This window comes from Eubalaena glacialis, chromosome X, assembly GCF_028564815.1.
Source record: "Eubalaena glacialis isolate mEubGla1 chromosome X, mEubGla1.1.hap2.+ XY, whole genome shotgun sequence".
Lineage (NCBI taxonomy): Eukaryota > Metazoa > Chordata > Mammalia > Artiodactyla > Balaenidae > Eubalaena > Eubalaena glacialis.
This window is the reverse complement of record NC_083736.1, coordinates 1,858,136-1,927,443: the sequence shown is the minus strand read 5'-3', so window position 1 is coordinate 1,927,443 and position 69,308 is coordinate 1,858,136. Positions and strand designations below refer to the sequence as shown.

General features: G+C 46.6%; 1 protein-coding gene across 1 annotated transcript; it reads right to left on the bottom strand.

Annotated features, from left to right (window-relative positions):
* Positions 1-17,817: 17,817 nt before the first annotated feature.
* On the bottom strand, positions 17,818-55,079 carry LOC133081995 (glycogenin-2-like). Its single transcript, XM_061178345.1, has 10 exons — positions 54,996-55,079; positions 51,253-51,394; positions 45,901-46,075; positions 44,285-44,447; positions 40,496-40,622; positions 38,690-38,912; positions 36,413-36,607; positions 26,057-26,161; positions 24,797-24,901; positions 17,818-21,537 (listed from the first exon to the last, which is right to left on the bottom strand). The coding sequence occupies exons 1-10, from the start codon at positions 55,000-55,002 to the stop codon at positions 21,376-21,378; spliced, it is 1,404 nt and encodes a 467-aa protein (XP_061034328.1). The 5' UTR covers positions 55,003-55,079; the 3' UTR covers positions 17,818-21,375.
* Between the last annotated feature and the right edge of the window lie 14,229 nt (positions 55,080-69,308).

The following is a 69,308-nucleotide window of genomic DNA, read 5'->3' as shown; positions in this document are numbered from 1 at the left end:
GGGTGGGTGGGTGGGTGGATGGGTGGATGGATAGATGGGTGAATGGATGGATGGATGGGTGGGTGGATGGATGGATGGATGGATGGATAGATGGATGGATGGGTGGATAGATGGGTGGATGGTGGATTAATGGATTAATTGATAGGTGGCTACATAGATGGATACATAGATAGATAGACAGATGGACTATTGAACATAAGACTAGTGATATAACTTTTTAATACTAGGAAAAGTAGGTCAGAACTGACTGTAATCATACTTGGTATAATCCCATAAGCCCATGTCCACCATGTATGTAGTTCAGCCCCTTCCCCCCAAAATGTATTTTCTTGCAGATCAGTTATTAAAAACAAGCAGCGTTGTTTTTACAGTGTGGGCACACTGAGTACAGAATGGGTGGTTTGCAACAGCAGCATTCATATTTCAGTCGCAGTTAAAATATGAGTCAGATGACAAAAGCTCCCAGAACAATCTGAACTGACACAACTCTTCTCTGAAAACAAAGGCCGGGCGGGGCCCCCAGCGCCTGCCCTGAGAAGCAGGTGTCTGAAATGCCGGCTGCGCTTTCCGGAGGAGGGGGCATGCAGAAAGTCGAGGGACAAGGGGAGGCGACAGAGTGTGGGACATTCCCTCTGTCTTCAAACAGGAGAAAAACCGTCGTAGGAAGAGGCTGCCGTGGGCAGAAACCGGGCGGAAGGACGGGAGCTCTTGGCAAGTCTGTGATTAATACAAATGCAACTCTGGTGTCTGAGATCCTTAAGCCAGAGGCCCCAGCCTGCCACAGTCAGGGGGTTTTTCAAGTCGCAGGGATTTGGGGTTCCTGCTTTGGCGCTTTGTGGCCCAGGACAGGTGGCTGACCCTTTCACACCTTCCTTGTCTCCTTGCAGATTGGGCTGTTAAGCAGAGACCAAGCGGCTGCTTGTCAGGGATGCTACAGCATGGATTTCCTGTGGGGTAAGGGGCTGAGCCCAGTGACTTTCTTCCCTCATTACGAGGAGGCGCTCCGTTGGTGTCTGACGGCCCTGAGACCGTCCTTCTCCCACTTGCCCTGCACCCCACATCTGGACAAGCTGATCAGAAAGCCTCTTTTTTTAAAAAAATTAAAAAAAAAAAATCCTGCGCGGCATGTGGGATCTCAGCTCCCCGACCAGGGATCGAACCCGGGCCCCCTGCAGTGGAAGCGTGCAGGCTTAACCGCTGGACCGCAGGGGCAGTCTCCCCAGAAAGGCTCCTTATGTGACTAATAAGTCTTCTCAAATCTTTTTGGGGGGTGGAGGTATGATACCACCAGCCTCCCTCTCCAAACCAAAGTTTTCGGGGGTGAGTCCAGCCGCCTCTGCAGGGGACAATAATGCAACTAATTCTAAAGCCCCGGGAGGTTCCTCACAGTAACAGGGACGTACTCCATCCCTATGCCTTTCAGCACGGGGACCCGCCGAAGCTCACACAACCCATCCCGACAGCGACCTCTGTGTGCCTTGCTCAGGACACCCAGTATCGACCGGCTGGCAGAGGAAGGCGTCTGCACCCCGAGCTGCGCCTCCTTCCTCACGGGGAGACATGCTTCCAGATCAGGTTGGTGTCCGGACGGCCGAGGAAAGGGCACGTCCTACCCCGCCCATTGACTGTCCTTAAGAATTGGGCAGTGATGCTGGAGCTACAGGGAGAATGGTGACAACAGAATGTGCAGTGTTGTTGTTCTGGGATCACGTACGTACGATGCTTTATGTAGTCACGCCAAAACGAAAAGAGAAAGAGGGATGATTATCGGGAATTCAGAAAGCTGAAACTCTCCAGGGCGAGCCGATTATGCTTGATAGTATTTGTTTAAAATCTTTGAGTCAATCTTGGTGGGAAGTTGTGATTTCCGATGGGTTCTGGGCGAGTGGGGTGCTGAATAGTGGCCCCTGAAGGTCCTTATGCCCCAGAATCCATGAATGTTGTTTTATCTGGAGAAGGGGATCTTGAGGATGAGATGAAGGCAAGGATCTTGAGACGGGGTGACAATGATCCTGCATTATCCAGGTGGGCCCACGGTCGTCACAAAGATCCTTAAGGAAGGAGGAAGGTCAGAGTCAGAGAAGGAGGTAAGAGGCGGGTGCAGCTTACTTAGAAGACGAAGGAGAAGCCAAGGAAGGCAGGCGTCCTCTAAAGGGAATTCGGCCCTGCCAGCACCTTGAGGTGAGGCTTCTGATCTGCAGAAATGCAAGAAGGTAAGTCCATATTGTTTTATGGCACCAAATTTATATCCCTAATCCTATCTCTAACCCTGTAAAAGGAATACAGTCCTGCAGGAGTCCTCTAAAGGGAATTCAGCCCTGCCAGCACCATTATGTGAGACTTCTGATCTTTAGAAGTACGAGAAACTAAATCTGTTGTTTTATGGCACCGCATTTATGATGACTGGTTACAGCAGCAATCGGAAAACGAGTACAGAGAACCACTTCAAAACTTGTGGTGTGAGAAGATGTTCCACGTGGTCCAAAGCACATACAATGGGAGTGACGGGGAACAGTGAGGAACCATCCAAAATACAATCAAAAACCGCAGAGTTATACCAACACAGACTCAGCGGAGTGGCTGGATTAAAAAAGATGGTCAGTGTCAAGTGTTGACAAGGAAGCAGAATGTTAGGAGGCCCTTGAACACTGTGGGGGCAGGTGTGCACTGTGCCCGCAGGTGTGCACTGTGGGGGCAGGTGTGCACTGTGCCCGCAGGTATGCACTGTGCCCGCAGGTGTGCACTGTGCCCGCAGGTGTGCACTGTGGGGGCAGGTGTGCACTGTGCCCGCAGGTGTGCACTGTGGGGGCAGGTGTGCACTGTGCGGGCATGTGTGCACTGTGCCCGCAGGTGTGCACTGTGGGTGCAGGTGTGCACTGTGCCCGCAGGTGTGCACTGTGCCGGCAGGTGTGCACTGTGCCCGCAGGTGTGCACTGTGGGGGCAGGTGTGCACTGTGCCCGCAGGTGTGCACTGTGGGGGCAGGTGTGCACTGTGCCCGCAGGTGTGCACTGTGCCCGCAGGTATGCACTGTGCCCGCAGGTGTGCACTGTGCCTGCAGGTGTGCACTGTGCCCGCAGGTGTGCACTGTGGGGGCAGGTGTGCACTGTGCCGCAGGTGTGCACTGTGCCTGCAGGTGTGCACTGTGCCCGCAGGTGTGCACTGTGGGGGCAGGTGTGCACTGTGCCCGCAGATGTGCACTGTGGGGGCAGGTGTGCACTGTGGGGGCAGGTGTGCACTGTGCCCGCAGGTGTGCACTGTGCCCGCAGGTGTGCACTGTGCCTGCAGGTGTGCACTGTGCCCGCAGGTGTGCACTGTGGGGGCAGGTGTGCACTGTGGGGGCAGGTGTGCACTGTGCCCGCAGGTGTGCACTGTGGGGGCAGGTGTGCACTGTGGGGGCAGGTGTGCACTGTGCCCGCAGGTGTGCACTGTGCCTGCAGGTGTGCACTGTGCCCGCAGGTGTGCACTGTGGGGGCAGGTGTGCACTGTGGGGGCAGGTGTGCACTGTGGGGGCAGGTGTGCACTGTGCCCGCAGGTGTGCACTGTGGGGGCAGGTGTGCACTGTGCCCGCAGGTGTGCACTGTGCCCGCAGGTGTGCACTGTGCCTGCAGGTGTGCACTGTGCCCGCAGGTGTGCACTGTGCCTGCAGGTGTGCACTGTGGGGGCAGGTGTGCACTGTGCCCGCAGGTGTGCACTGTGCCTGCAGGTGTGCACTGTGGGGGCAGGTATGCACTGTGCCCGCAGGTGTGCACTGTGCCCGCAGGTGTGCACTGTGCCTGCAGGTGTGCACTGTGGGGGCAGGTATGCACTGTGCCCGCAGGTGTGCAATGTGCCCACAGGTGTGCACTGTGGGGGCAGGTGTGCACTGTGCCCGCAGGTGTGCACTGTGCCGGCAGGTGTGCACTGTGCCCGCAGGTGTGCACTGTGGGGGCAGGTGTGCACTGTGCCTGCAGGTGTGCACTGTGGGGGCAGGTATGCACTGTGCCCGCAGGTGTGCACTGTGCCCGCAGGTGTGCACTGTGGGGGCAGGTATGCACTGTGCCCGCAGGTGTGCACTGTGCCCGCAGGTGTGCACTGTGGGGGCAGGTGTGCACTGTGGGGGCAGGTGTGCACTGTGCCCGCAGGTGTGCACTGTGGGGGCAGGTGTGCACTGTGCCTGCAGGTGTGCACTGTGGGCGCAGGTGTGCACTGTGCCCGCAGGTGTGCACTGTGGGGGCAGGTGTGCACTGTGGGGGCAGGTGTGCACTGTGGGGGCGGGTGTGCACTGTGCCCGCAGGTGTGCACTGTGGGGGCAGGTGTGCACTGTGCCCGCAGGTGTGCACTGTGCCTGCAGGTGTGCACTGTGCCCGCAGGTGTGCACTGTGGGGGCAGGTGTGCACTGTGCCCGCAGGTGTGCACTGTGCCCGCAGGTGTGCACTGTGGGGGCAGGTGTGCACTGTGCCCGCAGGTGTGCACTGTGGGGGCAGGTGTGCACTGTGGGGGCAGGTGTGCACTGTGCCCGCAGGTGTGCACTGTGCCTGCAGGTGTGCACTGTGGGGGCAGGTGTGCACTGTGCCCGCAGGTATGCACTGTGCCCGCAGGTGTGCACTGTGCCTGCAGGTGTGCACTGTGGGAGCAGGTATGCACTGTGCCCGCAGGTGTGCACTGTGCCCGCAGGTGTGCACTGTGGGGGCAGGTGTGCACTGTGCCTGCAGGTGTGCACTGTGGGGGCAGGTGTGCACTGTGCCCGCAGGTGTGCACTGTGCCCGCAGGTGTGCACTGTGGGGGCAGGTGTGCACTGTGCCTGCAGGTGTGCACTGTGGGGGCAGGTATGCACTGTGCCCGCAGGTGTGCACTGTGGGGGCAGGTGTGCACTGTGCCCGCAGGTGTGCACTGTGGGGGCAGGTGTGCACTGTGGGGGCAGGTATGCACTGTGCCCGCAGGTGTGCACTGTGCCCGCAGGTGTGCACTGTGGGGGCAGGTATGCACTGTGCCCGCAGGTGTGCACTGTGCCCGCAGGTGTGCACTGTGGGGGCAGGTGTGCACTGTGCCCGCAGGTATGCACTGTGCCTGCAGGTGTGCACTGTGGGGGCAGGTATGCACTGTGCCCGCAGGTGTGCACTGTGCCCGCAGGTGTGCACTGTGGGGGCAGGTATGCACTGTGGGGGCAGGTGTGCACTGTGCCCGCAGGTGTGCACTGTGGGGGCAGGTGTGCACTGTGGGGGCAGGTGTGCACTGTGCCCGCAGGTGTGCACTGTGCCTTCAGGTGTGCACTGTGGGGGCAGGTGTGCACTGTGCCCGCAGGTGTGCACTGTGCCCGCAGGTGTGCACTGTGCCTGCAGGTGTGCACTGTGCCCGCAGGTGTGCACTGTGCCTTCAGGTGTGCACTGTGGGGGCAGGTATGCACTGTGGGGGCAGGTGTGCACTGTGCCCGCAGGTGTGCACTGTGCCTTCAGGTGTGCACTGTGGGGGCAGGTGTGCACTGTGCCCGCAGGTGTGCACTGTGCCCGCAGGTGTGCACTGTGGGGGCAGGTGTGCACTGTGCCCGCAGGTGTGCACTGTGGGGGCAGGTGTGCCCTGTGGGGGCAGGTGTGCACTGTGCCCGCAGGTGTGCACTGTGCCCGCAGGTGTGCACTGTGGGGGCAGGTGTGCACTGTGCCCGCAGGTGTGCACTGTGGGGGCAGGTGTGCACTGTGGGGGCAGGTGTGCACTGTGCCCGCAGGTGTGCACAGGCACAACCACTGTGGACATTTGTTGCTCAGGTTCTGCTTCAGCTGAATGTGTGCATGTCCCCTGATCCAGCAGTCCCTACGTGTATGCCCAACATGTATACACGTATGTTCTACAAACGACATGCGTATGAATGTTCATGACAGCACTGCCTGTGAGACCCCAATACAGAAACCATTCGTCCACAGGAGAGTGGACGAATAAACTGGTATAGTCACACTTTGGAGTAATATTGTGTCAACTTGGGTAAGAGAATACCACCGACTGGGTAACGTAGACATCAGACATGTATGTCTCCCGATCCTGGAGGCTGGAATCTGAGATCCAGGTGTCGGCAGGGCTGGTTCCTCCTGAGGCCTCTCTCCTTGCTGTGTAGACGGCCATCTCCTCCCTGTGTCCTCACAGGGTCGCATGCCACAACTAAGGAGCACACATGCCACAACTAAGACCTGGCACAACCAAAAATAAATAAACAAATAAATAAATTTTAAAACAGATTATATTTTTTAAAAAAATATTGTTTACATTCCCTGTGCTGTACGCTATATCCTTGTAGCGTATTCAAAGGGGATTTCTTGAGCACCTACTATTAATCACATTCTAGATGCCAAGATAGATAACCCTAACCCTTCCCTTACAAGGTTTATGTTTCTGTAGGAGAAAGAGATGTACTAATAAATAATGAAGATAAAATTAAAATAAATATTCTCGGTAAAAGGCAGCCCACCGACTATCATCCCAGTTGTGTCCCTACATTCCAGTAGGTCGTGTCAGATTTAGGGTAGAATCACTTCACAATGGTACCTTTTACAAGTCTGACACGGTCCATCGCCTTATTCACAGTCACATCTTTGGGAATTGTTCTACTTGCTGAAATGTATCTGTCAGCCCCAAATCAATCCTCGTGGCACTTTGTCAATCATTCCAAGAGCGGCCAAAAAAATTGAGTCTCCGACCCGTGTGCTCCCTGCAAAGGTTGGACAGATCACACAGAATTCTCGTCCCAGCTCTCAGACTGTAAACTGGTGTCCCTTTTCTGCTCTATTTAGTGCCACGTTTTTGCATCTGTGCGCCTTTTTTTTTTTTTTAATTAATTAATTATTTATTTATTTATTTATTTATTTATTTATTTATTTATTTATTTATGGCTGTGTTGGGTCTTCGTTTCTGTGCGAGGGCTTTCTCCAGTTGTGGCAAGCGGGGGCCACTCTTCATCGCGGTGCGCGGGCCTCTCATTATCGCGGCCTCTCTCGTTGCGGAGCACAGGCTCCAGACGCGCAGGCTCAGTAATTGTGGCTCACGGGCCTAGTTGCTCCGCGGCATGTGGGATCCTCCCAGACCAGGACTCGAACCCGCGTCCCCTGCATTGGCAGGCAGATTCTCAACCACTGCGCCACCAGGGAAGCCCCTCTGTGCGCTTTTTGTTGATGACTTTGAAATATCCCCCATGCATGGTGCTGAATAAGGTGTCTTGACACAAGGTTACATATTGATGGACTGATGAAAATACAGTGACTAGAGGCTCCCAGGATCCTAACCCTGTATTTCCCCTAAAGAGCAATGGTTCAATGTTCACTAATTCAGCGTTCCTGATGACATTGTATAACAGACTGCTGGGAATAATGAGAATAACACTCTATATGATCCTCTTACATCTTGGGATGTGCCAATACATATATATGTGCAGTTCTGAAAGACAGCCCCACCCAAATGCTCCCCCCTGACCCCTGACCTCTGTGATGGTATGCCACTGCTGTGATTGCATTGTGTAGCACAGCACGGCTGACCTCTAGGTAGGTAGGGAGATTGTCTGAGTGGGCCTGGCCTAATCCCATGAACCCATAAAAGCAGAGAGCTTTCTCTGGCTGATGGAAGAGAAGTCACACATATTTGAAACATGAGAAAAACTCAACAAACTGTTTATGCTTTGAAGATGGAGGGGCCGCGTGTGTGAGAAGAAATGCAGGCAGCCCAGAGATGCTGAGGGTGACCCCCTCAATAAGGAAACGGGGACCTCAGTCCTACAACCACAATGAACTGCATTTTTCCAACAACTAAAGGAACTTGGACATGAATCCTTCCTCCCATCCGCCATATACATCCCCAAGATGTCACGGGGACTTCAGTCCTACAACCACAATGAACTGGATTTTTCCAACGAGTGAAGGAACTTGGACATGAATCCTTCCTCCCATCCGCCATATACATCCCCAAGATGTCACGGGGACTTCAGTCCTACAACCACAATGAACTGGATTTTTCCAACAACTGAAGGAACTTGGACGTGAATCCTTCCTCCCATCCGCCATACACAGTCCTAAGATGTAAGAGGCTCATATATAGTTGAATCTCATTGTTTCCAGTGGTTGTATCCTACAAAGTTATAGTCTACAAATAACACCTTGGTTTTAGATTGTGTGACCCACAAGGGACTACCCAGCCAAGCCATGCCAGATGTCCCACCTACACAACTGACACTTCATAACTAGGCATTGTTGTAAGCTGCTGAGTTTGTAGTACCTTGTTACGCAGCCCTAGAAGATGAACGCAAGACCGTTAAAATATTAACTCCAGGAAAAAGCATTTCTTGAGCGATTTTCTTAGCACGTCTCTCCCTGTTTAAAATTCCCCCACTGTAATTTATGATCGTTTCGTCCCCATATCCGGAGTTCCTAGGGAGTTTGAGCACGTTGCCTTATGCTTGATGATTACTTGTGTTTCTCCAAGAGCCAGTCTGGGTCCCAACCCGTTGGCGGAGGTCCCTGAGAAATGAAGAATGGCTAAGAGAGGCTGTAAGGAAACAGGTGGGAGGTCAGATGAAGAACCAGGACAGAAGGGAGGTTCCCAGGCCCCACTTGCATCCATCCATCCAGAAAGAGGAAGGCAGGGGATGAGGGCAGCCCACCGTCCATTTGTATGAAATCCCAGAGCCAGCTCTGCCTCTGAACTCACACCTCCCACCTCCTGCTGATGGAGATGGCTACAAAGACGCGCCGAATGTCACGGGTAGGAGATGTGGGTCCCACCTGCTGGTGGGGAAGTGACAGTTTCTGGAACTATGGTTGCAACCGATTTGGGGACCTCCAGGCAGCCACACTGTGCGTTTATATTGGGTTGGCCAGAAGGTTAGTTCTGTTTTTTTCCATAAGATGGCTCTAGCAGTGCTTAGTTGTCTTTAACTTCATCTGAAACAATTTTGTTAGATTGTATTGTGACAGCTGTCATATCAGCGTGCATTTTAAAGAAACATCAAAATTGGTGAATTTTTGTGTAGCCATTTTAATACTGAAGATGAAAGAAAAGAGCAACATGTTCAGATACACAGATTGACAGACAGATTGACTTTAAGGTACTGGCTCATGCGGCTGTAGGGGGTGTCAAGTCTGTAATCTTCAGGGCAGCCTGGCAGGCGCTGGTGTTGCCTTTTTGACTCCAAAGGCTGGAGACGCAGGCAGAATGTCTATGCTGTGGTCTGAAGGCAGAATCCCTTCCACTTTGGGAAACCGCCGGCTTTTTCTGTTTTAAGTCCTTCAACTGATTGGGTGAGGCCCACCCACACCATGGAGGGCCATCTGCTTACCTCCAAGTCTCCCAATTCCAATGTTCATCTCAAGAAGTACTTTCCAGGTGATACCTAGACTAGCGTTTGACCCCATATCTGACACCTTCGCCTGTCCACGTTGACACTTGAAGTTCATCCTCCCAGAGCCAATTCCTTTCTGACACAACGAGAAGATGCACTTGATATCTCAAGAAAGAGGAAGACCGGCACTGGCCCCGTTGATGGGAGAAGGGATCTGTGGGCTCCCATCCGTGCCGTCCTGTGACTGGCTTTAGTATCTGAGGTGTATTCCCATGAACCCCTTGAGGTCATAACAAGATCTTGCCAATCATGCTATTGATAAATCCTCTTTGCTTCTGTTTCTAAAAGTAATACGGGGGCACCAAACAATTAAAAATAGGGGGAAAGGGTAAGAAGGCTCTAAAGGCATCTGTAATTCTAATCCCCACACAGAGCCCCTTGAGGACACACACCCCCCCACACACACACACCCTGATTTGACAACAGTGACGTCAAGACTTGCACCATCCACCATACATTTCTCTCTCTCCTCTTCTTACTGGACATGGGCTGTCGATGAGGGTTCCTCAGTGCTGGCACCTGGCCAGGTGTCCAGTGGGCAGGTTCCTCCCGCCCCGACCGACTCCCTGTTTGCATCCAGGCGGAAGGCTCTGGAAGGTCCATTACACGACCCCGCACTTCCACCCCGAGGGCGCGGGAGCCTGCTACGGCCAACGTGTGTGCCCCTGCTCTGGGGACAGCGCGACCCACCACGACCCCCCTCTGCTCTTCGACCTCTCCAGGGACCCTTCCGAGGCCCGGGCCCTGCCCCCCCGGTGCTGAGGCCCTGCACCACACGGTGGTGGCCAGGACGGATGAAGCGGTGCAGGAGCACAGGCGGAGCCTGAGCCCCGAGCCCTCGCAGCGCTCCCTGAGTCACATCGCGTGGAAGCCATGGCTGCAGCCATGCTGCGGACCCTTCCCCTTCCGCTCCTGCAGCCGGGACGGAGACCTCGGGGACACTTGAGCTCGCCCCTGTCAGCACGGCTATCACCAACAGGACAGGGGGTAGCGGGTGTGAGTGAGGTTGCGGAGAAAACGGAACCCTCGTGCACCATTGGGAACGGAAACCACTGCAGCCGCTGTGGGAAACAGGATGGAGGGTCCTCAGACCGTGAAAAAGGCAACCCCCCTAGGATCCAGCAATCCCACTCCTGGGTATTTATCTGAAGGAGATGAAATCAGGACAGTGAAGACATATCTGCACCCCCATGTCTACTGCAGCCTTATTCACAATAGCCCAGATATGGAAACAACCTAAGTGCCTTATCAATGGATGAGTGGATAAATTAATTAATTAACTGATTTATTTATATATAAATATATCTGTGTAAAACACACACACAATGGAATATTATTCGGCTGTAAAAAAGAAGGAAATCTTGCCATTTGCAGCAACATGGATGGACCTTGAGGGTATTATGCTCAGTGAAATAAGTCAGCCAAAGAAAGACAAATATTGCATGATCTCACTTATGTGTGGAATCTTAAAAAAAATAATAAAGTTACAGATACAGAGAGTAGATTGCTGGCTGCCACAAACTGAGGGGTGGGCGAAATGGGGAGACATCGGACATACTTCCAGTTATAAGATGGACCAGTTCTGGGCATCGAATGTACAGCATGGTGACTAATTAACAATAATGTGGGAATTCCCTGGCATTCCAGTGGTTAAGACTCCACACTTCCTGTGCAGGGGGTGTGGGTTCGATCCCTGGTCGGGGAACTAAGATCCCATGTGCTGCAAGGCGTGGCCAAAAAAAAAAAAAAAAGATTAAAAAAAATAATGTATTTTTTGGGCTTCCCTGGTGGCGCAGTGGTTGAGAATCTGCCTGCCAATGCAGGGGACACGGGTTCAAGCCCTGGTCTGGGAAGATCCCATATGCCGCGGAGCAACTAGGCCCGTGAGCCACAACTACTGAGCCTGTGCGTCTGGAGCCTGTGCTCCGCAACAAGAGAGGCCGCGACAGTGAGAAGCCCGCGCACTGCAATGAAGAGTGGCCCCCGCTTGCCGCAACTAGAGAAAGCCCTCGCACAGAAACGAAGACCCAACACAGCCATAAATAAATAAAATAAAAATTTTTTAAAAAAATGTATTTTTTAGTTGAAATTTGCTAAAAGAGTAGATTCATCACACACACACAAAGAATGCATACGTGTATCAAATCATCACATTGTACACCTTAAATATATACAATGTTATGTATCAATTATACTTCAATAAACCTGGAAAATAAACTTTAAAAAAGGAAAAGGTCAGCTCCCTTCAAGGGCCAGAACTATGAGAGAGGACCCAGGAGTCAGTGACCAGACTGAAAAAAAACCATCTATAGCCTTGGTCCTCACTTAAATTTCCCTTTCTTGAGGAACAAGGCGTGGTCAGAGAATGGGTTTCAGTTTTCTCATCTATGAAACAAGAAGATCCCAGTGGACACCCAATTATGTCCCTCCTGTTTCTCTTCTAAAGCTTGGGGGTTACCATAGTGCCAATGTCCAATTTTTTTACCCATCGATCTTAAAGCGTCCTTGAAATCTCATTGCTTCCATGAACAACCCCACACCGTGGCAGGCAAAAGTGTTCATGCCTACTCTTTTCAGGCAACAGAGGAAAGGTTAAACAGCTTTGGGTCTGCTGTTGAATTGCTGATCTCAAATCTTCAACCCCACACATGAGGAGCACTGCCCATGTGTCCTCATTTCTTTGGTTGAAGATTGCTTTGAGCTGCTAGTAACACGCACTAGGAATAAGAATGTTGCAAACAAGAGGGAGGAATGTTATCTCCCTGTTAATCTGAGGGAAGCAACGCAGGACTGGCAGCCTCTTTCCAAGTCCCTGCTTTACCATCCTTCGCTTCATGTTTTCAACACAGCTGCCGCTGCTCCAGGCATTACACAGACATCCCAGGCAGCAGGAAGGAGGAAAGGAATGGGAGCAGAAGGGCGTCCCTCCCCGATAAGTCAGTCTCTGAAGGGGATTATCCAGAAGCCTTTTAATGGCCCAATTAAAAGACTTATTTAGCAACAAAAGATCAAATGAACAGACATATCTGGAGAGAACATTTTAACCCTGGACACAAAGCCAGGCGTAGGAGCCTTCCAACACTTACAGGGCGGGCAGCTTACATTCCTTGAGTGCCTAAGACGTGACCAGCGTCTTCTGTAAATCAATTCCAGTGCATGACGTGCTCACACCCACCCCTCTGGCTTGTCCCTCTCACTAGGCAATGAAGGAGGCATGGTCACACCTTGATTTTAGCCCTGTGACACCCATGTCAGACGTCTGACATCTGGAACCGTTAAGATCATGATTCTGTGCTGTTTCAGGGCCACTAAGCCGTGGTGATTTGTTATGTCCGTAAGAGGAAACTAGCACACGCCCCAAATGCATCTGCCCTGGGTGCCCAGCTCCTGCGGGGAGAGTGATGTTAGGACAGTGTACCTTGTATGTCCCTGTTCAGCTTGACTCTGCACCTGATCTCGGGATGAATATTCTCCAGTTGCCCTGTAGCTCTGCAGCCTTGAGCCCCGGAATGCCTGGTCCCTGAGGAACCCACCCTTCCTGCCTGGATGGGGCGGTCCCTGCTGACCACACCCTGGGGGCATTCCGATGCCCAACACAGGCAGCTTTGTACGACCTCTAGTCATTTCTCGTCTCTTCCTAGACTTTTATGGGACAAAGACCCTCTCCTTTCCCAGCCATCCAGGGAAAGACTCATTCCCCGCACTTCTGGGGACGGAAGGAAACCCACCAGATCAGGTGACAGTAGGAAGGGTGACAGGCTTGAGGTTAAAGTTCATCTCCAGCCAGAATTCCTCAGCCCTGACCTGAGACCTCCCAGCGCTCCACACCTCTGTTAGGGGAAAGTCACCTGCTTGATAGCCTTTTAAAGCGCTCACACTCCCCTGGCGATTGGGAGCAACTAGAGACAAGAATGAAACATGTTTTCTCCTTGTTTTCAAAACTCCCCGCATTCCCCAGCCAGAGAACATGTAGGAAAGAAAAAGAAAAGTACAGAATAAATAGACTTTGACGCCCTTCTTCTCTCTGTTTTCTTGTTTAAAAAGCCCAAACTTTCATCCCACCTCTAAAACCAGTGATGCAAACGGGTGTGCTTCCAATTTAGAGGTTCCAGCTGGCTTTGTTGAACATTCTATTTTTTTAACATTTTAAATGTGTGCAGAAAACCTTCTTTGGGGCTTTATTTTTCTTCCATCCTTTAGAACTTTCTGATACGCTCCTTGTGAGTTATATTCCATTTTGAGTCAAACCTCTTTCCTCTCATGGAACACGGTCAGCATTATGCAGCTTTTTTGGGTGGGGCGGCGCTTCGAGGCGTGTGGGATCTTAGTTGCCCGACCAGGGATCGAACCCGCGACCCCTGCAGTGGAAGCGCAGAGTCTTAACCACTGGACCGCCAGGGAAGTCCCTATGCAGCTATCTTTGTGTGTTTCCATGGTAACGTGTTACCAAAGTGATTCTGAGAAAAACACGAGCATTTTCTCAGCAGGTGGGAAGTGGGGAAAGACCCCAGGAGAAGGGTGCTAACCGCAGACCCCAAGTGCAAGGAATCAGCCCTGAGCCCCAGGGATGTAGTAAGCTGGGGGGCCGCAGGGCTCGCGGGACAGAGGTGACGGACCCCCGAATCGAACAAACTCGGTCTTTGTCTCCAGGGTGCCTGTGAGCCTGGTCTTTGCGAGCAGAGCGATTTATGATGATCTGGTTAAACGTTCGCAAGTCTCCCGAGCGCCCCCAGGGCCTGTTTCTTTACTTAGACTTTGCACCTTTACAACTGGCCTAACCGGTTAGGCAGGCCGTTGTAAACAGGTGACCGCGGAGGCATGACTGGTCGGCCCCCCCCCCCCCCCCCCCCGTCCCCGCTCCCCCAAGGTCGGCCTGAGCCCCTCGGAAACCTCACTTGCTTTCAGAGCCCTTGCTGCCCCGTCCACGGGCAGGGCAGTGGGGCGCTTTGCACGGGCTGATTCTGACCCCCCGTTACTGGCCTGCTCGCACGTTTCTCTTCCTGCCCCCTCTCCTCTGCCTCTGGGGGCAAAGAATGTCACCTGCCTTCTCAGGAAACAAAGGATGTTGCAGTCCTCAGCCTCTGCAGCGGCCCCCGAAGGTGGGGATTCACAGTGGAGAGCAACAGGATCCTGGCCTTAGAGACTTGAGGTGCACATCAGAGGAATGATTTCAGGGAGCCCAGACTCTTGCATCTCCCCATACACAGAAAAGCGCTACATTCACTCACTTGAGATGTCTGGTTTTCTTTAATTAGCAGTCATCTTTTCATGTTCAGCTACCTGGGATTTTTTGGTATTTTTTTTTTAATCTCCTCTCTATCCAGGCTCCTCCCGGACCTCTTGGGAACGGTCCCTCAGAGCGATCTGAGAGCCCGTGTCCAGGGCTTCAGTCCTCACAAAGTCCGCTGAATAAAGCATAATTCTCACCTTTTAGGTTGTACTTTTTTTCCCCATCAATACCTCTAAATGAAAGCTTTGCAGGCGTGTATGCTCTGCGGGGTCTGGGGAACCCACTCAAATATCCAAACTAGGGAAATTTCACAGAGAGGATAACAAACCTTTGGCTGGTCCCGAACATCAGCCTATTAAAACACGCAGTGGAGGATTCAGCAGGCAGTGTTGACACAACTGGATTTTCAAAATATGCGAAAGGACAAATTTAGCTCCTTATCACACCAGGCACAGAAATGAGCTCAAAATCCACCAGAGACCCACACAGAAGAGACAAATCGACAAACGTTTCCAAAGAAAACTTAGGAGAAGATCTTTGTCCTCTTAGGTTAGGAAGGAATTTTCTAGATAAGAGAGCAAAAGCCTGATCTGGGGGGGGGGGGGGGCGTGGAATTACAGTTTATCAAATTTCAAAGCACTCATTAAGAAAATGAAAAGATACACTGCAGACTGGTAGAAAATATTCGCAAACGAATGCAGCTCAATAATAAGGCAAATAAAAAAAAGAAAAAAAAAGAGTGGATATATGTGTATGCATAACTGATTCACTTTGCTGTACACCTGAAACTAACACAACATTGTAAATCAACTATACTCCAATAAAAATTTTTTTAAAATAAGACAAATGATCTAATAAATGGGCAAAAGATGTCAACAGATACTTTACTAAAGATGACAGGAATGGCCAATAAGCACATGAAAAGATGCTCAACATCATTACTTATTAGAGAAATACAAATCAGAACCACAGTGAGATACCACTTCATGCCCATTTGGATGGTTAGAATAAAAAAAAAAAAATGACAAGTATTGGTGAGAATATGGAGAAATCAGAACCCTCATCCATTGGGTTTTTTTTTTTTTCCAGGGTGGTTAAAAATATGAGTTTGGAAGCAAGCAGTCTTGGGTGCAAATTCCTAGTTCTGTTTCTTCATCGTGATGTCTTTGGGTTCATCACTGAAACTCAAGTTCAGTTGATGCCACTATAGCATGAGACGTATACAGCTGTCAATTTTCTTTTTATAAACTTTCTTACATTGAGATAATTATAGATTCACGTGCAGTTGTAGGAAATAACACCAGAGCTTCTGTGTACCCTTGCAGTTGTAGGAAATAACACCAGAGCTTCTATGTGCCCTTTACCTGTTTCCCCTCAACCATACAGCTCTAGTAATACAGTATGGGAACCAGAATATGGGCATGGATGCAATCCATCAATCTTGCTCAGATTTCCTCAATTTTGCTTGTGAGGACACAGGGAGAAGACGGTCATCTACACGCCCAACAGAGACAACTCAGGAGGAACCAACCCTACCCACACCTGGATCTCGGACTTCCAGCCTCCAGGACTGGGGGAAATAAATGTCTATTGTTTGAGGGACCTGGTCTGGGGTGCTTTGTTATGGCAGCTCAAGAAGACCCACCCAAGCGTTCTAAGAGTTCTCTATCAAGCTGTATCATTTTGCCTATGAATATCCAGTGGTCTCAGCATCATTTGTTGAAAAGACCATCCTTTCTCTAAGGCATTGCCTTTGCACTTGGTCAAACCCTTGCCTTCATTTACGGGAAATAGTAGGTGCCCATGCCCAGGGTATTGGAAGATGAAATAATCAGGGACATCAAATGCTTGGTACACATCTGGTCCCCAATACTGGGCGCTTTCTATACTGGTCTTGGCCCACTACTGAAACCTGGAAGGTCTATAAAAGCTTTTCTGGAGGAGGACACAGTCTTGATGAAGAGCTAAGATCTAGACAGGCTGACAGAGAGTGTGTGTATTAGTTTCCTGGGGTGGTTGTAATAAATGACCACAAACCAGAGGCTTAAAACACCAGAAGTCCATCCTCCCCCATCCTGGAGACCAGACGTCTGAGGTCAAGGTGTCCCGGGGCTGCACTCCCTCCAGAGGCTCCAGGGGAGGGTCCTTCCTGCCTCTTCCAGCTTCTGGGGGCTCCAGGCGTCCCTCGGCTTGTGGCCACATCCCTCCCGTCTCTGCCTCTGTCTTCACGGGGCTTCTCCTCTGTGTCTGTGTCTCTCCTCTTCTGTGTCTTATAAGAACCCTGTCATTGGATGTAGGGCCACCCTCATCCAGGAGGACCTCGTCTCAGACCCTTCACTTCATCACATCTGCAGAGACCTTCTTTCCAAATAAGGTCCCATTCCTGTCTACTTGGAAAGTGCTGCGGCTCCAGGGGAGGGTCCTTCCCGCCTCTTCCAGCTTCTGGGGGCTCCAGGCGTCCCTGGGCTTGTGGCCGCATCCCTCCCGTCTCTGCCTCTGTCTTCACGGGGCTTCTCCTCTGTGTCTCTCTTCTTCTGTCTCTTTGAAGGACACCTATCAGAGCAGACTGCTTTGAAAAGGAAGCAGTACAAGGATTTCTTCCCAACTTGTTTTCCTACTGTCTTTTCCCAAACTGCCATGGTTATATTTTTACAAATCTCTTGTAGAGGTTCCTGGTTCCTTGAACAGTAAATAATCGAAAAATAGTTCTTGGATGACTTAGTAAAGGACTCATTCCAAGAACTTACAGGAAAAGGCAGGGGGTAAAAAAAGTCCTTGAGAAACTGCTCTAAAAGGGCATGTCTTTCAACATTTCCTACAAAGCACTTGGCCAGAGAAATATTTTTGTGCCTTTTGTTGATACCAAGGAGTGGCCTTCCAGAAAAATTATTTCGCATGACAAGCAGCAACAAGCTGGCAGAGTTAACTAACCCCACCCGGAAATCCGTGCATGTATCATGCAAACTGGGGGTGTCAAGCCCAAACATGGTGGGGGACCCACCAGAGACCAATGCATGTGATTTTTCTTTCTTCCCCAGCTTTATTATCATTGACATGCAAACATGGTGTAAGTTGAAGGTTGCAACGTAATGATTTCATGTATTTATTTTTGAAATTCTGTGATCCATTTATTATTAGGCCACACTGCATGGCATGTGGGATCCTAGTTCCCTGACCAGGGATCCAACCTGCGCCCCCTGCATTGGAAGCTCAGGGTCTTCACCACTGGACCACCAGGGAAGTCCTGATTTCATATGTTTATAAATCTTGCCAAACGGTCACCACCAAGCATGAGCTAACACCTCCACCAGGTCACATAGTTGCCCTTTCTTTTTGGTGATGAGAGCTTTTAAGATCTACTCTCTTAGCGACTTTCGAGTACGTAATACAGTATCGTGAGCTTTCATCGCCGCGCTGTACACTAGCACATCCTGTTCCGTTCTCAATGTCTGTCCCCATCCCCAAGCTGTGTGTCTACGTGACGTCAAGTCCCATCTTTCTCTCCCCCATTAGCGGTTTGTTCTGGCAACAGTCCAGTGCTAGGTTTTTAACTTTAAAAAAAATTTAATTGGCATATGGTTGATTTACAATGTTGTGTCAGTTTCTGTTGTACAGCAAAGTGAAGCAGTTATATGCATACGTATGTCACCTCTTCTTGCGATTTCCTTCCCATTTTTTCCCCTTTTTAAATCATACAAATTGATTATTATATTAAACTTGCTGATTCTCTCTGCTCATTATCTTGGTTAACAATCGGTGCTGTCTAGAGACTGTCATACAGAGTGAAGTAAGTCAGAAAGAGAAAAACAAATATCGTATATTAACGCATATATGTGGAACCTAGAAAAATGGTACAGATGAACCGGTTTGCAGGGCAGAAATAGAGACACAGACGTAGAGAACAAACGTACGGACACCAAGGGGGGAAAGCGGGGGGTGGGTGATGGTGGTGTGATGAATTGGGAGATTGGGATTGACATGTACACACTGATGTGTATAAAACAGATAACTAATAAGAACCTGCTGTATAAAATAAATAAATTTCAAAAAAAAAAATCCCGAAAAAATATTCCAATTTTGTTTCTTAGGATGATAGAAAGAGTTGGTATATGACATTAGTGGTATATAAGACATTACCTTAAGGCACTAAGGTAAAAATGGCATGGTACTCTAAAGGGCAGAGATCTATGAAATCGGGAAGGAGAATGGTCTACTTTTCCTAATTCAGGTGTGGTGGCTAAAAAAAACCCCATTTTAGTTCAAGTTGTTTGCATTTCCACACCAAAACTCGTTAGCTTTAGGATAACTCATGTGCATTCAAGCACCAGGATTTGACCAAGTGACTTTGAATAACAAAAATACTTGCTGTGTTCCTGTAAATCTACACACCTTAATCCAGCTGGCCAGGTCAATACACCTGGAAATGCTTTTTCTTCACCTGCCATTTCATCCTGCCCCAAAATAATTGGATAATATTTCTAGAACAATTAAATGTGTGTTTTTTTTTAAAAACTCCTATGTACCAAAATATTAGTGATAGTATAGGTCAAATCACATTTCTCAAGGATTCAACTTATGTAATTCTGCAGTCCTGACATTACACAGCATGGATTCTGGCATTGGCATTCTTCAGGAAACAACATCGTATTATACCTCTTGGATGGATATTATTTAGAAGTCGTTAAAATGTTCTTATAGGCTCTTGTATGTTCTCATGTATTGATTTAGCACGTCAGAGTGTCTGCCATTTGGAGAGAACTCAAAAAACCATGTGATGGGTGGGTAGATGGATGATGGATGGATGGGTGGATGAAAGGATGGATGGATGGACGAAAGGATGGATAGATGATGGATGGATGGATGATGGATAGGTGGATGGATGGATGGGTGAAAGAATGGATGGGTGAAATTGAGAAGTCAATGCTAGGAAAGTGGGCAGCATGCCTAGAGAGAACTTATGAGATTTCCGAGGGTAGGAAGTGAACAGTTCTACTCATTTTACTGCTACCATCAATTCTGAAAAAACCCATTTGGTTATTTAAATTTATGGCAGAACGAAGGCGTCACATTCCTGTGTTATTCCAATGGCTCAGAACACACCCCAACACACATCAGGAGACCCCATTGCTGTCTTAAAATTTTAATTGCAGGGTGCTAGCCTTTGTCCAAACGTGAGGACAGACCCTAGAATGCACAACGGAAGTCCATTTTAAGCGTACACTTTAAGCCACTGAGCAATCGACCATAGGCACTGGAGAATCCTCTTCTCTGGAGAAGCTGGACCGGATTCGATGTTCATCTTCTGGAATCCTCCTCTCACGGATGCCAGACTCAGCCTTCCGTTTCTTCTAGCCCAACACTATGGCACAGAGCACAGACGTTCTTTCCCCAACACGAAGTTATGGGATAACTCTAATGGTTGGTGACCACCCCATCCAACCCACCCAAGGACTACGTCCCTATGGCTATTTCCAAGCAGCCCCTGAAGCATCATCTGTGTGAAACCAACCAAGACTACCGATCATTCACCCATAGATAAAAAGAAACCACCCCTCCATAGCTCACACCTCACACAAGTGAATGCCGCAACGAACCCCGGAAGTCCACCCAGATCTCAGATGGACTTGAACACAACCCTCTCAAGCTTCTTCCAAACCTGTGTCTAATGAACTCATGATTTCCAATTGCACACGTGTGATAAACCATTCAAACATTTAAAAACTGCATTTCCTTCTCTTCAGTATAGCGACTGACATCCAGCTTTAATTACCCTATGGTGGCAACCAACAAATGACCCTGGGAGAAGCTCCAACATACGGCATTCATTTCCAGATGCTTCTGGAGGTGAGGCTTTCTCATGGAATAAAGTGTCTAGTGTCATCTAACAGAGAACTGTCCCGAAAGAACTGAGCTGACATGGCTTGGAGAGCACAGTAAGTCCATACTGTGAAGTGAGGTAGCGTGACCCAGCGAAGGGCAGCCCGGTGTCCTGGACCGCACACGGGTTTGCCTCGGAACAAACAGCCTCAACCAGATGCAGTTGCCGTGAGCGCATGGCCACCAGACACCCCTCAGTGTAAACCCTTGGTTCTTCTACACCAGTAGGTCAACTAGTTCGGAAGAGGTCACCTCTCCCAAGCCAGCTGGAATCTTCCTTCCAAATATCTCTGACACATCTCCATGGGGCATCTGTCAATGCACTTGGAAGTCCTCTTGGGTATTTTTGCCGAAGAGGAACCACAGCTGTGGTGCTTCTCAGCCATGCTCGGAAACGTCCACACTGGAGTCACACTCAAGACATCTGAACGTTTGCTTAGTCTTCACGGAAAGGACTTTTCATTCTGCAAAGTCCCAGGGCACTCAATGAAGGTTCCCAGGGCACTCAATGAAGGTTCCCAGGGCACTCAATACCGCTCCTCGTGTTATAAGCTGTGCAATGCCAGAAGCTCTGCAATGACATCTAACCCTACGTAGGATGGACACGGCAGCACCTGTCCAGGACGGAATCCTGAGCTCCTTCAAGCAAGACCAGAGACCCAGGGTTGACCAGAAGGTTATTCCCGTTCCCTTTTGCTGACAAGGTGTAAAGGAGATGCAACCTCCTGGGGAACCCCCAGGAGGCATGGGTAGCTGGGGTAACACAGGCCTTTTGAGCTGGGTTTTGGATGGACCACGTGACTGACATGAGGCACTCAAGCTGGTCAACCATAAAGAGAGGCACATCGTTGAAGAGTCTTTCCCTCGGAAAGGACTCGAGATGTTCATGGAACAGGACCACCCAACGCAATGGCACCATCACTGCAGGAAGCGGTCCAGCTTCTCCTGAATCCGGACAAACGCATCCTTCCCCAGGTAATCGATGCATCCCTCCTCCCACTTCCTCCGTTCCTCCTCAGGACTCAGTGCCTTGACCTTTTCTTCGATGGAAATCTCGGAGACGGAGATGGCCAGGTCCACCTAGGGAAGACAAGCCCACAGGAGATGGTGTTAGAAAACCCGTCGTCAGAGAGTGAAAGCCAGCCCGGGCATCCACCTGGCAGAGCCATCGGTTCCACAGACAAACCTCACCACGTCTCAGGGAGAGGCTGACAGTTTCCACTTTGCTTTTGAACAAACCACACGCTGAATTTAATATAACCTTCTTACAAGAAGATGCTTTGTTGGCCTGACTTTTTTGAAATTTTATACTTTGTCACTGTACTTGTGTCCACTTGTTCCTAAGACTTGTTTTAATGTCTAGCCACTAAACCCTTTCACACACACTTGTATGATCATCTTCATCTTTCCACCCACTAAAAAAAGGTTCTGTATCTGCTATCATTAAAATGGATAACCAACAAGGACCTACTGTAGAGCACAGGGAACTCTACTCAATATTATGTCACAACCTAAATGGGAAAAGAATTTGAAAAAAGAATAGATCCCTATCTATGTATAACTGAATCAGTGTGCCGTATACCTGAAACTATCACAACATTGTTAATCAACTATACTCCAAAATCAAATAAAAAGTTAAAAAAAAAAAAAACAAAAACGTTCTGTATCCCTGTGTGTAACCAAACTACGCGAAACGAAGAAAAGGTTCATATTGTGTAAATAAAGCGTATGACGTTTTGGACAGTCTGGCAAGACCATTTCAATACTAATTTAAAACGGTTTTTTTTCTTGCCATGGCAGGGTTTCCATCTTCTTAAAGGATACGTATGAGGAAACTTATAAATATGCAAATGTGTACACACACACACACATACACACCTGACTTTTGGTTGGCAATCAAATAGATCAGCAAAAGGGGGGGCGGGGGGAGGACAGTACTGGACACCAGAGAGCTATGCTACGGCTTCTACCCCCTAGGCATGCAGCGCTTTCTCCACTGTTTATCTGCCACGATGCTTTCGAAGAGTTTTTACATATAAGGTTCTGCCTTCTACACTCATCCCCGCACATTTTATTGAAACATCGCCAACGTGTTGGTCAAAAAAACTGCAAGAGTGAAAGCAAGATCTTTTCCAGGATAGCTCAGCATGTCTCCCCGCTAAGAGCGCTTGGACTGGGGCTCCGTGAGTTCCCGGGAATGAAAACTTTCTGGAAAGAACGGGACACAGGTCCCCGCTCTAGTTCTCAGCAGAAAGCAGCGTGGCGATCGCATCTTCCTTGGTAACAAGAGGAGACGAGCATCTGAGAAAACAACATACTCCCTTGATTTTATGAAACACGGAACGACACCAAATACCAAACGAGGGTCCTCCCGTGTACAGCAGAAACACGCTTAGCAGGAGAACATCAAAGCGCCCCAGTTGAGCGGATAAACGGGAAACTGAGCCCCTGTTTCTTGGGTGCTCACGATGCCAGCCTCACCGGGATGCCCTCCCAGGTGTGTGCATCACCCCAGAAGGCGGGAATGCTCTTGGCACCGTCACTGGGAGCCGCTGGGCTGCAGCCCCGGTGGTGGGACCAGAGTTTTTATCTTTATGAGCCAGGCACTAACCAGGGTTTCCTCCAGACCACCCTCCGGTCTAATCCCCCGCCAGCTCTACAAGGTGGGCACCCTTGTCTCCATCTCGTGGGGGTGTTCAGAGAAGGATGTGGACTCACCCACAGTCCCAAACCTACCGCACAGCTGAGCTGTCAGAGGGAGGTCTGCCCCACATCCCTCCCACCCATAGCATGCTACCCACCCATAACTCTACGTCCAATTCCAGGAGCCTCAGAATCATTATGCATAGGCTGAACTGGTGAAGGGACTCCCATTCCACACACAATACAACACTGTAAATCAACTGTACTTCCATGTAAAAAACAAAAGTAGAGTTTAAGAAGAAACCTTCACCAACAGCGCCAGACATACGTTCATGATACTGAGGCTGGCATTTGCTAGGCTGACAAAGTAAGAGGGAGAAAAAGTGTTCCCATTTTCTCCAAGGGTAAATTCTGGTCAAAGCATCCAGCAAACTACAATATCTAGTATATCCTAGACCATATTCCAAATATATGCTCCTGTAAACTGAATATTTGTGTCCCCCCTCAAACTCATATATTAAATCCTAACCCCCAAGGTGATGGTGTTAGGAGGAGGGGTCTTTGGGAGGTGATGAGGTCATAAGGGTGGAGCCCCTTGATGGGATTAGTGCCCTTATAAAAGAGACTCCAGAGGAGAGATAAATTAGGAGTTTAGGATTAACAGATACATACTATTATATATAAAATAGATAAACAACAAGGACCTACTGTATAGCACAGGGAACTCTACTCACTATCTTATAATAACCTATAATGGAAAAGAACCTTAAAAAAAGAGAAAAAAAATATATATATATAATCACTTTGCTGTACACCTGAAACTAACACAACATTGTAAATCAACTATATTTCAATTAAAAAATAAATTCAAAAAAAGAGAGACCCCAGAGAGCTCCCTCACCCCTTCCTCCATGTGAGGAACCAGCAACAAGACACCCTCTGTGAGCCAGGAAGTGGGCTCTCACCAGACACCAAGGTCCAGCCTCCAGAACCGCTAGAAATACATTTCTTATTATTCATAAGCCACCCAGACTATGGTGTTTTTGTTACGGCAGCCTCAACAGACAAAAACACAATACAAAAAATCAATACGAATTTTCATCCTACACTCAACACTCAGCTCTAGAGCTGTATTTGCTCTAAAAGACCAAAGGGTGTTATTAGATCATGGTTAGAGAGAAATGAGCCTTCATTAAAAGCATCATCGCAGAGCCTGAAGTTTAAGACCAGAACATCTGTAAGAGGAAGAGTCAGGAAGAAAGCATCTTTCATTTCCTTCTTCAAGAAGAAATCAACGCATGCTCAATTTGGATCGAAAGGATCCCCCCACCACCACCAAATTTCCCAGCTTTTATGTTCGTCTTTTTAGACAACGTGCATGAACTTCCAAGCTCACTTTGCAGGAAAACACAGCACAGCCCCATAACTTCAATTAACTTTTGCAGAACAGCTTTTGAAGAGAGAACGGGCGTGATTATCAGAGCAGAGGACAGGAAAGAGGGTGGACCGACCACCGCGGGCAAACGCCAGAGAGAAGACAAACGGGTCTGAGGCAGCAGGAGAAGCAGGCAGACTCTTCTCTCCACAAGCGAGGCTGGAAATGGGGGTAACGCCAGCGCGTGTACACAGCCGGCCCCTGAGTTAGCGCACAGCATCCATCAGAAGAGCTGGACAAGGCAAACAATGAGGACACCACCTCCAAAGCATCCTGGAGACTGGGGTCCTTGGTGACATCCACAGGGAGCTCCCGGCTTGGCTCCAAGGCTTCCTCAGATGGGCCACCTTCCGCGCTCTCCACGGGCTGCTAGAAACATAACCGTTCCATCGTTAGTCTGCAGGGGGCTTCACAGGACCGCAGTCTTAACCAAAATGACAGAGAACTCTTTTTCCTGGGAAAATAAGACCAAACGAATGGGTTGTGCTAAATAAATAAGCCATCTAGTGTGCTTTGCCACTCTGAACTTTTCCCCAGCTTTTTCTTGCACAAGATGAGATGCTGACATTTGTCATGCGATGTAAAGGTTAACTTTTCAAATTAGGAGACTGGGATTGACACATACACACTGCTATATATAAACTAGATAACTAATAAGGACCTACCGTAGAGCACAGGGAACTCTACTCAATACTCTGTAATGACCTATATGGGAAAAGACTCTAAAAAAGAGCGGATCTATGTATATGTATAACTGATTCGCTTTGCTGTACAGCTGAAACTAACACAACATTGTAAATCAACTCTACTCCAGTAAAAGTTTTAAAACAACAAAAAAAAAACTTTTCAGAGAGGGATACAATTAGTTTAGACCAAAGGTCTACGGAAGCATTTGACTAAGATGGTCTGTCAGCGAGATTAAGAGTCTGTCGGGGTTTAATCTTCTGAGGATGCTTGGGAACAAAAGCCCAGATTCATGCGGGTAAATTTAGGGGGAAAAAAAAAAGGGAAAGCCATAATCCTTGAATAGTGATGTGAAACACGGGTGCTAAGTTGTCCCGAAAACTTAACAAAAATTAAGGAAGACATATAGACCATTTTGATGTTGCATCTTTTTCTTTTCTGAGTCTTCCTAAAGCAAGATATAAGAGAATGACCAAAGGACCAACACAAAACTCAGTGATGGAGGAGGGAAAAAAAGTCTGAATAGACAACCAGGTCTCCTATCCACCTGGAAAATAAAGAGACTCATCACAATGGAAAAACCATTTAGAAAGGTCACGGGATGGCAAAGAAGCCCATGGGGCATCTCCTTTGGTGGTCGATGGACAGGCAATGCAGAGACACGGCCATGTTTAAGAAGTAGAAGTAGGGAATTCCCTGGAGGTCCAGTGGTTAAGACCCTGAACTTCCAAGGCAGGGGGCGTGGATTCGATCCCTAGTCGGGGAACTAGGATCTCACATGCTGTGCGGTACAGAAAAAAAAAAAAAGAAGAAGAAAGAAACAGAAGTGAGTTATACCGAGCTGGTTTGGGTCTCTGTGAAGTCTGCGAATTGGGCGGAGGGTGGTGACAACGGGTCACACATCACTCCAGCGGAAGTCTCCATTTCCGGCCAACCTATCATCTAAAAAAAAAGAGCAAACGCCAAGTTAGGACAACCCTTCGTGCAAGTAACTACAAACACCCAATTGATGCTTTTCTGCCTCCAAATATGGCAAATATGGCTCAGAGGAGCTCGCCAATGCCTGTGTCTGCTGCTTCGTCTTGGGCTCCTCGCATCTAAGCAGGACCACGTGATGAATTCTCACCCACGGCGTTGAGGAGATGTGACGTGAGTCCCCCCCAGACTGGGTGCTGAGGTGGGGGACACGTTTCCTACCCTCTGTCCCCACAGGTCAGGTGAAGAGCAATGTCCCTCCGCAGACAAACTCTTCCAATTTCAGCCGGAATTCCACCGGAAAACGAAACCCTACGGAAAACCATTTGCGCGACTATTTTCTCGGCTCTCCCAAGGGTGGTACGTAGCAAAGATCATCCCAGATGCACAGGACACAACTTAATGCATTACAGGCGATGGATGGCTTCCTCATGGGACCCTAATCCTTTCTTAAGGAGCCACCGTGGACAAGGGCTTCCTTAGATGGTGATGGAGGAGGCCAAGGGGAGGAATCCTGGATCCCTGGAAGACGGCACGGAGCACAGCACATCTTGACCACCTCGGCTGAGTGTGACATACACCAGAAATACACTTGTATGTATTTGGGGGGCTATTTATTACAGTAGCTAGCCCACCCTGATGAATTCAGGGTCGGGGGCCAAGGCCGTGCCCCCAGGTTGGAGCCCATTCAAGTCCAAAGGCTCCAGCAATGTAACTAATGAGTGTCGGCCACAGAGAAGAGAACGTGGACACACCTGCCCATCCTCACGGCAAACACACGGCAGGAATCGTGTCATGGGCTGGGCTGACCCGACTGTGGCGGTCAGACAGAACTGAACAAGTCTTCATCCTGGGAAGGCAGATTCTCCAGCCACTGCCCCAGAGATTTTGAGTGAGTTGACCTGACGTGGAGGCTGGCAACTCATACTCCTGGCTCCCAAATCTCTGGTACCAGCTTTCCCGTTTTGGAGAAAGGGCAGGTCATCCCTGTATTAACTGAGGCACCTATGTATGCATCCAAAGGATATTCAGAGAGAGTGAAGTAGGAAGACCAAAGAGTGGGCCACCCTCATGCAGCTTACTGTCTAAGGAGAGAGATGAACGTTCCACAAATAACAACTATAAGATGACAATCCTGTCAAATTCTGCAAAGGAAAATGAGAGAGAATCAAGGGCAGGTTTATCAAGGTCAGACTGACCTCGTCAGGAGGGGTAAGGACTCCTGAAGGAGTAACATCTGGAACGAAATTTGAAAGATGAGCAGGAGATGTGGTGAGAAAGAGACAATGGTGAGAAAAGCAGGACAGCACGCACGTGCAAATGCCCTGAGGCAGAGGTAAAGGAGGACATTAGGAAACTGAAGTAAGTTGGCAGTAAAAAGTGCACAAAAGTACATTTTTGGTGAAATTCAGTACAAATTTTTTTAATGTATAAGATAACACTGTATTCATAAAGTTGCTTTTTAATTTTGCTTTTTCTATCTCGTCAACTTGAAAGTGCAAATTAAAATATGGGCTCATAAAAAAGAACAAAATCATGCCATTTGCAGCAACACGGATGGACCTAGAGATGATCATACTAAGTGAAGTAAGTCAGACAGAGAAAGACAAATACCATATGATATCGCTTATATGTGGAATCTACAATATGACACAAATGAACTTATCTACAAAACAGAAACAGACTCACAGACATAGAGAACAGACTGGTGGTTGCCAAGGTTCGGGGGGAGGGATTGATCAGGAGATGCAAACTGTTATATATAGGATGGATAAATGACAAGGTCCTACTGTAGAGCCCAGGGAACTATATTCAATATCTTGTGATAAACCATCATGGAAAAGAATATGAAAAAGAATAGATACATGTATAACAATCACTTGGCTGTACAGCAGAAATTAACACAACTCTGGAAATCAACTGTGCTTCAATGAAATATTAAAAAAAAAATAAAAACAAAAAATATGGGCTCATTCTTCCTGATCTTGATTATGTACGTGAAAGCCAAAAATAAAATTAAGTTCTAATAATTACAGTAGAAAATAAAATGATAACTTTATCCAAAACATGAAAGGCCAGGATACAAACAGCTCCTTTTTATTAAGTGTTCAACACTGGTTCCTAAATTATACCATAAACTTGTTATGCATTATTCCTCTTACTCTTCACAACAACCCTATGACGTAGAGAGTTTGATCCCTTCTCTTACTGAGGAAAAGTTGAACTTTCAGACAGAGATACTTGTTAAACATGCCAGACGTAGCAAGTGAGAGAGGGGGGATTTGAATTCACACCTCTCTGACCACCAAGCCCTCTACGAGCCCTATTCGATCCACGTCATTAATGCATCCTAAGTCTCCCTGGTGTACAAAACACCAAAACAACCTTTAGGGAGAAAAAAATGACGAACGGGATAATTGCACTATCTACAAATAATAAATACCATAAAAATAAATAATTTCCTTATCCAATCAGGGTTGGGTAGTGGAATTTTCTAGTTTGAATCCTAACACCCATTAAAAAAACAAACTGGATAAATTACTTACTGTCTCTGAAACTCAAGTTCTTTAGTCATACACAGCACAGACATTTGATGTAACGGACAAACGAAGCAGTTAGCCTGGCAAACGGTTAAGTGCCAAAAGATTTGAGTAATCTCAGAGAGATTAGTTGAACCGGATTAGGGAAAATGTCAATTCTGTCAGCTTAATTTCTCTCAAGAAAGAACACATAAATAAATTCCACGTGGGCCATCATGAAATTTTATCCTTCCTTGGAAGAGATTTAACTCAGGATTATTTGTTTGATAAGAAAGGATGAACTAATAATACAACTTTTCCGTTTGTCTTCTGCAGATGTGTTAGACTCTTACAAATTTAAGCAGGAAAAGAAGTTATGTCAACTCATGCTAACATTTCTGAACAAGACCCCTAGACGTAGATACAAACTTCTGAACAAGACCCCTAGACATAGACGCAAACTACTATATATAAAATAGGTAAACAGCAAGGATTTACTGTATAGCACAGGGAAGTATATTCAATATCTTGTAATAAGCTATAATGGAAAAGAATATGAAAAAGAATATATATATGTACATATATATGTTTAATTGCTGTACACTTGAAACTAACACAACATTGTAAATCAACTATACTTCAATAAAAAAAAGAGAAAAAAAAAAAACAATGAACGTTAACAACTAAAATATAAACTGAAACAGTAATAATAAATATTCCCCTTATTCTTCCTAGCCACAAATAGGGACGTCTTTCTTCACATGTGCAGAAAGCCAGGAGAGAATTCAAAGACAAGAATTCGATAATATGATGGTGCAATGCCAACCTTTCAGCCAATGGTTGGCAGGCTTATGAACACACCTATGTAAAATGTGACTTTTGCAAATGGCATTTATTTTTCTCCTTAGAGTATCAGTATTTCACTGATCCATACCCCTAACTAGCTGCTGGAAGCTTGGGTCACCTTGAAAAGAGAGACTCTCAGATTGGAAACCATTCAGAGGATTCTTAGGTCAAAGAAGACAGCGCAGCTGAAGGATGGAAAGTAGCTTGAGAATCAAATGACTCTTAGCCCAGAAAGATGAAAGCGGAAAGAGAACATCGTAAAGCCAGACTGTGCAGGGAATGGATCGCCAACAGATAGATACAGAATGCTCACATACACAGCCTGGGCAGATAAATCTAGAACAAATAATGAAGACACACTCCTTTGCATCGTGGGCTATCATCTTGTGAAAGTTATGACTGCAAGAGGTGGCGAAAACTAAAAAATGTAAATATACAAATCTATTCAAGAACCAAAGAGGGATTTTTCCACTTGCATCAATGGGTGAAGCTACTTGTTTCCCAGTAAACCCCCTGCCAAAAGCAACTTAAAATTCTAGACCAAAAAAAAAAAAATATATATATATATATACACATACATATATATATATATATATATATATATATATATTTCTTTTATTTCCCCTCAAGGCAACTGAAAGGCTATACCCCAGAGGAGCCCATAAATAATGAGGTATCCAAGAGGGACACTCTAAACACAAGCTTTCATTTAGGACTCCACTGAAAAGAGAACCAGAAAAAGACCAACCCTCACAAACACCAAAACCCAATTTCACTCCAACTCAACCTCTAATAGCATGTGGGCAAACCATCTCTATGAAAACTTCCTGCTGAAAAAAGAAAAACAACACATAAGAAATGCTCTCTGGATGATACTATGATTCAGAGCCTCAGAGGATCCCTGACATTTTTCCATACACAATGTCTTGCAGTCAATCAAAAATTAACCGGCATGCAGCGAGACAAGACCAAAGGAGTGAAAATCAAGAGAAAACAAAATCAAAGCACAAAATCAGATCCACATGAAATGCAGATGTATGATGGATGGCACATAGACTGTAACGGAATGTGGAAAATACTTTAAATGATGGGACAAGTTGGAGAGTTTCAAGGGAGTACTGAAAACCCCCTAGTAAACATTTGGCGTTTATGTGGACTAAAAACACGATAATTGAAATAAAGTGTGCAGGATGTGGGTTTAACCGCTGATTAGACACAGCCAAAGAGAAGACTGGTTACCTGGAAAACACGCCAGTAGACGGAAGCATGGGAAGACAGATGGGAGAAGTGTGTCACAGATACATGGGATGTGATGAAATTCCTACTGTAGATGTCACTGGAATCACAGAAGGATAGGGAAGTGGGAGGAGGAGAGAGACAGAGACAGAAAGAATGGGCTGAAGGAATACAGTTTCAAGAAGTGCTACAAACCCAAATAGGGTAAATTCAAATGATAATATATGTCATTATGATAAAAACCAGAGCCTAAGAGAAAGATGTTAAAAGCAGCCAGACCAAAAAGACGTATGACCTTCAAATGTATAAACGTAAGACTGGAAGATGAATTCTTAGGGAAATAATGGAAGTCAGAAGATTTTGAAAAGTCTTCCGAGTGCCATTGTAAGGTAATTGCCAAGTAAGAATTCCATACCCTTGGTGGGAATGTAAATTGGTGCAGCCACTACGGAGAAGAGGATGGAGATTCCTTAAAAAACTAAAAACAGAGTTACCATATGATCCAGCAATTCCACTCCTGGGCATGTATCCGGAAAAGATGAAAACTCTAATCTGAAAAGACACATGCACCCCCGTGTTCACAGCAGCACTATTCACAAGACATGGAAGCAGCCTAACTGTTCATCGACAGTTGAATGGATAAAGAAGACGTATACATATATAAGACGTGGTACATATATATACAATGGAATATTACTCAGCCATAAAAAAGAATGAAATAACGCCATTTGCAGCAACATGGATGCAACTAGAGATTGTCATACTGAGTGAAGTAAGTCAGACAGAGAAAGACAAATACCATATGATATCACTTATATGCAGAATCTAAAAAAAAGGGTACAAATGAACTTATTTACAAAACAGAAATAGACTCACAGACATAGAAAACAAACGTATGGTTACCAAAGGGGAAGGGGTGGGAATAAATTAAGAGTTTGGGATTAGCAGACACACATTACTATATATAAAATAGATAAACAAGGACCTATTGTTTAGCACAGGAAGCTATATTCATTATCTTATAATAACCTATAATGGAAATGAAGCTGAAAAAGTATATATATATATATATATATATATATATATATATATATGACTGAATCACTTTGTTGTACACCTGAAACCAACACAACATTGTAAATCAACTATACTTCAGTTTTAAAAATATACATATATACCATTTCCCAAGGGGGGAAAAAAAAACACCCAAAGGATTAGAGACTCCAAAAATAGATCCACCTAATGTGTGAGTATCTGACTGATGGCCAAGAAGACATGACAAAGCAGTGGAGATGTAATAGTTTTGACTGCAAACCATGCTGAGTTCATTATAGATCCACACATAACAGCGATGTATGTGGACCCCAAACTCATTCATCACGTAACATCAATTCCAGATCAATTATATACTTTAATGTAAAAAGTAAAAAGAATAAAAAATCCGTAAGACATCAGAGGTGATTAGCTTTATGACCCTGATTTAGAGACAGATTTCCTAAAAGGTAAACAAAACCCACTACGCATATAGAAAACATTAGCACATTGGTCTATACTAGGTACTTCTTTTCATCCAAGGATACCATTTAGAAATTAACCATAGCAAAAACAACCAATAACTTCAAAAAAAAAAGGAAAGGCATCCCTAATCTTTCCACTAACTGCATTTCCCAACCCAAGAGGCTGTAGGATAGGACACTTGGCTGAGAAGATAACAAATTGCAAAAATATTTATCTAACACATGCCTTTATATGGGAAATAAATGAGATATTCAACTTTTGAAAGCAGAGACCTACTCCTCGACACTGCCATGACTATACATACAAAGGCTGCTATTTGGAATAAGGATCCCAGATCCAGACACCCAGCTCTTCCGCAGTTACAGGAATTTATGAAAATAACCTTTTTGGTTTTTCTGGACTGGTTCCAAATCCCCAAAATAAAGAACCCAGAGTGAATCATTCAATGGATGGCCGGTAGGTGGCAGCAATGCTGCATAATTAATTGCAAAGATGGCCTGGGAGTGTGAAATAATGAAATATACACCCACACACTGCAAAGAAGCACCCCTCCCTTATAGAGGGGCAATGACCTTCTCACTTTTAGAGACACAGGCTCAACATAAGAGAGTCAATCAATAGAGACTTTCTTAAATGCTAATCTCTTCCAGAAACACACCCTGAAACAATGTGTTTCACCACCCATCTGGGCAGCCCTTTCTCTGGTCAACTTGACCCCTAAAATTAACCATCACAGTTGGAAAGAGTTTTCTGAGAGATACTCCACAGAGTCTAAGTGTCAAACATCTAATGGGAATGCGGACTCTTCTCAAAAATCCGGGCACAAAGGACCTACTGTATAGCACAGGGCATTAGACTCAATATCTTGTAATAACTGATACTGGAATACAATCTGAAAAAAGTAACTGACGCACTCTGTCGGACACCTGAGACTAACACAATACTGTAAATCAACTCTACTTCTATTTTAAAAAGTCCCATCACAGGCACGGCTCCTGCTGGCATAACAGGGAGCCGCTTCTCCACGTAAGGTAAGAGCTTAATCGACAAGACTGTTCACATTCCTGGAAGCAGCAGACGCTCTTTATTTAACTCGCAGAAGGCACTTCCTGGGGCCAGAGCCAGGCAATGGGGCCCTGGGGTACAGGAGAAGGAATAAAACAACTAGGAAAAGCTCACTTTCCACCACTTCCACAGTCCAAACCTAGAGCTTTTTCAATTGGTTTGGATGGCTATGAAATCGCAGCTCAAAAATTATTATTTGTTTGTTTGTTTTTGGGTTTTTTTGTTGTTGTAATTTATTTATTTCTTTATGTATTTTTGGCTGTGTTGGGTCTTCGTTTCTGTGCGAGGGCTTTCTCTAGTTGCGGCGAGCGGGGGCCACTCTTCATCGCGGTGCGCGGGCCTCTCACTATCGCGGCCTCTCTTGTTGCGGAGCACAGGCTCCAGACGCGCAGGCTCAGTAGTTGTGGCACACGGTCCCAGTTGCTCCGCGGCATGTGGGATCCTCCCAGACCAGGGCTCGAACCCGTGTCCCCTACATTGGCAGGCAGATTCTCAACCACTGCGCCACCAGGGAAGCCCTCAAAAATTATTAATGCATGGAAGTTGCCTGGACATAATTGATTCCACATTATAGTAAAGTGTAGGGTGCCTTCCACAGAAACGTTTGCTAAAATTTAACCATCAACTGTTTATAATCATCAAGAAACAGCTCTCCCAAAGCTATTCGAAATACCCATAAAAGGACAACTTCCCTTCCATCCAGGCCCCAAACCCATCCCCAGCAATGAACTCACGTTAATTGTGAGCAATGAAGGGACGTAAAATGGCTTTGAATGTGAGGATTTAAAATGGGATCTCCTTAACCGCCAGACACTCATCCCACCTATTTCCCAGAAATCGGGGATGGATAAACAGCAGCCTGATTTAGCCTCATTGTTTTGCAAACAAAGTGCGCTTTTGTTTTTCGTCTCTGCGGGTAGAATTTCTGCGGATCCAGCCTCACTAGAAATGACCAAATGGGTCCACATGACTCTACCCAAGTCCTCTTCAAGCTGGGGGTTTAACTGCAACCTCTCAGGACGCAAAGGTGCGTTGCTGGCAGGTGGCCTGGAGGAGGATGAAAGCACTGCCCTTTGAACCTGGAAATCTGGGGACGCCACTCATATCTGGAGGAGACTGAACATCTGTTCTTCGCGTTATTAGTTTTCTGTGGCTGCCGTGACAGAGGACCACAAACTAGGTGGCTTAAAACAATGCCATCATCAAAAAATGTACAAACAATAAATGCTGGCGAGCACGTGGCGAACAGGAAACCCTCCTACACTGTTGGCAGGAATGTCAACTGGTACAGCCACTGTGGAGAACAGGATGGAGGTTCCTCAAGAAACTAACAGTAGAGCTACCGTATGACCCAGCAAGCCCACTCCTGGGCATAAACCCGGAGAGAACCATAATTAGAAAAGACACACGCACCCCTATGTTCTCTGCAGCACTGTTTACAGTAGCCAGGAAGTGGAAGCAACCTAAATGTCCATCAACAGAGGAATGGATAAAGAAGATGTGGGACTTCCCTGGTGGCGCAGTGGTTGAGAATCTGCCTGCCAATGCAGGGGACACGGGTTCGAGCCCTGGTCTGGGAAGATCCCACATGCCACGGAGCAACTGGGCCCGTGAGCCACAAATACTGAGCCTGCGCGTCTGGAGCCTGTGCTCCGCAACAAGAGAGGCCGCGACAGTGAGAGGCCCGCGCACCGCGATGAAGAGTGGCCCCCGCTCGCCGCAACTAGAGAAAGCCCTCGCACAGAAACGAAGACCCAACACAGCCAAAAAATAAAAAAAAATAAAAAAAAAAAAAGATGTGGTACATATACACAATGGAATATTACTCAGGCATAAAAAAGAACGAAATAGTGCCATTTGCAGAGACATGGATGGACCTAGAGCCTGTCATACAGAGTGAAATAAGTCAGAAAAAGAAAATCAAATATCGTATAATATTGCTTCTATGTGGAATCTAGAAAAATGATACAGATGAACTTATGTGCTAAGCAGAAACGGAGACACAGATGTAGAGAACAAACTTATGGTTACCGGGGTGGGGGGGAGGGAAGGCGGGGTGGGATAAATTGGGAGATTGGGATGGACATACATACACTACTATATATAAAATAGATAACTAATGAGAACCTGCTGTATAGCACAGGGAACTCTACTCAACGCTCTGTGGTGACCTAAATGGGAAGGGAATCCAAAAAAGAGGGGATAGATGTATACGTAGAGTTGATTCGCTTAGCTGTACAGCAGAAACTCACACAACGTTGTAAAGCAACTCTACTCTAAAAAAAATTAGTTTTAAAAAATGGACACAAGAATAGTGCTCTTGTGCTTTTTAATAGGAACAGTATACTATGCAGTGCTTAGGACTGCACCTGGCAAAGAATCAACCTTCAAGAAGTGTAAAAAACAAAACAAAAAAAACCAATGCAGACTGATGACGTTAACAGTTCTGAAGGTCAGAAGTCCACGCTGGGTCGCACTGGGCAGGTGTCCTCGGCAAGGCTGAGTTCCTTCTGGAGGTTCTAGCCAACGACCCATTTCTTGGCCTTTTCCAGCTCATAGAGGCACCTGTGTCTCTTGGCTCCTGTACATCTTCAAAGCCAGCAGATCAGCATCTTCCCATTGCTCCCCGTCTCACGTCTGCTTCTATCCCATCTCATCAAGCTTCCTTTCGCCTGCCTCTTAGGAGAACCCTTGTGACGACACTGTGTCCCCCCCGGATAATCCAGGACCACGTCCCCACATCGAGGTCCTTAACTCAATCCCGCCTGCAAAGACCCCGTTTCCATATAAGGCAGCATTTCCAGGTTCCAGGGATTAGGACGCGGCTGTCATTGGCTTTACCGTGACGTGCAATGTTGCCATTTTCTCTAAAGACACTCAGGAGGCCCTGATACCATAGAGCAAACTGAAGACAGGTTCCTCCCGTCCCCTCCCGCCCCTCCCCGGGACCCCGGGGAGCATCCTCTCTGCTTCATCTCGCAGGGGAACCAGCGTCTGTGTCCCCATCGCACCGGTTCGAAGAGCACGTACTTACATCTTCCGCAGGGCATGCGTCAGGCGAAGTGGGGGTCTCCTCCACCACCACCACGGTCCTCTCAGGCCAAGGCTGGCGGGGCCCCTCCGCCCAACTGGTACTGGGCTCCCCGGAGCGGGGCACAGCATTTGCACACGACCCCTCAGCAGGGGGCACTGAACTTGAACAAGGCACCCCAGCGCCCCCGAGGTGAGCCTGCAGAAAAGGTATTCACACTTAGCAAGGTCCTCCTGACATCTTTGCCAATCTCCCGCTGCCCATCCCCTCCCGTGTGGCCAGTGGTCCCCAGCGCCAACATCCGCGTTCACATTACTGCTCCAGGTGGGAAGGACCCCAAGGCACAGGGTCCCTAGACTGTTCTCCACGTTTTACTCCTTAGAACCACCTGACTTTGGCTTATTTTCCTTCATATCCAACCCAGTACCTAGCATACTGCTTTGCAGAAAAGAACAGCAACTTCCTATCAAGAATCTGAATAAACCCCTAATCACTCGTGTCCCCCAGTCAGAGAAAGCTTTAGTTCTCTTGAAAAGCAGCACCCAGCTGCACCAAACAGAAACCATAGTAAAAACGCTAAAATATGAATTCGTGTCAAGATCCCAACGCAAGCATCTGTGGACACCGGACTCCGTTGTACCAATACATGCGCTAGTCAAAAACTGACCAGGAAATAAAATCTCCTGGGACCTCATTCTAAAAGGTCTTCGGCAAGGCAGGTGCCTCCCTGTTAAGTCCACTGCAGAGGGACTTCCCTGGTGGTCCAGTGGGTAAGATTCCGCGCTCGCAATGAAGGGGGCCCGGGTTCGATCCCTGGTTGGGGAACTACATCCTGCATGCATGCCGCAACTAAGAGTCCACATGCCACAACTAAGAAGTCCCAGTGCCACAACTAAAGATCCCACAGGCCGCAACTAAGACCAGCTGCAGCCAAAAAAAAAAAAAAAAAAAAATTCACTGCAGAAACTCTACTATGGAGAGCATGTAGGGTTACAGTTGTAAAAAATCAAATGGGTGCCAATCAACAATTTGAAAAATCCTCTTCAGAAACCACCTCCGATTGCTACTTCAATCGAGGATGGAAAGTGGAAAATGCCCCCTCCAATGACATTTGTAATCAATCATCTTCAGCCACTTAATCTGTGAGTGGCTCTTTCCCTGATGAAGGCGGCTAATTTAATTATTTATGCATCAGCCCTATAAATCACAGCAGCAATTCTGCTCATGAAACATTCACGGTTTTGCACCAAAAAAAAAATGTTGCCTGCCTCTTTCAGCATCCTCCTGCATGAAATATAGGATGTGGATACAGAAGGAAAACTAGCACAAGACCTACAGTTTGACTGGTCATTAACTTCCAACTATGGTCTTTCTTTCTTGCGATGAAATGACATATCTTTCCTTGCCTGACCCCTTCCTGGTGTGTATCAACATTATTTAATATCTTCTAATTCCGTCCTTTTTTAATGAACATGTCTATAAACACTGAACTTTTTAAAAACCTTATTTATTTCTTTCATTAATGTAGGCCTTGACAGATTTTTTTAAAAATGTAACTTGGTTAGGAATTCCCTGGCGGTCCAGTGGTTAGGACTCTGCACGTTCACTGCTGAGGGGGTGGGTTCAATCCCTGGTCAGGGAACTAAGATCCTGTAAGCCAAAAAAAAAAGAGAATTTGGAATAAAAAGTGATATTTTAAAAATAAATAAATAAAAATATAACTTGATAATCGCTTGAGATATCCTAAATCTGTCTTTCCTAAAACATAAAAAATGAGAAGAGGGGCTTCCCTGGTGGCACGGTGGTTAAGAATCCGCCTGCCAATGCAGGGGACACGGGTTCGAGCCCTGGTCAAGGAAGATCCCACATGCCGCAGAGCAACTAAGCCCGTGCGCCACAACTACTGAGCCTGCGCTCTAGAGCCTTTGAGCCACAACTACTGAAGCCCTCGTGCCACAACTACTGAAGCCCGTGTGCCTAGAGCCCGTGCTCTGCAACAAGAGAAGCCACCGCAATGAGAAGCCCGTGCACCACAGTGAAGAGTAGCCCCCGCTCGCCGCAACTAGAGAAAGCCCACGTGCAGCAACGGAGACCCAACGCAGCCAAAAATAAATTAATTAATTAATTTTAAAACAGAATAAAACCACTTATAAAAAAAAATGAGAAGAGACTCCATAAAAAGAGGGAGGAACGTGTATTTGAAGAAAACCCACAGGTGTGGATCACGGAGAGTTTATCCCCGGTCTGAACTCTTGGATGTCAAGGGAATTGTGTGCTTACTGTGTGTCCTGGAGATGTCCGTTCGTCCTCGTGCCGGATATTTTCATAAAGAGGCAGAATGCTGCAGTGGTAAATCCCCCACCAGAGGTTAAGGAAGGACGTCTGATGCTGGTTGACAGGCCCAGAGCCCTCCTCCAAAACAGAGCCCGTCTGGGGACTGTACTTGTAGTTCCAAGGCTTCGTGGACCCCAAAAAGTGGACCACCTTCGCACTCGAGCCGAATCTGAGGAGGAAGCATAAAGCATCCTGCCTTCCTCTTGGAAGTGACCACACACAGAGAGCCTGTGACAACCACAGGGCTCATCACAGACAGCAGGACGTAAAGATGCATCTCAATGAGTTATGGACGATCCTGTCATTAACAACCACCTTGACTTGTAGTAAAAATAAAAACTGCTTCATCAATCCACGTTTGCAGCCTTTCATTTTCTACAGACCAAGAAACATAATCATAACCCACTTGGGAATGTTCCCCAAAACGGGAAGAAGAAATCAGGAGTCTTTTAGAAAGATGGGCAGTACCGTAGCCCAAATCACCTTATCCTGAAAACGATAAAAACTTTAAAAAGTAGATTTTATAGTAGATAATGCAAGCTGCAGACCAGAAAACTGGCTTCTTGTACAAGATGGTGAATTTTCCCCTCGTGACCTTTTTTTTTTTCATTATCACCACTCCCACCAACCTCGAACCTTTTTAAACATTTTTTTCTTAATTGCTTTCCTATGAAACTTTAATATCATATTTGCCCTGTATATCTACGTTCTGTATGTACAGCTGTGCTTTCTACATTAAAAAGGATATGATGGCTTTACGCCCCACAAACCAGTGTCTGCCTCCTTGGGGGCAGTGTGGCCCCTATTAAAAAAGCATGCTCAAAATCTTCTCAGATTTTCCATTTTCACTTATAACAATGTCCCCTGGAGCGGTGGATCTCACACGTTTTGGTTCTAGGACCTCTTGACATTCTTACAAATCACAGAGGAAAAGATGTTTGTTCACATGGATTCCATCTGTACATATTCACCGCAACAGAAGTTAAAACTGAGAAATTAGAAAACCCATGTACCAACTCATTAAAAAACCAAGGGCCCATTATATGTTAACGTAACTTTTATATTTTTTCATAAAGTATAACTATAACTATATATTACTATATATCTTTTAAATGTGTAAAAAGTGACATCTTTTGTATTTCTTCGTAGAAATATAACTATAACTATATTTTTTAAATGAGTAAAAAGTGACATCTTTCATATCTCTTCATAAAATATAACTATATGTAATTATATTTTTAAAAAATGCGTAAAATGTCACATCTTTTGTATCTTTTCATAAAATATAACTCTCTATATAACTATATTTTTAAAAATTTGTAAAAAGAGTGACATTGACTATTTTACGAGGAGACAGTTGGTTTCTCATATCTGCACCTGCATTCAGTGCAATGCTTTTTATCACATCATGTCATGGCATTTCTGTAAAATCCCACTGTCCAATTATGAGAAAACAAGACTGAAAAGAGGAAAATGACATCTTAGAATTAATTTTTTTAAAGTCACTTTGATTTCAAAGACCCTTGAAAGAGGGGTGGGGAACCCCTGGGGGTTCCCTGGGCAACACTTTGGGAACCACTCTCATGAAGCCTAGCTGCCTTGATTACCTATCATGTAAAGCAATAAATAAGCAAGCAGAAGGATGATCTGGGTTTTTTTTTTTTTTCCTTCAAAATGCCAAAAGGTGATATTAGATTCTGAGAGAGAATGGTTGACCAGGTATAGAAGAATTGGGCTTGGCACGAAACTTACTGTTTGAAAGCAGGGCTGTAGGTGTACGCTGTGTTGCTACTCAAGTTATAAATGAACGGCAAGTGTTTCTGGATGTCTGCTGTGGACCAGCTACTGAAGAAACTGTTCAACAAGCCTTGGTCTGCCCCTAGAGAGTTAACAAACAGCCAAAGAAGTTAATAAAGAATGGTACAGTGCACCAAGAGAATGCAAGACATGTTTGAACACATAATGGAAAAACACTGGTATCCCAGCGCACAAATTACATTTCCTCTCTCAACCCACTAAAACGTGGTCGTTGTCTCAAAAGTGACTGATAACCCACACCATTCATTTAAAAAGTGCATAGTCTCGGGACTTCCCACGTGGTCCAGTGGTAAAGAATCCGCCTTCCAATGCAGGGGACGTGGGTTTGATCCCTGTCCGGGAACCAAGATCCCACATGCCATGGGGCAACTAAGCCCACGCGCTACAACTACTGAGCTCGCACACCTCAACGAGAGAGCCCGTGTGCTGCAAACTACAGAACTCATGTGCTCTGGACCCTGCACACCACAATTAGAGAGAGGAAAAAAAACCCAAACGCCACAACTAGAGAGAAGCCCGCGTGCCACAAAGAAGGGCCCACACCTCAACCAAAGATCCTGCGTGCAACAACTAAGACCCAAAGCAGCCAAAAAAAGAAAATGAAATTAAAAAAGTGCATAGTCTCTCCAGAATTCTCCACCGATGGTGCAAACAATTAATAATAAAATCGCACATTGTCTCCAAAATTCTCCACTCCTCCCCAGGGAATTCTATCTGGTATCGACAATCGCTTTTCCCACCATTTTTGCCAACTTTGTTACCTCGTCCTTACCTAGAAGGAATTTTTCTTTTTTTTTTTTTCCTATCAATGTTTATTATTATGTTTTTATTGAGGTATAGCTGCTGTACAATAGTATGTAAGTTATAGGTGTATAATATAGTGATTCACAATTTTTTAGACATTATACTCCATTTATAGTCATTATAAAATCTTGGCTCTGTTCCCAGTGTTGTACAATATATCCCTGTAGCTTATTTTATACCTAATAGTTTGTACCTCTTAATCCCCTATCCCTATTTTGCTCCCCCATCACCACTGATAACCACTCGTTTGTTCTCTGTATGTGTGAGTCTGCTTCTTTTTTGTTATATTCACTAGTTTGTTGTATTTTTTAGATCCACATATAAGTGATACCACACAGCATACAGTATTTGTCCTTCTCTGTCTGACTTATTTCATTTAGCATCATGCCCTCCAAGTCCATCCATGTTGCTGCAAATGGCAATATTTCATTCTTTTTCATGGCTGAGTAATATTCCATTGTGTATATGCCACATCTTTTTTATCCATTCATCTGTGGACATTGATGTTGCTTCAATAGCTTGACTACTGTAAATAGTGTTGCTATGAACATTGGGGTGCACATGTCTTTACAAATTAGCATTTCTGGTTTTTTTTGGATATATGCCCAGAAGTGGAATTGCTAGATCATATGGCAGTCCTAGTTTTAGTTTTTTGAGGAACCTCCACCCTGTTTTCCACAGTGGCTGCACCAATCTACATTCCAATTTTTCAATAGTCCAGCATTTTCTTTCACGTTACAAAAATTCTAGTATTTTTCCCATCTACTAATGCCTGTTCAGGCAAGTGTCTGGTTTCAGTTAATTCTCCCCTTTATTCTATATCAGGGGTGGCCAACGAAGGCTTGCACCCATTTTTGTAAATAAAGTTTTATTGGAACACATCCACGCTCATGTAAGTCCTGTCAATGGCTGATTTCACTCTACAACTACAGGGATAAATATCTGTCACAGAGATGGTATGCCCCACGATGCTGAAAACATTAATTATCTGGTCCTTTTTTATTTCATTTTGGCTGCGCCGCGAGGTTTGCAGGATCTTAGTTCCCCAACCAGGGATGGAACCCATGCCCCCTGAAATGGAAGTGCGGAGTCCTAACCACTAGACCACCAGGGAAGTCCCCTATCAGGCCCTTTAAAGAAAGGCTGTCTCGGGCTTCCCTGGTGGCGCAGTGGCTGAGAATCTGCCTGCCGATGCAGGGGACATGGGTTCGAGCCCTGGTCAGGGAAGATCCCACATGCCGCGGAGCAACTGGGCCCGTGAGCCACAACTACTGAGCCTGCGCGTCTGGCGCCTGTGCTCCGCAGCAAGAGAGGCCGCGACAGTGAGAGGCCCGCGCACCGCGATGAAGAGTGGCCCCCGCTCGCCACAACTGGAGAAAGCCCTCGCACAGAAACGAAGACCCAACACAGCCAAAAAATAACTAACTAACTAAATAAATAAATACACTATTTCTTGATAGAATGGAAAGCATATTCTTTATTAAAAAAAAAAAAAAAAAAAAAAGAAAGGCTGTCTCAAAGGAAACCATAAACAAGACCAAAAGACAACCCTCAGAATGGGAGAAAATATTTGCAAATGAAGCAACTGACAAAGGATTAATCTCCAAGATTTACAAGCAGCTCACGCAGCTCAATAACAAAAAAACAAACAACCCAGTCCAAATATGGGCAGAAGACCTAAATACACATTTCTCCAAAGAAGATATACAGATTGCCAACAGACACATGAAAGAATGCTCAACATCATTAATCATTAGAGAAATGCAAATCAAAACTACAATGAGGTATCATCTCACACCGGTCAGAATGGCCATCATCAGAAAATCTACAAACAACAAATGCTGGAGAGGGTGTGGAGAAAAGGGAACCCTCTTGCACTGTTGGTGGGAATGTAAATTGATACAGCCACTATGGAGAACAGTATGGAGGTTCCTTAAAAAACTAAAAATAGAACTACCATACGACCCAGCAATCCCACTACTGGGCATATACCCTGAGAAAACCATAGTTCAAAAAGAGTCATGTACCACAGTGTTCACTGCAGTACTATTTACAGTAGCCAGGACATGGAAGCAACCTAAGTGTCCATCATCGGATGAATGGATAAAGAAGATGTGGCACATATATACAATGGAATATTACTCAGCCATAAAAAGAAATGAAATTGAGTTATTTGTAGTTATTTGAGGTGGATGGACCTAGAGTCTGGCATACAGAGTGAAGTAAGTCAGAAAGAGAAAAACAAATACAGTATGCTAACACATATATATGGAATCTAAGGGAAAAAAAAAAAAGGTCATGAAGAACCTAGTGGCAAGACGGGAATAAAGACACAGACCTACTAGAGAATGGACTTGAGGATATGGGGAGGGGGAGGGGTGAGATGTGACAGGGTGAGAGAGTGTCATGGACATATATACACTACCAAATGTAAAATAGATAGCTAGTGGGAAGCAGCCGCATGGCACGGGGAGATCAGCTCGGTGCTTTGTGACCACCTAGAGGGGTGGGATAGGGAGGGTGGGAGGGAGGGAGATGCAAGAGGGAAGAGATATGGGAACATATGTATATGTATAACTGATTCACTTTGTTATAAAGCAGAAACTAACACACCATTGTAAAGCAATTATACTTCAATAAAGATGTTTAAAAAAAAAAAAAGAAAGAAAGGCTGTCTACCCATCCTATGTGATCAGGACTGGGGAGTTCTTCCTTCTACCCATCGAAGATATTTTCAACGGTTCTCTCTACCGTGTACTTACTTACTTACATCTTCATCTCTTCCTGGACTTGTTCTTCCATCCCCATCTTTAACTTGCTGCTCACAGATACGGGGTGGTGGGGCTAGGTGCCAGTGGGGCAGAGGGATGGGTACAGGCCCCATTCTCTTCCACAAATGTCCAGCTGCCCTTCACCTACCGTCAAAGCTGCCGTGGTCGGTGGCATGCTGCAGCAAGAGGCCATGCGTCTCCAGGGAAGGTTGGAAGACAAATACCCCGCTATTGAAGCAATCTGGCCATCCGGGATCCGGGGCCGCAGAAAACTCTGTCCTATTGAAGAGCTCATCGATATTGGACAGCACCTGGAACAACAGAGCATGGGGGACCCATACGCTCTCATAGGGAAGAACCAATCTGCCTCCGTATTGGACCTGTTTCTTTTACTTTAACCTTTGCATTCTATTGCTTTTGCTACAAGTTAATCACCAAAGGGATGTTGCCCATAAACAATAGATAATGGCCCATCTCCGGGAACCTTGCCTCGGGTGCAATGAGTGTTAAGCTAAAATACCTCTGTTTCGCTCACAGGAAACAGGCCCACCTGTGAATGGCTGCAAGAAGGAAGAAATTCTGACCAGAAGCAGGACCTTACCCCCTCCCCTTTTAGGATAAAAGAAGCTTGAGTTCTAACTCAGGGAAGATGGGTCTTTGGGACATGAGTCCACCCTCTTCCCGGTCTGCTGGCTTTCCGAACAAAGTCATTATTCCTTGCTCTCGATTTACTGGCCTGTCTCGCGCGGTGAGCAGTACAAGCTTGGTCTCAGTGACAGCGACACTTCTCTTAACCTCTGGGGCACAAGTGAGAAATGCAACAGAACTTCACAATGGGCCAGACAACATTCAGTGATGGGAAACTTATACCCAATGTTTTGAGTGACTCTCTTCTTTTAGACTTATATTCAAAAGAGAAAGGTGTGTGTGTAAGACTGCTCCCTGGTTTATTTCAAGGGTTTGAAGTAACACTGTCACTGAAATGCAATTATCATCTCGAGGTGCTTAAGATCCTCCATGGAAAGCTCCTAATTGTATATATTCTCTTTCATCTAGCAAGTGTGACCTACAAGACTGGAAATCCATAAACACAGAAGTTTGCAAGTCAATATCGTATAATCCACTGTCTTCGAGAGCTTGACCACCAACAGCAGTTCTCTCCAACACCTACTGGCTTTCTGAATTGTGCTGTTTGGGAAAGAAATTACTCTGATTACGCACTTATTATTTTCCTCTGCACACCAGTTTTCCTACAGAGCTGCTTTTGCACAACCAAGACAACCTCGAATGTATCTCTGACACTCCAACCTCATTTTACATTTCAACTTTCCAATGGCTATTTATGAAAGTGCCCATCCTGCGCTCCTACACCAAAGGTAACTACCCCAAATGACAATGGGAGATGCCATAGCTTAAGAAGCCAGGTGTACCAGTCCCTTCAGGACTCTATAATTCACGGTACAATCGAGGAAGAATATTTCTCCAATATTTTACCTCGTGTAGATGAAATAATGTGATTACAAACCCCTGCTAGGGAAGGGACATGCCTTCAAGTACCCGAGTGTACTCAGCAGGGTCTACTGCAGTACGTGTGTTCTATCTGATGTTGATCGACTAAATGATGTTGGTGAATAGTGATGGACGTTACCTGGTGGGGATCCACCAGCACGAGCTAGCAGCTTGCTTAAGGAGGGAGGGGCATGGTCTTTGTCGGGGGTTCCTCAACAAGTGGAGGGTCTGGTCCTTACCCTCCCTTGTACTCACCAGGGTATCTGCATCCAGGAAGACACACTTGCTATAATGGGTGAGTGTCCAACAGTGAAGCTTGGTGAGGGTGACTCCGAGCTCAGGTCTCTTCAGAAAGGCCAGGTGGATGTAGTCTACACTGTCTATCAGGTTCACCTCGATGACCTCATCAAACACCTTCGAGAGGATCACCCTGGAAAAGACATGCCAAATCCTAGGAGAACAGCCCACCATCTAACATGAGACATGCTGTCCCTTGCTGCTGCAGTCTTCATATCAGGCTTTATTTTCCCCATGTGGGTCTCATGGCTTTGCCCACATTTCATTCATGCTTAAAACTTAGGCAAACGTGAAAAGCAAGACATATTAAATCATCTTAACATAGACTGATTCGGGTCATCTCTTAGGAAGGTACTTTCTCTTTCCAAAGTGCATGGGCAGTGAGAAGGGAAGGCTGAGTAGGTAGAAACCAACAGAAGATCTCCATCAGTTTTTACTTTACATATTCAAAACCTACATTGCTCATTGCATACAAGTTTGAGACTCAAATTTTGGAAGAATGTACATTTCATCAAAATGAAATGTGCCTCTGTTCCATTAAAAAATTTTTTTGCTTAAATTCTACTTCATCATTGCCTGGAATATCTTCGCGATGACAGAAAATTAAGAAAGTGCTAGAAAAAGGATGGGGGCATGTCAAAAGGATACAGGAAGTCAATCAGGAGGAGCTCTCAGTAGCCAAAGCTGACGCAATTTGGGCAAGAAAACAAAAACAAACCTAAAGTATAAAATGAATATTCACGGATCCATACTGATATCACAACTGAACACATAAGTAAATGGGGTAAAAGGGGTAGCTCTTCCTCACAGAAGAATTCCAAGTAATAAATGTAGAAGGAATGAGGGAAAGAGAAAAATCACCATTAGATGAACATCACAGTGATAACTGTTGCAGACAAAATTCACTGATGAACCCTAAAAGCAATGAGTAAAGGTTTTGAGGAGAAACAGCATGTTTTCATAGTCTAAAAGTACCTCTCCCAAGATATTTATCAATTACAAAGACAAAAATAATGATTTTGCAGTAGAGATACCCCAAAGGAGACCAAGGTTCATGTCACCAGTAGCAAGACATCACATACTCCATAATACCACGCACTGAAAAAGGTACTTTCTTCTTTGTAATTCTTTCCTACTTTTCATTGCTTGGTTTAGATTTTTTTCCTCCCTTGTGTTTTTTGTATATACCCTTTCTAGTCCTCTGGTGGTTGCCACCCTTAAACTCTCAATGCATCTATTTAACCTTACTATTTTCTATCAAATGTAATGATAGTTATCATCTATAACTTCACCCCAGACAAGACAGGAACATTAGCATATGTTCACCTGGCTCCCTCCTCTTTTATCCCCCAACCACCTCCCGTGGGGAATGTTAATTCCAGATTATTTTCATAATCATTCACCAATGCATTCCCAATTAACTTTCAGTATTACTCATTTATTTGTTTTGCACTGCTTCTTATATTCTATTTCTTCTTTCTTGGATTCACATTTCATTGTGCTTGAGTATATCCTCAAGTAATTTTTTCTCAAAGGTCCTTGAGGGGTAAAACTGTTGAGCTTCTGCATATTTGAAACATCTTGATTTTGCTTTCAAATTGCATTTAGCTGAATATAGAAATTTCATTTCAAAATTAGTCTAAGAGCTTTGAGGCATCAGCTGTCTCAACCAGACTGAGACCTGAAATGCATTTAGTACTTTTTCTTCATTCTTCGTGCTCTGAAATGGTACCTTCTGTATCAACACTTGCGTTTCCTTCATTCATTCTTCTCAACACTCAGGGAGCACCCACAATCTAAAATCCTTCCTCAGAGCTGAAATATTTCCTTGAATCCTTTCTCTCCACTTCTGTCCTTTCTGAAACTCCCAGTCTTAGACAGATGTTGGAGCTTCTGGGTCTATCTTTTCTATTCTTTAGTAGCTTTTCCACTTCTACTCTACATTTGTGCTTTCACGTTGCACAGTATTCAAAGTAACTCTCTAAGAAAATACCACGTCATCACCAATTTCCTCCTGCTTTTTACCCAGTTATTTATGGAATTTATGGCATCCTCATGATTGTATAAAGAGGGAGGAAGAGGGCCAAGAAATGTCATTCTACGGAACTACAAATAGCACCTATGTCCTTATAGGCTTTTGTTCAGCTCTGCTTGCTTCCTTAACTTAAATTCCTGGAGGAAGAATTAAGTTTCAAGAATGCAATTTGTGTGAACCTACGAGCATATGCTACTGGGTCCCTTTCCCTGCAGAAAGACTACCCCAACCACGGATGTACCACACAGCCTGGAGGAATGGCAGTCTCCTGAACACCACCCCCTGGTCATTTGGAGTCACAGGTCACTGTTTATGTCCTACTGCCCTGACTGCATCCTAGAGCACCGTTCCTCAACCCTACCAATGACCGCAAAATACATAACTGGTTCTATAACAGTGCAACTAGGTCTGTATCCATGAACCTTTCCCAGTATTTCTGTGACACTGTCTCTGAATATTTCAAAGTTCATCTTGAGTAGACTGAAAGACTGAAAAAAAATGCTGACAGCTTTGGACAGCTGAGGAGATAGGAATCTAGCAGAGAATCATGTCTATTTTTTGGCTTTATCAGTTCTATGTAACTGTTCCACGCACACCATGATTCAGGAGACGATGATGGGACCACACAGAGGTCCCCCCAAGGATGCGTGGCTACCCCCAGGGTCACCGTTCCCAACGCTGGGTCCACTGCAGCCCTTGGTCTGACTCTGAAGACCCAGTGGCCCGAGCATAGGGAAACGTCCGCTGCACACAAATGTATTTTCTTCTCTTTTCTTTCTCTTTGGGGCCTGAAGGAATCATCTTAGACAAGAAGAAATACACCTTGAGCATCCATTCATTTGACACACTTTTGGGAGAATGGGTGACAGCCAATTTGGCTAAAGACTAATGACATCACTTAATGTCAATGACTAAGGTCTGTGCCCGCCCCCCCCCCCCAAACACCGACGTTTAAAAAGACATTTGCCAGCCTGACGGGTCATAAATATCACTGAGCTGTTTGATGTGACATGACTTTAATGTCTGTGAAGGCAGAGTACGTATCACTTGGTCATGCCGTCTACCCTGGTTGTATCCATCCATCCATCTCTGCTTATCATTTGGAAGAGTTCTTTCATTATTCTATGGACAACACCCCCTCCTCGTTATAAATTTTGTAAATGGGCTCCCTAATTGGCTTGTTTTACCTTTTACGTTTACACAAATACATCTGACATACAGCAGTTCTGGTACCCTTTGTTTTGTGTAATTAAAAATGGCAGACACACGAAGCAATCATCTATGTCAGTGTCTGGAGACGTTTTTCATTATCACAAAGGCAAGGAGGGTTGGCGGGGGGGTCTTACTGACATCTGGTGGGTGGAGACCAGGGACGCTGCTCTGCACCCCACAGGGCACAGGACGCCCCTCATCCGAGGGTCATCCAACCCCAAATGTCAGTCATGCCAAGATTGAGAAGTTATATGTCTCGACTTCTAAGATTTTCCTATGCTTTAAATTTTACCTTTATCTTTAAAATCTATCTGGAAATCATGTGGGTATGTGTTCAACTTTTATATAAAAGGATCACATCATTGCCTTTCTCTGATACAGTGACGTGATGAATTACAATGATAGATTTTTATACGATGAACTACCCTTGCTTTCTTACAGCAAGCATCATTTTTTTCTTTTTTTGTCTTTTTTATTTTATTGAAGTACAGTCGATTTACAATGTTGTGTTAGTTTCTGCTGTATAGCAGTGACACAGTTATACATACGTATACATCCTTTTTCATATTCTTTTCCATGACGGTTCATCACAGGGTACTGAATATAGTTCCCTGTTCTATACAGTAGGACCCTGTTGTTTATCCAGCATCATTTATTTCTTTATTCCAGGGCTAGAGTTGCCTTGTTGATAATCTGTATTGGGGGGTTTTCTCATCTATATGGAAACACAATCAAAGCCGTAAATCAAGTTTCCGTATCAAGATTAGCACAGTGTCTTAAAATAAATGAACACTTTCATTTTTTTCCCCCTAGGGTCTCAGATAGTTCTTTTTGCATGGAAATTAATTTACTGTGCCCAGTTTTACAGAACATCCCTTACAATTGCCCACGCCCAGGTCCTTCCCCCAGTTAAGCCTTTGATAACATTCTCCATTTCTCCCATTGTCACTGGTCAACAGAAGGGCTTCACTTCTTCTGGTGTCAATGTGGATCATCTGAATTTCCCTAGAAGGATCAAGTATTTACTATTTTCAATTTTATCAGCAAAGTTTTCTATGTAGTATTTAAGTTTAAAATTTAAGTTGCATCCAGCCACTGTGGAAAACAGTGTGGAGGTTTCTTACAACACTAAAAATAGAGCTACCTTAGGATATAGCAATCCCACTCCTGGGCATATATCCGGAAAAAACTCTAATTCAAAAAGAAACATGCACCCAATGTTCACAGCAGTCAAGGCATGGAAGTTACCTAAATGTCCATCGACAGACGAATGGATAAAGAAGATGTGGTACATGTAATACAATGGAATACTACTCAGCCATAACAAAGGATGAAAGGATGCCATTTGCAGCAACATGGATGGACCTAGAGATGATCATACTAAGTGAAGTACGTCAGAGAAAGACATATATCATATGATAGCACTTATACGTGGAATCTAAAATATGATACAAATGAACTTATTTACAAAACAGAAACAGACTAACAGACATGGAAAACAAACTTATGGTTACCAAAGGAGAAAGGGGGGAGGGATAAATTGGGAATTGGGGATTAAGAGATACACACTACTATGTATAAAATAGATAACCAACAAGGACCTACTGTAGAGCACAGAGAACTCTACTCAATATCCTGTAATAATCTATAAGGGAAAACAATCTGAAAAAGAATATATACGTATGTACATATAACTGAATCACTTTCCTGTACACCTGAAAATAATACAACATTGTAATTCAACTATATTTCAATAAAAACGTAAAAAAAGAATCTTTAACTTAGCTTAGGACAGTTGCTTCTCAAAGTTGCCCACTCCCCCCCAAAATAACTGGCATTTGAATTTCCGTAGTTGAGACAAGAAACGGTACCCACACAGAGTGCTGTCTACAAGGATTCTGAAGTTGGCCACACCCCTGGCAGAGCCTCCTCCTTTAATAACGACTGGAGGGCACTGTGCAAGTGTCTGAGGCCCCCCAGGACAGCCAGTGGTGCGGGCCCATGAACCACGGCTGGGACCTGCTTCTTCAGGAGGAAGGACCAGGTGTGTGTGTGAGTCTTACCTGAGCAGGTTGGACACCTGAGGGGTGACCAGCACCACCAGCCTCCTGGTGGCCCTGTGGTCCCGCAATGATTGCCCCAGCACCAGGGCCCCCTGGCAGTAGACATCATTGGTAGCCAGCGTGACAAACGCCTGGTCAGACACTGTGGACGTGAACAAAAACAACAGGGTTATGTTTCCGACCGGTCTCACGGGACGGCGGGGCTGACGGTCACCTCCCAACTCTCTCAAGCTTCACGACTCTAACTGAATAACTGTTCGCTGTTCTAAAATACGCATCAAGGACATTTCACATGCATCCTTTTGTTTCAAAATAAAGCAAAAAAAATTCTTCTTCAGCACAATAAAAAGAAAAAGAAAAAAAACCACACACACACACACACACACACACACACACACAGGAAAAGAGGAAACCCTAAACATGAGGGAGACAAAGCCAAGTACAGCACGATTAAAATTCCCTGGTTCAGATGAACAGACACAAACTACTGTATATAAAATAAACATGAGGTCCTACTTGTATTGCACAGGGAACCATATTCATTATCCTGTAATAACCTATAAGGGAAACGAGTTGAAATAATATAGATATATACGTAAAACTGAATCACTTTGCTGTACACCTGAAACCAACACAACACCGTAAATCGTCTATACTTCAATTTTTAAAAATCTTCCTGGTGCTGCAACACGGCAAATGGGCATAGCTCAGACTCCTTATTTGATTCTGCATTCAAGTCTCAAAAACTCACCCAAAATATTTGGGTCTTTGGCGAACGCAAAGCAAAAGGTGGAAACAAAGCTTGGATTATCTGAGTTACCATGAGGACTCCCGCCCAGCTCAAAAGAACTGGGCTCTCAGAAGGAACAGCCAAAGCCATTAATTCAATTCCACACAACCCACTTGTTGGAAAGACTTCAACTCAAGGATATATGAGGCCGAGGAGATGGGAGAAGGGAAAATATATTGTCTCATTAACCAAAAGGCTCTCAGTTTCCTAATGTCTCCACCACAGCAGAGGAAGAAACTCAGACGGCCAATCCGATTTATGGCAGTTTTGAATCTAAGGGTGAACTCGTGACATTGACTTTTACGGGAACTTTGAAACAATGTGAGTCTGGGGCCCCCAGGAGCTGGTTGCCAGGATAAGAACAATGGGATCAAGAAATCCAGGCCTCAGCTCCCCTGCTGTCGACAGAAATTAGAATTCGCAGCCCACGGCTGGAACACACAGAGCTCAGTTCTCAAAGACCAGACGGTCCTCCCCTCCAGACGCTGTGCCCTCCCCAGAGCACGGCCCAAAGACACGGTCACGCCAAACAGAACACCAGGACCCAAGCTTCTGGCGCCGGTTTTCCTGGAGCTGGCATCTTAACCTTGACATTCCACTGGGATAAACACCCAAGTGTGCCCGTTCCTACGAGCTCCTGTCTACACGTTGTTGGGTTTCTTCCTGGATTAAGAGGGAATGAGAATTCCTGGCATTGCCACTGTGAGCTGAGTATTAAAAGACAGCAAACCTCAGAACTCAAGTCTGCAGCCCAAAAGATATCTGTCTAGCTACCCACCCATCCACCCATTTTTCTATCCATCTATCATTATCTAACATCTGTCTATCCAACTGTTTATCATTTATCTATTACCTATCTATTTATCTATATCTATCACCTATCTCTATCTATCTATAGACGGAGCCCCATCATCTGGGAGGTCTCTGGGAACCCAGATGGCTGAGGCATGGGGCAGGTGGGCTACAGTGGGACCAGGCAGCAGTGACGGGCAACTGTCCAAAGCTTCCAATTCTCGGGGAGGAGAGAGACAGGGCTGGGTCTGCACAGAGGGTTTTATGGAACTACTGGACTCTCCCTTTGCTAGGAGGAGGGATTATGGCTTCTATTAACAGGATGACAAGACAGCTCCAGCGGAGAGAAGACCCCCTTTCTCCAGCGACCCCAAGACTCAACCTCACGTTCTAGGTCAAAGACACATGACTCTGAAGGCCGGCCCCCAGGGGCCGGTGCATGATGGTGCAAAATCATGCCTGGATAAAAACTCCATCTCAAGTGCAAAGGCAGACCAGTGGATGTTAATGTCACAAAGGCTGAAAACTTCATGGAGAAGTCTGCAGATTCCAACACCACCTTACCTTTAAGAAACTCCTAGCTGTCAAGTTTGGGCATGGCATCAAAAAAACACGCCGCAATTATCCAAGCCTCCTGCATTGACAGGCTGAGTTTCCACCAGGCAGGGCGCTGGGGAGGGGACTTTTGGCATGCGTGCAGGGTGAGAAAACAGAAATAGAACGGGTGGCTGTCCTCCAACCCCAGGTTGGGAAAAAAAAAAAAAATGTCGCAAAATCGAGTTCATCCTGAAGACGGCGGTGGCTGACAGTTTTATAACGGGTCTGGGAGAAATGTTTACTTCTCTTTCTCTACTCCACCCACCTTACAACCAACCCCCGGACCCTCCCCCGAAATAACATCCCGGCTTTGTCCTCTGCCCCTCCTCTTTTACTCAAAGGTGTTTTTTGTTCCCTGCAAAGTGCTGAATACCCAGATGGGCTCTTTCTAGCACATTCCGTGGCCAATGTATCCGAACGTCCCTCCTGAATGCTACCATTATATTGACCCCAGCGGGTTGGCAGAAAATGCGTTTTTCACTCTGCAGAGCTCCAAACCGCCACCTGGAACAGACAGACTTTTCTGCTTCTCTGCGAAGAATCTGACAGCACACCGCAGCACACAGCAGGAAATCTGCCTTTTCTGCCCCAACAATTCTCCTCTCTAAGGCACAGAGGAGGAACAGAAGCATGGAAACCGCTCGCTGAATTACCAGATCGCTCCTCTGAATAAAAAGTAACCAGAATTTTTTTTTTTCTTAAAAATGCGCTCATGCATGTTCAGGCCCGGACTGGTGCAAGCACGATATGTCTTCACGATAAAAACAGGACGGGCATCTTTCCCATGGGTGGAGATTATGTTTCATCATATTTCTTGGGAGCTTTTTTTTGGGGGGGGGGCCATGTCGCAACATGTGGGATCTTAGTTCTCCCACCAGGTATGGAACCCGTGCCCCCTGCATTGGAAGCACGGAGTCCCAACCACTGGATCCGCAGGGAACTCCTTCATCATCACGTTTCTAAGCTTTGGAAGTCTACTGTCCAAATCGGATGTCCCCCCCAGACCCAAGAGAAGGCAGACAGGACCGAACTGCAGCCGTGGGGGGCCAGGGCTCGCCGAAGTCCCAGCATCTGGCCACAGTCGGCCTGCTGCGGGATTAAGCCTGGATCTTTATCGGAATAACCAGTTACGCCTCCAACCTGACCTCGAGGGGGGTAGGCTTGGTGAGGGGAACCAAAGGCTCTGTCTTCCCAGAGCCGTAGGGGCATGAACTCCCACGGGTCTCCGCGTCCGTGAGACGCCCACGCGTTTCCACGCTGGCCAACAAACCAGCCCATTTAATCTCCAAGGGCTACTTTTTTACAGAAGGAAAATTACCAAATCTCAGCGCCCCTTGACCATACTAAACCTCGCCCGCCTCCCAGCTGCTGAGACCCCCATCACCACCTGCCCCAGGGACACCAAGCTCTCCAGCCCCGAGGGACACTGGGGAGGCGCACCGTGGGAGCTGAGGGGTTGGGGGCGACCTTGCGCGCGCAAAGCGGGGGCCGCCCCCAGCGCGGGCCAATCTGAGCCGCGCCAGCAGAGCAGGGAGGCTGAGCACGAGGGGTCTTCCCGACTCACCCGGCATGGTCTGAGGCCCAGCGCGCCGTGGGCACCGGGCGGCCAAGTGCGCCTGGGCGCCGGGGGGGCCTCGAGCTGGGCCTGGCGGAGGCGTCGTCTCCAGGCGACCCGCGCGGAGTTCCAGGCCTGCGGAGACAGCTCGGCATTCCAGACAGACCCCCGGGGCTGCAGCACCGCCCTACAGCCCCTCCCCCCCGTCTCCCCACGTCCCCTCCGCGCTCCGGGGCGGCCCCTGCCCGCCCGGGTGTCCCCAGCGGCCTCGCCGCGCCCCGGGCAGCCTGTGTCCCAGGCTGGCCCGGCGCCCCTCGCCCCGCAGGATACTCTTCGCCCCGCGACCACCACTGCGCCCCCCCACCCGCGCCCTTCCTCAGCGCTCGGGCAGCCCGCGCGCCCCGCTCCGCCCCCAGGCCCCCGAGCGCCCAGGCCGCCTCCGCGCCCCTCCCCAGGCCCAGCACCTCCTCTGCGCCCCCGAAGCTTCCGCCCGGCCTCCCCCGCCCCCCGGCCTTCCGCACCCCTGCGCCCCGCCCCGCTCCTCCCCCGCGCTCGGGCAGCTTCAGCGCCAAGTCCCCGCCGCGCCCAGGCCGCCTCCGCGCCGCCCGGCCCCTGCGCCCCGGCACCTGCGGCGCTCCGGCAGCCTCTGCCCGGGCCGGCGCCCCTGCCCTGCGCCCACCACGCGTCCCCGGCGCCCCAGCGCCTCGGCCCGGCCGGCTGGGCTGCGCTCCGGAACCCCGGCCCCGCCCCCGCTCTGCCGCCCCGGGCGCCGGTCCACGCGGCCGCCGCAGCCCCGCGCCAGGCCGGCGCCGCCTCGTGCCCCTGACGCCCCGGAAGGAGAGCCGGGAGGAGGCAGCGGCCGCCGGGCACCCTCCCCCCGCCCCGGTCCCCCGACCCCTCCCCGCCCGATCCAGGAGTCTGCGGCGTCTCCGCTCGGACACCTCACCTTTAACCGGCCAGCCCCAAAGTAAACGTTTGCAGTGGCCTCCCGGGCCGGGCCCAAGGCCGGCGCGCTGCCCGGGCAGAGGCCAGGCTGGAAACGTGATCTTACTGAACGAACGCTCAGTGAGCGAAGGAAAGGGGCGTGCAAGTGTGCACGGTGCGTGCACGCAGGAGAGAGTAACCGAAAATAAGTGAGGGATGGGCACCTCGGCTGCTGAATACGTGCGTCAGGGAGTGAGAGAATTATGAGTGAATGAATGACTTGAGTAGATAAACGAGGGAATACATTTATGAATGAATGCATGCATGAGCGAGTGAATTAATGAATTGTGAATGCCTGCAGGAGTGGACGAATGGAATGAATGAATGCACATGTGAGAGCACGCAGGGGTGGGTGAGGAGGGAATTAATGCACGTGTGAGTGCATGCCCGCATGAGTGGACGAGTCGCCATCTGAACCCTGTGAGCCACGGCGGGTTGTAGAGAGGGAGAGAGGAGTGGGCCAGATGCTGTCCTCAGGGAGGATGCGGCCACTGGCTGGGGCCATAGGAGCGCATAAGTACCAGGGGCCCGAGAAGCCAGGCGCTATCTCAGGAATTCTCCCACCTGCTGGACCTTGCCCATCCAGCACGTTGTCATGTCCTGCGGAATCAAGGGTCCAGGGAACACGGATCGACAGAAGGAATGGACGTTCCTGTTCTGCAGGAACTGAACAACGGGGCTTCCTGCTCTGAAAATGTCACCTGGGGGGTGGGCGGGAGGCGTCCCAGCGGGGGTCACCTCTCCACTACACCCCAGCTACAGCCCCAGCAGACCTCACACCCACCCCACCCCCTCCCCGCCCGTGTCGCTTCTCCACCATCTGTGGAAACGTCAACATAGTTTTAACAAAGCCAAAGGAGTTCTTCCCACGCGGATGTCCTGATCTCGGGGAACTCGCCCCCTCAGGGTTCCACACCTCACACTTTGGGAACCGGTACAATTTAAGCTCAAGAAGCGACAGAAAAAATCTTAAGAGGACATAGCCGATGCTAAACCTCGTTATCGATCAGCACACTAAGGCGTGGATGTCACCCATCGCCCAGCAGACTGGGATATCTGTCTGGGCTTTTTGCTGGATTTCATGCCCCATGGGGAACAGGGGGCTTTGCAGGCTTAAAAGCCATCGGGGCTCACTTGCCTTGGAGCGAGAAGGGGAGTCCCCGTGACAAGTGGGGAGACAGATGAGGAAAGAGCCCAGAATCTCAGGGCATCTGTCCACAGAGACAGCACCATGGATGGCTAGCCATCGGCCTCGAGGGACAGATACCGCAGGTGTTTTCAGCATCCCGTCACAGATGGGCTCAGCGCTATCTCAGAAATCGCACCCAGGTGACAGAGCTGGGCCAGGCCGGCTGGAAAACGCTAGGGCAGGACCCCACCTCATCACGCTGTCTCCAAAATGCAGATCTCGTATGCGATGAAAGTGTGGCTGGTCTCCCTCAGCAGGAAAAGGGCACGGACCCCTCTGCCCGCCCCCTGGGCACTATGTGCATGTACTTATTATCGGGGTGCTGCAAGATGTCTGCAGGACTTACTGAGCCTCTAGACGTCTCCCTGAAATCCCTGCAGCTTCTGAGCCATTGGTGGAAGCATCAGGACCTGAGTAACAACCAGGGGAAGACTTCTGCAGTCAGTGCTGGTTTTGGTTTTGTTTTGTTTTTTTCCTTAACCATTTTTTAAAATTGAAGTATAGTTAATTTACAATGTTGTGTTACTTTCTGGTATACAGCAAAGTGATTCAGTTGTATGTATATTCTTTTCAAGATTCTTTTCCATTATAGAAAAGAATCTTTCTTTTTAATAAAAGATTAATAAAAAGAATCTACTTCCATTTATTTTCCATCTTGTTATAACAAGATACTGAATATAGTTCCTTGTGCTATACAGTAGGTCCTTGTTTATTCTATATACAGTAGTGTGTACCTGTTAATCCCGTACTCCTAATTTATCCCTCCCCCCGTCCCTTTCCCCTTTGGTAACCATAAGTCTGTTTCCTACATCTGTGACTCTGTTTCTGTCTTGTATACGAGTTCATTTGTATCATTTTTGTAGATTCCACATGTAAGTGCTATCAAATGATATTTGTCTTTCTCTGTCTGACTTACTTAATATGACAGTGCTGGTTTTCTGTCCCCTGCCAGGCAATCTGAAAGAGGTCGAGGTGCTTCTGATGCAGCCGACAGTCTCAGGAAGGGTCCGTTCTGAGCCCCGAGGTCTCCTCAGCCCCCAGCGGCCCCTTGGCTTCCAGAGGAAGGGGACGGTTTCCCAGCCTCTCTGCTTGTCTGGCTGTTGTCTCCAGTGTTTGCCAAGTGTCCCCACTCATCCGTGCCACAGGGTCATTCCCTTTGGCCCCATTCTGGCCTCTTTCTGCCCCAGGGGTGCAGTGCTCCTGTGTGACACTGGGGATGGGGAAAAGGACCCACCAGAGCGTTCTGACAACAAGAGGTCCCCTTTGAAACGTCCCAGACAGCGTCTGCGTCCTTCAGTCCACAGTGCGGGGTGGTGAGATTCCAAAATTTTCCCTTTGCCCTGGGTTAGAAGTTACCCGCCAGCAGCACTTCCACCTCAGGACCAGGGACGTTCAGAACTGGGTGACTCTCGGATGTGGGGTGTCCTGTGCACTGGGGGGTGTGGAGAAGCATCCCTGGTACCCACACCCCACAAAGTGAAGCCAAATACGACTCCACACATCACCAACTGTGCCCCTGGGGAGAGGACCATACAGGGTTTCAAACTACAATCGTAAATAGATGATAGATAGATAGATAGATAAATCATAGATAGACAGATATAGATACATAGATGATAGATCTAACAGGTAAATGATAATAGAATTATAATAGATAATAGATAGGTAGATGATAGATATGATAGATCCAAAGATAGAAAGATAGATAGGGGGCCGAAGTCTTTGCTGTCATGGGCGCATCCTGTGCCCTGTGGGGTCTGGAGCAGCTTCCCTGGTCTCCACCCATCAGATACCAGTATCCTCCCAGTTGTGACAGTAAAAGCGTCCTTAGGCATCGCCAAGTGTCTCTGGGGGAGTAAAATTGTCTCTGGTTGTGAACTACAGCCAGAGAGAGAGAGGGAGAAAGACAGAGATGATGGAAGATGATAGATGATTGACATGTGGATAGATTGACAGGATAGATACACAGATAGATGACAGATAATAGGTTAATTATAATTATATAGATAATAGGGAGAGAGGTTGATTGATAAATAGTTAGATGATAGAATCTCTCATGCTAAGTCAGGGTGTCTCAGCCTCAGCACTACTGACCTCTGGGGCTGGGGGACTCTGATGTGAGGCGTCCTGTGCCCCGTGGGGTGTGGAGCAGCTTCCCTGGTCTCCACCCGCCAGGTGCCAGGAGCTCCCCTTCCCCAGTTGCGACAGCTTGACAACTGTGTCTCTGGTTTTTTTTTTAATTAATTAATTAATTTATTTATTTATGGCTGTGTTGGGTCTTCGTTTCTGTGCGAGGGCTTTCTCTAGTTGCGGCGAGCGGGGGCCACTCTTCATCGCGGTGTGCGGGCCTCTCACTGTCGCGGCCTCTCTTGTTGCGGAGCACAGGCTCCAGACGCGCAGGCTCAGTAGTTGTGGCGCACGGGCCCAGCTGCTCCGCGGCATGTGGGATCTTCCCAGACCAGGGCTCGAACCCATGCCCCCTGCATTGGCAGGCAGACTCTCAACCACTGCGCCACCAGGGAAGCCCTGTGTCTCTGTTTTGACACCAGCTGAGAGAAGGAGGGGATTTCTTTGGCCCAGAGGGGAAGAGAGGGTTAAAAAAGCTACATTCCAGGTTAGGGGAAGGGGCGTGGATCCTGGCACGTCCTTGCCGGGTTGGGGAGAAAATGAGGACCTTCCACGCCAAGTTGAAACCCAGACACTGAGAAGGCAGATTCCTTCAACCCCATCCCTAAACGCACCATTTCATTACGCTTTCCCGCTGGTAAAGAATCCTAGGAATCCCGAATTCTACCCAAGCCACAGCAGGACAGGAAATAACGCCAGGCGTTGATACATTTGGGAGAAGTAAGCATCGCCTCCCGCCCACCCACCCAAGCCGGTCCCCCCCAGGCTGTGTTTCACTCCGAGCGCTCCCTCCCCCCCATTTTTGCTTCCCTGGGTCAGCGCTGGGTCAGCCCTGCATCGGCAGCGGTATCAGCATCCCCTGGGAAATTCTGAGAAATGCACATTCTCAGGTCTCCCGAACATCAGGAAACTGAGTCTCTCCTACCCTGTGTTAACAAGCCCCCCCTTCCCCGCACCATCCACCCTCAAGGTTGAGAACCGTGGTTCTGATTGCCGACATTTGGGCTTTGTGGGGAGGGACCAGTGGGAGCCTGAGGGGCTAGAGAGGGTGGGAAGGCCCGAGCAGGTTGCCTGTCTCCCAGCACCCACTTCCGTAGACGTGCCCCCAGCCCCTGCCCCCATGCTCTCCCACCCGCTGCTTCCAGCTCTGCCTTGGAGCCCGGAAAGCAGGGCAGAAGGCACTCAGCCACAGGCAGTCCTCCCAGATCCCTGGGCAAAGGTTAGGTCCATTTTTAAACCCAGAGCAGGCATCCTGCCGTGGGCGCTGCCGGGTTCCTCTGGGGGAGGGGGAGGGTCTCCAGGAAGCCAGGACGGTGGGCACCTGGTGAGCGGTGGGCGCCGTCAGCGGAAGGCGGTCTCTTCTCGGGGTGCCTCAGGAAGGAGGTTTGCCCGCGGCGAAAGTGAGCCTGCCTGCTCCCCAGGAGACATTCAGAGAAATTGAGTCTTTCGTTGGTGCGTCAGTTGCAACATTGTTGGAAAGTTACAGGGCCCTGTGAGGGGCATAGTTCAAGCCCAGGAGCTAGAAGCAGATGCCGACCAACTGGGTCACTGGCCACGTTTTTGTGACAAAGATCCTATGAATTACCTTGAAAGATAAGTGAGAGGAGAGAAAAGAAGTCTGCAGTATGTATACATCCATATATGTGTGCGTCCCAATTGCAATGATAGATCCGTTTGCGTTTTTTTTTAATTTTTTGGCCACGTGGCATGTGGGATCTTAGTTCCCCAACCAGGGATGGAACCCACGCCCCCTGTATTGGAAGGGCACAGTCTTAACCACTGGACTGCCAGGGAAGTCCTTATAATCTGTACACATTAACCTAGTAAGATATAAAGGACCACAGTTGCAAGAAAACATGAAGCAAAGCATTTACATCACATGCTACTGGTTACCACTCAACCACCATTTATTTTTCTGTTATTTGTTTTTAACAGAACTGGGCTATTCCTCCAGGATTTATGCATCCCAATTTCAGCAAGGGGCTGTGTGGCCCATTGTGTGTGAGTGAGGAATGAGGCAGGGTCAGCTGCTGGCTTCTGGAAAGAGGTCTTCACTCTCAAAAGAGGAAATGGCCTTAATTGGGCCTCCAGATATTAGTGGGTGAGGCTGTGATGGCTGGAGCTACAGAGCCACTTGCTGCCATGAGTGAAACTGGTTAATGCCCGGTGAACCATGACAGAACACCATTAAATCCTCAAATTATCCCCAATCCAGACGCCCTAAACCTCAGTAAGTCCCCTTACAAGATACTGTCTTTATAGTGTTAGCTATTTTGAGATGGACTTTCTGTTACTTCAGCATGAAAGCATCCTAATTTATACCACATGGCAGAAATCCTCAAGCAGTTTGGTCACTGGATTCCTGACACTCAAAGACTAGTGAGAAACCCAAAGAGCTTTTGCTTATGTAGGTTTTAAATATCCATATTTTCTGTATTAGAAATTAAAACTGAAAATGTTAGATATTTATCTATAAATATCTATGTTTTCTATATTCAAATTTAAAACTGAAATTTTTAGATATTTATTTATAAGTATCCATATTTTCTGTATTAGAAATTAAAACTGAAAATTTTTGATATTTATTCATTTAATAAGTTTAAAGATAACAATAATAAACCCATTCCATTTTGTATAAATAGCATATTTTGACAGAAAAATAAGTTTATTTTCCCAAACAAAAACTGGGGGAGAGGGAAAGAGTAGTATTAATTTACACATCTGAACATCTCTTTCATGTCTCGCTTAATAGAAGATGACTGATTTCTCATATTTACTTCTACATTTGTTCTGTTGCAATAATAGTTTAGGTTGAAATGGGTAAAGAAAATCTGGCCTCCCCCAGATGGGTAGTTAGAAAAGAGAGGAATATTTTAATTGGGTTTTCACACAGTTGACCTTCTTCTTTGATGCCACACCAAAACTTGATAATTGGTAGTTTCTTTAAGGTTCCATGATTTCAGCATGGAATTTGGATACCAATCAATGAATTTTGTACTCTATGTAAAATTAGAATCCACAGCTTTATCTTGAACTTCAGACGGATCTTTTATCCACTTAGGATCTTGCAATATCATGCATGGGGCATCTGGAGGTGTTCCAAATGTTGGCACATTCTATTTCATAATATATATATTTTAAAACCTCACATTTGTTCATATCTCTATTAATCTCATCACATAAAGGTCTTTAGCTAGAATAACAAGAGGAAACAACTCCTCTGTAATGTGAAGTTTGTGGCCTAAATAAGAAATTCTGCTATGGACTGAATGTGTGTGTCCCCAAAATCTACATGTTGAAGCCCTGACCCCCAGTGGGATGTGTTAGGAGATGGGCCCCTGGGCAGGTTTGAATGAAGTCATGAGGGTGGGACCCCCATGATGGCATTAGTGCCCTTAGAAGAAGAAAAAGAGGCACCGGAGCTCTCTCTCCACCATGTGAGGACACAGTAAGAAGGCAGCCGTCTATAAATCTGGAAGAGAGGCTCACCGGGAACTAATCTGCCCAGCCGGTGATCTCAGACTCCCAGCCTCCAGAACCGCGAAAAACAAACGTCTGTTATTGAATCCCCGCAGTTTGTGGTGTTCTATTACGGAAGCCTGAGCTGAGACAGATTCATTCATTCTTCCAAGTGTTGACTGAATAAATAGTTATCGAGCACCTACTGCACGCCAGTCACCGCTCTAGGAGTTACGGACACTCCCATGCTTTTATAGATGTACCTTCTGGGGGTGGGGGGGAGGGGAAAAAGCCAGGCAATAAACAATAAAAAGTTATACTGCATAAGATGTGGGAAGTGGATACAAGATAGAGAACAAAAGTTTGGGCAGAGGAGGTGGGTGAGGGAATGCGCGGGGTTGGGGAAGGGGCTGGGACTGCAATGGTCCCATCTCCCTAACTATCTCCCCTTTGGTCTACAGCCAAAGGTGAGCGTGTCAGATTTTGCCCCCAGCCCTCCACCCCAGGGGCAAAATGTTCCATGTTTGTCAGGTCCAAGTACTGTTTTCAATTTCAGTTGAGGGGAGTTTGGGACGTCGTCTGTGCTTCCACAGACCATTTATGCATCCCCAGCAATTTATAGAGGAGCAGTTATGTTGGACGCATGCCAGTGTGAGAAGGGGTGGATGGCCAGGATGAGGAGGGAGATAGCTGCAAGGCACAGATGTGCACTGCATTTATATTTGGAACTGCGGGGGACATGCCTCCGTTAGGAAGATGGGACTGGGGCAGAGGCCAACCCACAGCACCGAAGCCCTTCAGTGTCAGGAACCAGAATAGTACATGGTGTGAAACCAGACAAGCAAATTCTAATCCCTTATGGGTCTGACCTGCAAATAAGGGTTCACAGGACGGGGCTGGCCCATGGACACCTTGACCCTCTTTCTCTCTTTCCCAGGAAATCTCACGAGCCTTTCACCAACAGGCTCAGACAGAAGTTGTGTTAGAAGACATTGGATTTCTAAAGAAAGCAGAATAGGCACCGAATAACCCCACCAAGACTAACATTTACGTTAAAAACACCATAGCAGATGGTGACCTTTTCCATGGGACATCCAATGGGAATCTCTAGTGTGGGACATCCAGTGGGATTCCCTAGTGTGCGTGGGCTATAGCAATTTGCAAGGTATTGATGATTACCCATTTTTTTTAAACCATGATTTAAAAAATGCTAAACTAATTTTAAAGCCATTTCACAAATTTACAATGGCTCCACAAGTAATTGAGCATTCTGGGGGAGACTTCTTTTGTAAATCTCCTGAATTCTAACAGTTACTACTTTGACCCTGGAAGGTGCATGGTGGCGACTATAATACACTACACCTGCCCAGTCAACCTTGGAACTAGTTATATCTTTACTAACAATTTACTGTCAATGACACCCATGTGTATGTGTACATGTGTAAAATATTTAATGTATCTTAAAAGTTGATTTTTTTCATGTCTTCCTACTAAAATAGAACATATGTATATGTCCTTGACATTACTATTACTCAAACTCGCACTTGGTGTTTCTAATCAGAACATCAGTTATTTTGTTCACTTTCTAGATTGCTACTCTTTGACTGATAGATTTAACATTGGCTTGATGGTCTAATAAATCATTCTCTGTTTGCCAAATTGAAAATGTTTATTTCTTTCAATTAATTTATTTTTTAAAATGTTATATAATTAAGTTTTGTAAGGTTTGTGTGTCATTTCTTCTTTTTTTAATATTCTTTTTCATACTTGTTTCCATGATGGTTTATCACAGGATATTGAATATAGTTCCCTGTGCTATACAGTAGGACCTTGCTGTTTATCCATCCTATATATATAATAGTGTGCAACTGCTAATCCCAACTCCCAATCCATCCCTGCCCCCTGCCACCCCCCGCCTTGGCAACCACAAGTCTGTTCTCTATGTCTGTGAGTCTCTTTCTGCTTCATAGTTAAGTTCATTTGTGTCATAGAAAATGTTTATTTGTAAAAATAAACAAAATGGAACTCGGTTTAACTGAATTAATTAATATAAAATGACTATGGGCCTTCGCAGTGTCAGGAGACTCTAATTTTACAAGATTCTTGGGGATATATGAATTGGAAGACCGTCTCTGTTTTGGGAAATTTTCATTAGTAAATTTAGTGAAAACTAATATCTAATACTTCCTCTTTTGTTTACTGAATTTTGAAATTGTTGTGCAGGTTGTTTTAAAAGATTTTTAAGACTATAGACCTAAGAATAATATATTGGAAAAAAATGAAATTTCCGCAGCTCTAAGGCTTAACTCCCCTTAAGTAAAACATATTTCTATTTTTACAGAATATATATACATATCTTCTCCTTTCACAGAAAAGTCATTAGAATCACAAGACAACACATGGAATTCTGCATCTCATTAATTCTTTTCTCTTCAGGTCCAAGGTCTCGTTTGCATGGAAAAGTTATCCCATGGAATAAAATCCATGCAGCATACAGTATCCCTTCTGCACAGAACAAAGAACTGAACGCTTTCAGGGGGCCGCCAGGGCAGAAATGGGAAACGTAATTCTCTCATGGGCCGGAAGACAGCGGCCTCTGATGGGCTCAAAAGGCAATTATCACCTAGACCCAAATCCTCACAAAGCTGCAGAATCTCTCACTTTACCCATCTGCAGGGTAACTACTCACCCTGTGTTTTGAACCAAGAGACCAAGAGATGGGAAAGGGGCCACTTCTGCATGAGCTCGGCATGTCGGGGTCACCTACACAACAGGCAGAGAACAGGTCTCCGGACAACAACCGGACCTGGATTCATGGATGGTCCCTCCACGGAATTCCTAACCTGAGGAGTTTGGAGGACCCCCAAGAAGCAGCAAAAACCATCCCCTGGGAATAAAACAGGCAAAGTGCTCACAAAGTCATTTGAAGAGATTATAATACTTCGAAAGTACTGAGACAGGCTGGGACCCGGGACCCTTTGCTGCAGGGCTTGTGCCCGGACGAAGATCTCCTGGGGCAGCAACATACAAAGAAAATGTACGGGACTAAAAATAACTGCGCGCATGCGCAGTTGGGGCAAATGATGAACAGTTAGATACAAAGAGACCAAAAAGCCCACCTGCCACTTCTGAAGAGCCCGGAGCAAAAGCAGGGTCCTGGGCATGCCCCCTGCACACAACACCACCTAAGGGGTGGGCAGCCCACCTAAGCCTCCCCTCCAGCCCAACCCCTGGACCCACCCGTACCCTCAGCCCATTTAAGGAACAAGCTTGCCCCCCCCACCCCTGCAGGGAGCGAGCAAGCAAGGGAACCTGTTATTTGTTCTCACTCCCCCACCTGCTGCAGCAGGGGCCCCCATAAAGCCTGGCCTCAATTTCTTGTCTGGCCTCTGATCAATTTCTATTGCTTAAGGAGGCCAAGAACCCTGACCCGTAACAGTACCACCTGCTTTGGGGGCCAAGGTGAAAGCTGCCAGGGTTGGAGATGTGATTTACGCCAAGGGTGTGTCCCCGAAATGTGAAGATTCAAGAAGTACATTGTTAACATAGAAGGCGGCTCTCCAAAGAAAAGTTCGCCCCATCAGAATGGTGGATTTCAGGAACCACAAGGGCTTTCCTCCGCCTGGTTTCAGCGTCATCGTCATCGTAAGAAACAGGATCAGAAGAGAGCTTTCTGCTCTTTCTACCAAAGCAGGCAGCTTTCCAGAACTAATGTCCCCTCGTGAGTTTACAAGTGAAAAGAGGAATCATTTTCTCAGAAACGGTGCCTGAACCGTCGGTTTTTTAAGGCTGGTGATTAGCTTCCGATGACTTGCTTCTCTATGGTTCTCACTATCTGAGTGGGCTTAATTGAAAAAAAAAAAAAAAAAAAAAATTCGAGGTCCCTGTGAAAATGGATTAACGTGTCCTGAAAAGGTTGATGGGTTCAGAGCAAGAATTTGAGGAGAGAATTACACGGTTGGCTGCTGCTATTCGAACTTGCATTCTGAAAAGCTGTCGAAAATGAGCAGAACTCATCTGTACCTGCCCGAGGCTCGCGGTTTTACAGATGGGGATCCGAAATCTGTCACCTGCCTCACGAGACATTTCAACGTGACACTTGTCAATGAATGAAAAGAAAGATCTGTGAGATTTAAGAATGACTATCTCAGGTTAACACAGCCAGAAAAGTATCAGAGGGTTTGGATGAACGTGTCCACCTTTGGGGGAGCATAGAGCTGCTTTTATAAGAAACCAGAGGGTGCAAAGAAAGAGTGAATTCAATAAACAAAATGTTAGAAAACATTTGCTGAAGGTAGAAATGATTCTACTACAGATGATGGCTCCTTGCATTTGAAATGCGTGAGATGTTGGAAACCTTCTTGAACATGAATCATGAGGAGTTTCAAAGAAACTGATTAATGAACTCAGATAAGGGAATCGTCCAAATGTCTGCACGAAAAAGCCACCAAATCTACACTAAATTATCTGAAAGAAGATAAAAGAACAGATGCACACGCAGATCCTATTAAACAGTCTCAGAAATGAACACCATTTGAAAGTCAGATTCTATGATGTCAGTAGAAACATATGGGCGTTAAGTGAGCTGCACTCCCCCAGATACATATATGTGTGTACAAAATGAACTATCACAGCATATTAAATTTATAGTGAATGTGCCATGGAAAGAAAGAAGAAAATCTTGCCAAAGCCACTGAAATGATCGTCTGTGCATGTGGAGTGCTGGATGCCTACAGAATCCAAGCAAAAAACGCTTCCAGAAGAAAATGTCAGAAAGAGCTTTCTTCCCCAGCTTTATTGAGATAATAATTGACATATAGCATTGTGGAAGTTTAAAGTGTACATTGTGATATATACAATAAGGTGTACATTGTGTATACATTGCAATAGGATTACTATCCCAGCCTTAGCTAACACCTCCATCCTGTCACATAATTACCATTTCTTTTTGTGGTTAGAATACTTAAAGTCTACTCTCTTAAAAACTTTCATGTCTACTCTCTTAAAAACTTTCACGTCTACTCTCTTAAAAACTTTCACGTATAGAATACAGTATTGTTAACTAGAGCCACCATGCTGTACATTCGATCCCCAGAACTTATTCATCTTATAAGTGGACGTTTGTACCTTTTGACCAATATCTCCCCATTTCCCCCAGCCCCCCACCCCCTAGCAACCATTCTACTCTCTGTTTCTACGAGTTTGGCTGTTTTAGATTCCACATGTGAGATCCTACAGTATTTGTCAGAAAGAATGCTTGGTTTTTAGCCATTACCAAGAGAGGAATAGCTCATGACTTTAGGGATTTCTGTTGGGTCAGAAAAGGTTGATATCCTAAGAAAATGCATGCCATCAGAAAAGAAAATAAATGATTGAGGGAGAATTTAAATTTGAAAATTTCAAAAACCATCCTTCCAACCTTGATGTTCTACAAAGGGCATTTGCCGAGAGCCAGGGATAGCTCAGAGAGGTAGGCTACGAGGACCAGAGCCTACCCGCACAGGTAAGGACCACAAAGGAAGGGTCCCTCCATCCGGACAGTTGGGTCCTGACATAGCACTCCGTCCCCCGAAGTGAGATACACTGGATACACCCATCCTGGTGCTGGCCAAGCTGGAAGATGCTATTATGAGGACAGCACGAGAGTCCTACCTTTTCTGAAATGAGGCAGCACGCCATTGGCCAGAGCTGTCACATGACAACATCTACCCACAAAGGATGCTGAGAACCTTGGTTCACCTGGGAAACCATGAGTCCAGGTGCAGAGCTATTAATTCAGAAAATGGAAAGAGGGGCTTTGGGTTATTAACTCAGAAGATAGAAAAAAGGGATTTGGGCAGACAACCTGCATTCTCCAACACTCAAGTGTTTTTAGTCAGCTTTTGCAGTTTTGATTTTATGGTCCGGACTTTCAACCGGGTTCTGTGGAATGTCCTATGTATTGCAATGAGCTGAACTGTACTTACATTAAGAGAAAAAGCTTATTATTATTTTTCCCCTCCTACCTGCAGCCCTTGCTGCCTACCAGGTACAACTCGGAATGCTTTTTTAACACTCCTACACCACTGTTTGGTGAGGCAGATGTTATTATTATTACACCCACTTTTTGGATGAGATAACTGACACGCAGAGAGATGGTACAACTTGACTAAGGTCACACAGCTTGAGATGGAGAAGCCAGACTGTGAGCTCATGCATGGGACCTCAGAGTCCAGAGTTTAATCATGACTGGCTTCCTGTACCACCTGGAGAGACAAGCTAAATGAGTTCCCCATCATCTCTTCTGAATTAGGAAAAAGCTATGTACCCCACATGTACTCATGTATGCATGAGCTTTTTAGGGCTTCCTTAACAGACTCCCACAAACTGGGCGGCTTAAACAAGAAATGTTTATTTTCTCCCAGTTCCAGAGTCTGCAAGTCCAAGGCCAAGGTGTTGGCTGCACTCCCTCTGAAGATTATAGGGGGCTCCAGGTCTCTCTCCCAGCTTCTGGTAGTTCCTTGGCTTGGAGCTTCACTCCAAGCCACTTACAACCTGCTCCCTGCGTGTGTGTCTGTGTCCAA

Bases quoted from the DNA above. Each gene is read 5' to 3' on its own strand.
- LOC133081995 (XM_061178345.1), bottom strand. The intron at 36,608-38,689 runs GTAAGCACACAA...CCTTTTCTGCAG, and splicing joins GGACATCTCCAGGACACACA to GCTCACCTCGGGGGCGCTGG. The intron at 21,538-24,796 runs GTGGTGTCCTCA...TGTCTTCCCTAG, and splicing joins GTCTCCAGGATGCTTTGGAG to GTGGACCTGGCCATCTCCGT.